We start from the raw sequence: 72089 nt of genomic DNA, 5'->3' as shown, positions 1-72089 counted from the left end.
GGTCAGGAGTGATGTGTCAAAGTTTCGAACAGTTTGGTCTAATACTCTTAAAAAAAAGTGTTGTCGACTGATTTGAAGGATGTTTCACTTCACCTTAAGAGGAGTTCTCTTGCCGACCCGAAAACCCGAGAAACTCCCGGATGAGATTTCGTGATCATAAAGCGAAACCATATTTTATCGGAGATTTCTTTTCCGAGGCTGCTCGACAAGGCCGTCGAGAAAGTCTTTGATATCCTCCGAGATTAAAGGTGAGGAGGTGAGCCGCGCAGGATCTTCCCGGGATCCGCGAAGATCGCGAAATGCGGCTCGGCATTAACACCTTCACGCCGGGGAAATTTTAAACCATTGGTTTTGCCATTCGATGTGTACCACCGGTGGTACATCCCGTCGCGAATGTGTTAATAGCGATTCGCTCGCGAGTTCGTGCCTTTCCGTCAGAACCTCGACGCCTATTTGCGGGCGCGAAGGAGAGAGACATCGCAATGGTAACTGCCATGTAATCCTGGCAATCTCGCGAAGGACGCGTCGTCTCGGGAGGCGTAATCCTGGCAATTTGGGCCGCGAGGAACCTCCAGGATTAGCCTCGAAGAAGGAGTATTGCCAAAGTTTGATGACACTCGAAGGACCTCACCTTCGCTGGTTCCTCGCGTGATAATTCGCGATTGCTTCCTTTCCTCACGACTTTCCCGATTAATTATAAAGCGATTCGGGTTTAGAATCAGGATAATGAAAAATGACGACGTGAAGTCTATATCTTTAATATTGCTGTAGGTTAATTTAACTAAAGCTCGAAGAAGCCTCGCGTGATAATTCGCGATTGCTTCCTTTCCTCACGACTTTCCCGATTAATTATAAAGCGATTCGGGTTTAGAATCAGGATAATGAAAAATGACGACGTGAAGTCTATATCTTTAATATTGCTGTAGGTTAATTTAACTAAAGCTCGAAGAAGGAGTATTGTCAAAGGTTGATGACACTCCAAGGACCTCACCGTCGCCGGTTCCTCGCGTGATAATTCGCGATTGCTTCCTTTCCTCACGATTTTCCCGATTAATTATAGAGCGATTTGGGTTTAGAATCAAGATAATAAAAAATTACGACGTGGCCTATATCTTTAATATTGTTATGGGTTAATTTAACTTAGGCTCGAAGGAAGAGTATTGTCAAAGTTTGACGACACTCGAAGGACCTCACCTTCGCCGGTTCCTCGCGTGATAATTCGCGATTGCCTCCTTTCCTCACGATTTTCGGGATTAATTGCGAAACGAATCGGGCTTAGAATCAGGATAATGAAAAATTACGACGTGAAGTCTGTACCTATAACATTGCTATAGGTTAATTTAACGAGATTGGGGAAAAATGTCTTAAATCGACTCATACTTGTTCCGTGGCAAATAATCGGAGAAGAGAGTACATAGTCCTGAAAAAGACTTGTATTTATCTCGGACAAGAACCAAAAAAAAAGCCATTTTCTTTCGAGAAATGAAACTATACGAACATCGCGTTCTTCCCTAGGGCCTCTATAATCTCGCGATGAAGTGTCAGATGATTCGGCGCGCCCACTTTGGCGAAAAGTCTTATCACTATTTTTACTTTTTGGAGTGTATACATGTCACTTTCATATCCCCACAAGATCCCTGATTACCTGCGGGAAGCTCCTCGGCACCGTCCGCACCCTCACAGGTCCACGGCCGGAGAACCACTGGCCCGATCTCGGAAGTTGGCGGCAAGTGACCAGCGGCGCTTCTCGGCCGACTCGGGGGTGGTTCCATTAATCAAGCCGTACAAAAGTTCGCTCTATCAGGTAGATACGTCCCGAAGAAACAAAGGAGAAGGAGTGCCCAGACGAATCGCGGGCCCGAAGAGAGAAAAGAGAGCCGCTCTGGATTTCTCGAGAAGAGAAGGCCCGCCGCTAACGACCCCGGAGTTCCATCTCTTTCGGTGCCGGAGGTACCTCAACGTGGGAATCGCGTCATCGCCGGTGTGGTACAAGAAATTGTTTAATGAAATTCCGGGAATCCGTCGCGGGTCATGTAAAAATGGCGACCGGCCGATGAGAGATCCCGGGGCCGAGGGGGAGGGCGGGGGGAGGCGCGTTGCGTCGCGTTAAACAATAAAATATATCCGCTCGTAAACCGGACGATCTCGGCCGAGGGGGTGCGGAGGGAAAGAGAGAAACCGAGGGACGCGTGGACGCGGAAAAAAAGGAAAGAGAGAGAGAGGGAGGCGAACGTAGGTGAGAAGGAGGGCCGGCCTGGTCCAGTGTCTCTCATTTCAATATTTTCACGATAAATCCGCGCCGCGCTCTTTTACGACTGGCGGAATAAATAATTTCCGAGGGTGAGGTTAAAGCCGGGGGGCTGCCGGCCACCTCCGTCCGCGTCGTGACGTCGCTTTTACGAGCGCCGTCCGAGTGTCAGATCGAAATAATAAAAGGGAGCAAACCGATGCATAAACCGACGCGGACTTATGGCTAGCGTCACGCCGCTCCTCCCGGCTTTATTAAGCCGTTAAAGACGCGGGAATATGCCGGGAAAGGGAAGGTCCGCTCGGACCTCGTCAAGAAATGGGGCCCCCCTACAAAATGAAAATTAATCCCCAATTATCTTTTCCTTCTTTCCGGAATTAATTCACGTGTCTACTAAAAGGACTCCACTCTATGTCGCGTGAGATTAATCCTTCAGGCTCGCTCAATTTTATTGAAGATATGAACCAGATTACAATTATCAATTCGAAATCGGCATTGAGGAGAACTTCCGGGCTTTGATTTGCGCAACGTTTTGGCAGAATCTTTAAACTAGGACCCTAGCAGTAATGAATTCTTCAAATTGGTGGATTTGGGCAAGGGAGGCTCGGTAAAGAAAAAACTGAGGACATTTATGACATCTACCACCCTACATTAAGGGGGCTGTTTTTTAAACGTTTTGTTATCCGTCCATCAGGTGCTTCAAATCTCGTGACCAATATTCCGTTACGTAAGCACTGATAAACGAACGGATAATGTATATATAGTAAGCGATATATAAATGTAGATAACGATATATAGTAAAGTGCGATTAATTATTTTATCCTGCATTTTGAAAATTTAAACAAATTCTTTTAAATCATTTTGGGCGACTTTTGTCGAGTTATCGGGCATCGCGATAAATTTGGATCCCGATGCGGTGATAAGATGGGCGGTAAGACAGGCCCAACTCTAAGGGACTCATTAAGGCGCAATTAAAGCAAAAAAAAATGAAATCCCGTGATCAACATCTCCTTAAGTAAACACTGACAAACGAACGGATAACGTATATATAGTAAACGATATACAAATATAGATAACGATATATAGTAAAGCGGGATTAATTATTTTATCCTGCATTTAAAAATTTAAACAAATTCTTTTAAATCTTTTTAGCCGACTTTTGTCAATTTATCGGATATGGCGATAAATTTGGATCCCGATGGAGCCCGTTCGCGACTTTGATAATGGGCCCGGTGATAAGATGGGCGGTAAGACAGGCCCAACTCTAAGGGACTCATTAAGGCGCAATTAAAGCCGAAAAAAATCAAATCCCGGGATCAACATCTCCTTACGTAAACACTGACAAATGAACGGATAACGTATAGTAGATATATAGTAAACGATATATAGTACAGTGCGATTAATAATTTTACCCTGCATTTTAAAAGAATTAAACAAATTTTTTTAAATCCTTTTAGCCGGCTTTTGTCGAGTTATCGGGCATCGCGATAAATTTGGATCCCGATGGAGTCCGTTCGCGGATTTGACAATGGGCTCGGTGATAAGATGGGCGGTAGTACGTACCGTATCGCCCCTCGCGACAGGCCCAACTCTAAGGGACTCATTAAGGCGCAATAAAACCCGAAAAATACTCCCCCGAGCCGGGAGTTAAACTGTTCGCGCGCGGCGACGTCAGTTTTACGAGCGGCGAGTCCGAGTGTCAAATCGAAATAATAAAAAGGGGTAAACCGACCGCAATGCATAAACCGAGGCGGACTTACGGCCCCGTGCCTTTATTAAGCCATTAAGGCCGCGAGGGATTCCGAGAAAAGGGCCCGGTCGTGATCGAGAACTCGAAACTCGAGCCCGGTTTATTAACTAATAATGGAAACCGGGAATCGCTTATTTCTGCGGTCCCAATAAAAACCAAATGACATCATCAAGGGGTGATAAGAAGGCTCCGCGAGTCGTTCTTGGTTAGTCTTGTTCGTTAATCCTCACTAAATAAAAGTGTCCGCCATATGTTGGGTGTGGAATCCCAGTCCTTCAAATTGAAATGATGAAATATCGGCAATTTTTTCATTGTAACGGAGGGTGACAATTTTTGGATACCATTTTCATTTTCTAAACCTTTCACTGTTTAGCGTTGACAGGGTAAGGCACTGTCGAACATAACCTCGAAAAATCATTTTCCTCGTGTGAACTCGAAAGGGATATGGAGCGACTAACACGTTCTGTCGTGGCCTCGCTCATGATATATGCAAGTAGAAATTTGTGAATACACATTTTACCCCCTTCAACCTCAACACATTCGCGACCACTGACGTGAATTCACGTCTTTTCAAATTCTATTCCTGGTTACCGCTGACGTGAATTCACGTCATTTTAAATTCTATTCCTGATTGCCGCAGACGTGAATCACGTCCAGTTTCAGTATTTCATTATTTTCGCCGGTATTCAGTATTTGAAACGGAAAAAATTTTCCGGTCGCGAATGTGTTAATAGTCGAATTTCTAATTTCACGTTGATCAGTCAGTGAGTGGTACTTGGCTTAAATATAAACAATAACGTAACATAGAAAGACAGGTAACGAGTATCTGCCTATAACAATGCCTTACTCTGTCATGACCGAAAATGGAAAAAAAAAAAACATGATGAAAAATCTGGGATTCTCTCTAATCACTCCACTTACCATAGAGTTGTTAATGGGAAAATTTAAACATTACGCGAGATCGTAGTCACCTCTGAAAGCGAAAGGATTAAGGTTGTGGCGAACACCGTTATGACGCATTGGTTGGTACCCCCCACTCCATTCCCCGCGTTAACGCGTTAACGACAGAGCCGCGTAACGACTCGGCGGACAAGACGGCGCGGAAAGGCCGCGGCCGCGATCGACCGCGAGTGCGACGGTCATAATTCGATAAGTAATTATCGCGACGGTGGCTCCAGTCGATCCCCTCTCCTTCTTCCGAGGCGGACCGGCCACGCGCGGCTTCTCTCTCCCTCTCCGTCTTGAGCGTGCGCGGCGCATAAGAGCTTCTCGCTCCCTCTCCGTCTGGGGCGGCGCGGCGTATAAGAGCTGCTCGTTCCCTCTCCGTCTGGTGCGCGCGCGGCGCGTAAGAGCTTCTCGCTCCCTCTCCGTCTGGGGCGGCGCGGCGTATAAGAGTTGCTCGTTCCCTCTCCGTCTGGTGCGCGCGCGGCGCGTAAGAGCTTCTCGCTCCCTCCCGCCAGGCGCGACGTCTCTTTCCGCCGTATACACCGCCGCCGTCGTTCTGTCGCGCGGCGTAACGAAATAATTAATGCCGTAATTAAATCGAGGCCATAACTCAAAGGAGTCGTCGTCTCCGCGGCCTGGCCGCGGGAGGAATAATTAGGGAATTATTTTCCGTTTGAAAGGGACCACCTTGAGATCCTCGCGATCCTATCGGGGGCTCCCTCGGGAGGACATCGGGACCTGGGACCCGATCAATTATCACCGGGAATCATCGAACCGCAATTATCCCCGTGCACCTGCCCTGCCCTCGTCGATATCGCGACCTTATCGATTGGACGCTTGTTCGCCGATTCCTCGCCCCTCGAGGAATCGTTAATTCGGACCTCACCGGTTGGACTTATCGACTCAGGATTTTATATCGATTCAAATGGCCTGGTAAATCCACTCGACGAGTCGCGGATATCCCAGATCCATTGGAAATATTTATATTAAGAATTTTCAAGGGGGCATGGTAACGTAAAAAAATCTTTTACGTATTCATATTTAATATCTTCGATATTTCGAGGCATGTCAGGGATGCTTATAAATTCCCAGGGGATATCGACACGTCTGGAGTACTTTAAGTCACGTAAAAGTTATGTCGAAATTTTATTTAAGGCAATGAAAATTATTGTTCAGGCGCGTCCTGCCTGGAAAGGTGTCACCTGAAATCCGGTTGTTGGGTCCGATCTTTTTCCCTTTTCCTTTTTAACGATTTTAGGCGAGAATGAGACGGAACGGAGCCACCGCCCAGTCCTAATTATCGCGAAAAATATCGTCCGAGAAATATCAAATGCCGGCAATTATCTCGACACACCTGCGAGGCGCGCTAATTGCTCCTCGTCGATCGCCTCCCGGGCTTATCACCGAAGCGCGTGTACATCGGCAAGGATACACGCGCCTAATTTACACCTTACCTCCGCCAATTTCGCGACTCGCCGGGGTATCAATAACCGGAGCTCGCGTGTCGATTATCTCCGCGTTTATAATAATTTTGTCATTTAACTCAGGCTCACCACTCGCTTAATGAACCGCGCTATCAGCCGATTGCCCGGCACTTATCGACAATTTCGTCCCTCCATAACCGTTAAACGCCCTTAAAAACCTCAATTTCGATTAACAATTTCTATTCGACATCCGCCAGGTAGCATCGCATGTCCAGAACCGGAGGAAATATTTCAAATTTAATTCCCAGCTGCGCGCGTTAAGGTGGAGTGAAACACGTCGAGGAACTTGATCGACGTCGATAAAGAAGATTTTTCTAAATGCCTACGCTGGCGACGTTGGTTTTTATATCGACAGCTGTGTCGAATTATATTGTGTATTGTACCAAATGGCATACTCCACCTGTCGTTTTCGTACAATAAATATCAAGAAATCGAAGTAAAACTCCGGAAATCCTCTGGATTCGTGCTTTCTGGGGCCCTAATTGACCGCAGAGGGACCCCCTGCGCCATCTGTGATTTCCAGGTCAATTAAATTTTCTCTCCGAGACCTCGTATTCCCATCGTTTTAGCATAGAAGCGCATGCAACACTTTTTTGCCTTTATCCCGTTCAAATGCGAGTTTATCGATTACCAGAGTGTTCTAAATTGTCGTAAAATTGTCCTGACCCTTTCGTTTCTCATATCAGAGCCTTCGATAATTGTATATAGATCGAAATATAAGAGCTCGACGCCATTTTGATTCTGGTGTAGGCTGAGTTAAAAAATTGTTTCAAAAAATCCAAATTTTGAATAAGTCAGGACAATTCTTAGATGATCAGGAGTGATGTGTCAAAGTTTCGGACAGTTTGGTCTGATACCCTTAAAAAAAAGTGTTGTATTCGAATCGACTGATTTGAAGGGGATTTCACTTCACCTTAAGGTGATATGAAAGGGTCATTCTATATATATTGGGTTGGTGCGTAAGTTCGTGCGTTTTTTTTAACTAGGAAAACTAGTTAGAAAAAAACGCACGAACTTATGCACCAACCCAATATAAACCATCGGAATATTTATAAAACTTACTTCCAAATTGGATGCACCGAATCATTGGAAACCAGCATGTGATTACGGAAGCTCTAATGACGACCGTGTTCATGAAATTNATAGACACTTTCATAGCACCTTAATTTTTCAGCCAGGCGGTGTAGAAAGCTCAACTAAATTTCCCTTTCATTTTTTAACGAGTCGCCATTTTGGAATTCATAATAAAATCTAAAATTCGGAATAAAGTTTCCGGTTTCAGAAGAAACGAGAGACAGTGATCGAAGAAAGGACGTCCTCTTCTTCGAGGCGCGTCCCCTCGTCCTTTTTCGCGCGGCCCGGTGCGGCCACATCGCGCGGAATAAACGCGCGGATCCGCCGCTTGACCGGGCCGAGTGGACGTTTTCGAAGGGCGATGTTCGATGTACTTTTAAATATGATTTCCCGGCCCAGTAAAAGCCCCGCCCGCCGGCTCTCGAGAGCACCCCTCGCGTATTCGCAACCCCCGACAGCGTCGCAGTTTCCACCCTTCCGGGGCCCTCCACCCTTTCCTCCCCTGCACTTTCCGTCAGTCGATGCATTAACCCGCGCTCGATTGTCCCTTCGACTTACCCCGTGGAAACCTCATTTCCCGGCGTTCTACCTCGCATCAAGAAATTTCGCAAATCCTCCCCCTGCCCCCTCAACTTTGCAATTACTCGTTCTTCTCGGCATTTAATCCAAGAAAAATTATCCAAATAGTGATAAGTATGTTCGTATAATGTACTGAATCTTTGCATATTAAAATCAACGGATTTGTCCTCGAATTTGATAATCCACGATGGAATGTTTATCCTTAACTCCATTTCTTAGGAAATTTATTTTTCAATATTTTTGTGACGTACCAAGAGCATATCTCGTCGAATCTGCCTCTGCCCCTCAACTTTGCAATTACTCGTTCTTCTCGGCATTTAATCCAAGAAAAATTATCCAAATAGTGATAAGTATGTTCGTAGAATGTACTGAATCTTTGCATATTAAAATCAACGGATTTGTCCTCGAATTTGATAATCCACGATGGAATGTTTATCTTTAACTCCGTTTCTTAGGAAATTTAATTTGAAATATTTTTGTGACGTACCGAGAGCAGATCTTGTCGATTTATGTTCAGCAAAAATAATATCCTGATTTCCTACACTTCAATAAACCTTCTGCGTGTGGAGTCTATTTTCTAAACGTTTTTCATTCTCATCGGAATTCGTTTTTTGAGAGTCTTTTTTTTAGCTTATAATTTGATGAAATATCGCATATTTTTAGTATCTTTTGATATTAAGAAGGAAATTATTTTCAAAATATTAGAAAAGCCTCCAGGAAAGAGATCTCCCTCGCTCTGTACTCTAAAGGTTAATATTCTTCATTTCATACAAATTCTACAATAGTTTCATTTACTTTTATACCGCGTGATATCATCGCAAGGTGGCTTGTCATGTTTATCAATTTTGAGTCGAACGAGGCAGAATGATTGATAGATAAGTGAAAACGTCTCCACCTACGCACCCGGCGTAAGTATGATTTCCAATGACAAATCCTAATTTATTGATCCTCTGGTACTCATTCCTCACGCCATTGCGCGGGTACATAAAGTATCATTTCCCACGCAACGACAAGTCTCGTTCAGCCGCAGTATATGTCAGTACATCGCCGACTCGCGACCTTCGGTACTAAATCCTATCCTATCTTGTACGCAGCCCGTCTAGGACGTGCATTGCGTGATGACAGTAAGCGGTTTGTCTCATCCGCCACGATGACAGCGCGCTGCAACGAACGGACAGCTTTACCCTTGCTCGACACAGTCAAACTCCACGGCACGTGTTTCGCGGTCAAAGAGAAGAAACAACTATTAAGGCGATACGAAACCCTCGGAGAAGTCAGTTCGAATAAGTAACCCTTTCCTTAAGTGTCCTTTTCCATTCTGGCCCGGAGTGAGTATGACCTAGGAAATGTCCTGACACTTTGAGATTTTTTTATTTTCAAACTAGACGTTTTTTGCGTAATTTAAATTGTTTTTCATTTCTAGCACAGGGGGAGTACCTAAGGAATGTCCTGACACTTTCAGATTCTTTTATTTTCAAACAAGACATTTTTGGCTTAATTTAAATTGTTTTTAATTTCTAGCACAGGGTGAGTACCTAAGGAATGTCCTGACACTTTCAGATTCTTTTATTTTCAAACTTGGCTTAATTTAAATTGTTTTTAATTTCTAGCACAGGATGAGTACCAAAGAAATGTCCCGACATTTTCAAACTTTTTATATCCAGACAAGAAAACTTTTGGCTTAATATAAATTGTTTCTAAAACGAAATTTTTGTCTTTCAGGCCATTGCTTGGGTACTCAGAAGTTAAGTGCGAGAATTTCAGTAAGTTCGGTGGAATGTCCTTAAAGAATAGTGTCTGATTAGAATGGTCCGAGGGTTTCGCATCACCTTAAATTCAACCATAAGTACTTACACGTTGTGCCGATGCTGACCGCGTGCTGCGAGCCGGGCCGCGCCGTGAGCGAGGGAGCGCGTCGAGCGCATGCGCCGCCGTGCGCGACCGTGCTGCGCGTGACACTTGGCCCGCGCGTAACGCGCGTCACACGCGCGCGGGCCGGGCTCGGGCACGGGTCGCGCTGTCGCGCGCTCCGCGTCCTCGGTTTGCGGTCGACCCGTGTCACACCGCGTGCCGCGACCGCGGCCATCGGAGAAAAAAGCACGACAAATGGAACTGCGCAAACAGTACTTCTTACCGTTCACCGCGACGGATCCCACGATTAGCCGCGCAAACGGGACCGATTTCGTCGGCATTTCTTTCAACTCCACTTCTGTCTAAATATAGGAACTCCAACAACCCAGTACAGGTACACCCCTCCCTCAATTTACGCGAGTCTCCTTTTTACGCGGTAAAGTATAACACAATTTGCGCGACTTTGAAACGTCATTATCTTTCTTCTAAGCTACTTGAAATTAATATGTATTTCTAAAACTGATATGTGCTAGCTTTTATTTCCACAATTTTTCCTTTTGTCCTGGCAGACCTTATGCGACGGGATTTTCATTCGCGTAAATTGAGGGGCGCCTGTAGGTCTTACAAAGAAATTCAATAATTACCACGAAGTTAATTTATTTCCAGAAATTATATAACTTCTACAGGACCCACCTGAAACCCTTAATGACCAGTGAATATATCTCTGTATCTAGTTACTCCGAGGGGGTAATCACTCAGGAGATCGTGGATCATAACGCTTGAAATAATGTGGAAAACAGCTGGAAATCCCAAGCAGAAATCGTTGAAAGTCTGTCACGATTTTAAAAACGTCGCTTGTTACCGAATCGTTTCGTTGTCTGTCATATGGAACCACAGGCAAGGGACTCTCAGAGAAGGACAATTGTTTTCATTGAATTCCAAGCGAATAGCCCCTCGAGTTACTCCTTGTAAAATACACAATTGCAGTGACGAGTGTTTGGTATTAAATTCCCTGACGATTGCATTCGTGCGCTTCACTAATTATTTCTAATTCCGTGGAATGGATAAATGATGGTAAGCCCTTTTGTCGGAATAATTCCAGTTTTGCTCTGTCGGGTCGCGATGCAGATGCAGCGCTGCAGCTCGCGTGCACGCGCTGCGGTCGAGGACGTCGCGACGTCGCGGAGCGCGGCCGCGGATTAACCGGAGCGGAAGGCGATTGTTTTAAGTATGATTAGCCCGGAGATTTTCGCGCCCTCGAGGCGACCAATCGAGAGGGATTACGGGGCCGATTCGTCATTCGCTCGGTCGGCAAGATATTTTGACTCGATATCTCGGCCGTTTCATCTCGGCCCTCCACCTCTGGGCCGGATTCCTTAACACCTCGTTGATTAATCTCACCGTCGATTCGACGCGACACGCGACGGGTCCTCTTCCCCTTGATCGCTCGACAAGAATTGTTCGCGTACATATAGCCGCATTCTGGGTACACCGTATAGGGGTAATTATTCCTGGAGATAATTGCACTTTCCGACCTTGGTCATCGGTGGGATCATCCGGACCAGGAGAAACCAGAACGAGCGGAGATCCGTTTCGCGTTTCCACGTATATGATCGTTCACCAGAAATCGACCACGTGGCTCTAACAATTTCATATCTCAGATATCGTTGCCCCATAAAAGTAACAATTTTTCCCTCCATACCCGACTGTCAATACGCAATTCCTATAGTACCCTCGAACTTCCCAAAGCACATTGTTTAATCGGATCAGCTGTTAGTACGTTCTTTACCAAAAGTCCATATGCATCGGATATCCGATTAAATCGGGAGATCTCTCCAGTAATCAGAGTGGCGTATCCGGAAATCATGAAAGTAGAAATTTTCAACCCTAGAAAAGCAATCCACGTGATACATAGTCCCGGAAGGGGAGATAGATGGAATGCAACGGGCAGATGTCGGAGACAAACAGCCCTTAATTTTCGATCGATCGCGCCGGAAATCGGCGAAACCGGCGATTGGCGCGACTCCGACAACAGGGGGGAGGGGGGCAATCGATCGATCCCCCCGCGGGACCGATAGGGAGGGGTCGACGCTTTATCTTAATGCCAAAATCAAATCAGCTCGCACGGAATTAGAGATGGCATTACGGGCCTATCAGCGCATATGCACCCTGCATCGCGGCCCCCCGCCCCTGCGCCCCCGCCCCGTAACAATGCGCGTAGAAGGGCGAGAACAATGCTCGATGGGGAAACACGAGAACACGCACATCGGATAATATTACCGAACCCTCTTTCCTACGGCCGCGTGCGGCCCGCGCTGCGGAATGCACGCGGGATGACAGACGTAAACACATCTCTCCGCTCCGCTCGGTCGTGCCGAGCGACTTGCTCTCGACCCCTCCTTCTTTTTCTCCCTTTTTTGTTCCTCCATCCTTTTCGAGTTTTTGCCCCTTTTCTTCCCTGATCGGGGCCGACCTCGGCGATAAAGGGGAAAGCCGAAACGCTCTTTCACTGGGAAGAATTCAATTATTCCCGGAGAGTGCTTTTCGACTTTTCGAGCCCAGGGCAACGAGTTTAGCGAATTTTATTCCGGGATCACGTCCTTTCGATATCAATATTTTATTTGTCCCCCAGGAGGGGTATTTCGACCTCGTACGAGATTTTAATTAAGAAACTCGCCAGAGTTTCGCACCAAATATATTTATAGAAACGCGAAACACTGACCTAGACATTATCTGCAATGTTTATAGCCTGGCGCCGTCAAACTGGACAGAAAATGTAATTTCCTAAATCTCTTGAAGGAGTACTGTCAACATCAACCAGGTCTTCATTATTAGACTGTTTTTTCGCGTTTTTTGAGCTATGGACGAAACCGATCGGTACATTTAATACGGAGATATGGAATTTTAAATATTTCACTTGCTTGAAGGGCGAGGAGCTTTCAGAAGGAAGAGGAAATAAGGAAGGTCTCTGTTGCGGAAAAGTTAGGGCGACGATTTTATTCTTGACAGGTAACCGGGAAAAAAAGTGGAGAAAATGGAGAAGGAAAAGGAGGGGGAGCAAGTCCTTCGCCCTAAAGGGGAGAGAAGGGAAAACGCGAGGACTTCTCGTGGGGCAAAATCCACCCACCCCGGGGGCACCTCTCGAAAGGACGAGAAGTCGCTTTTTTGCCGCGTCGCTTCCTTATAAACTAATTTCCCTCCCTCCCCCCCGGGCCACCCACCCTGTTCTTGCCCGCGCGAACAATTGAATTCTCTCTTTCCATTTACCTATCCGTTTGTATCAACATTTACATTTATATTTGAATAATGGGAAAATAAAGAGGCGAGCTCGCCGAGAGAGAGAGGCTGGGCCGTATCGTATCAGACTTTCAGGACTCGCTATTACATTTTTAAGCGTTCGTTTTTAAGCCCCCGGGGTTACGCTTACCCCAACCCCCGGGAAGGGCAGGAGAGAGGAAAACGGAGAAAAAAGGAACGGGGGCGAAACCGCCCCCTTAGCGATCCCCGCTTTCCGAGTTATTCCTCCTAATATTTCGGAGACTTCGATATTACCGGGCGCATTAACATTTAGATAAAGCCGAAAGTTAATGCCGCCCCCGATTCGCCCTCGAATTCTTCTTTTTATCCGGTCCCCTGTGTGCGATTCCGCTTTCGCCGTCGTGCGGAAACCCACCGAAGTGGAGCACCGACTCGTCTTATCCCGATAACAAAATCACCATACACATTGATGTGTATTAACGTAATAAACAACGAATGGGCAGGCAACCGCCGAGAGCGATGGCTGGGAAAGTTCCATTTTTCTCTACATTTAGCTTCCCTTAAATGTGAACAATTATCCGAGAGGATAACGCGCTAACAACGAAAATGTTTACGCTAGTTGGATGAACATTAACGCACAGAGAATATAAATGGTAATTAGCTGGAGAAATAAAATTGTAAATTGTGCCAATATTAAAACAGGAATATCAATGTAAATAGTCATTCATTGTAAAAGGAATCGAGACGAGTTATCAATATTAATGAGCGCAGATTTCGACGTAACGTTGCCAAGCCAGAAGCGCAGCAGCTGATTGGCTTTTCAGACAAGAAATTTAATTTAATAACGATAACTGAACCTTCTACGCGTGTTGTGCCAATACAAAGATGAATGTAGGCAGTAATTGACTTCTTCATCCTGTCCAAACTTACACGGACTGTCGTTAGGCACAGGAAGTTGGATTGAAAAAATCCCGGCGCCGAAATTGGAGGTCTTAGGCATGTTCTAGGTTGCTGAAAATGTCGAGCAATAATTTAAATAGCCGAAGAAAAAAAGCTTCGCAGTGATTCGTTACGAATGGTCAACGGAGTGGACATTGGTGGAGGTTCACAATACACTCTTGAATAATGTAAACCGTATTGGTAGGGTTTTCTTTGTGCGCCGCGATATGGGGAAGGTTTTTCGATGGTATCGGAAAACGGGGTGGGTCGAAATTCGTCGTTGAAATTTCGGATCGCATTCGTCTCCGGTTATGTCCAATCAGTCTCTCCGGACTTCTATCTATAGACGGGGCGCCGACGTAAACGCGAGCGCAGAAACACATCGGCACATCGAGAGTAAACCAGGGAGATAATAACGATTCTGGAAATAGTGCGAGGGTGAGATCATGTAGGATGAAAATACGCCTTTCGGGTCGGAACACTTCGGCCGTTCCGGCAAAGTGTATCTCTCCTGCCAGCCGATCGTTCGAGTGCCATCATCCTGAAATATCCAGATGGAGATATCTCTCCGGGAGATAGCTCTCCGTTTCCTACATCCCTGGACCCTTCGGCGAGGAGACAAAAGTGAACGGGCGCTTCCCTAATGCGACGAGACGTTTCCGTCCAAAGGACCCATTCACCCTGGGTCCTGGTTTCGGTGAAAAAGGGTCGGACTCAAATTTCTGAAACCTAACCCATAGATTTGTTATTTTGGAAGCTGATCGATATTGCTCCGATCTTGGTTCCTAGGTAGAAATTCCCTTAAGTGACTCGTGATGTAAGAGTTATCACGTCCTGGAAAGGAAACGCTTTTCCTTTCAATCGGACGAAAATAATGGAACTAACTTCAAAGGGTATCTGAATTATCTCGTATTTCAAGAACTGGAATAGATTATTTCGAGTTCCCTAGCGAGGTGAATATTTTTCTGGACCTATATTTCTCTCGCCTGAACCGGCGAGGTGGAATAAATAATAATGGAAATGTACGAGTTTCGTGTCGTAAATAATTGTTTCATCCATGTCGATTCACCGTCCGATTAGCCGGCTAGCGGAAGAATTAGAGGGGAGTCCCGGAGAATCCCTAGGGAGTAAGGGAGTAAACGATCGGAAGATCATCTAATGATACGTCGTCGATTGATTTCGGGGAGTACCGGAGAAGCGATCACGACGCCATGATTCCCTTTTCATTTTGCAACAATAAGTCGCTTTTATTTTCGAAAATAATTCCTTCGTCCACTTCGACGTGATCTTTCGTCGGCCGTTAGAGAGGATCACGGAGGATCTCCAGGGAGTAAGAAAGTAAACGATCCATGGACATGGCGATTGATCTCGCGAAATGCTGAAGAAATAAGGGGGGTGGCCCGGGGAAGGGGTTGAACCGGACGCCTGGACCATCGTGGGACGTCTTTTATGGTCGAGGCGTGTCACCAGGTCTCGCCGAGGTATTATGGGTAAACGTTAACCCGTGATTTACAGGCCTTATATGCGCGGATTTAAAAATTGAACGTCATAACCCCGTCTCGACGGCGAAACAAAGTTTAGCGCTATTTATTGCTGACGTCGGCTTAAAAAACTGACGAACGCCCCGGCGCTGGCGGCCCCGCGCCAACCTTCACCCGTCATCACTTCACGCCCAAACTACCGCAGATATCAAAAAACGTTTCCAACAAAACTTGCTCCACACATCATCCCCAATATCTTTTATAATCACCTAAATTTAAAAATACGTAGTTTAAACCCTGAAAATGACGCTCCTTTCAAGACCACACAATACACCAGGTCACCAGATGATCAACACATTACCGTCCCCGTTATCTGAACGGGGATATCTCCACAGCGGCACGTGATATGAAAAAATGTTTCCTACAAAAGTTATGCAGTTTACAATATTAAAGAAGTTTTGTCTGACCCATTTTTCTTAATATCGCGTCGTTTGGACAGAAAGCGATGCCAGGTCAATACCGCACCCTTGAAGGGTCCTGATGGTGGGACCATGGGTCTGGCGACCTCTCGAACATCCTCCAGACCTGCGACCCTGCCCATTGCGTATTACAATCCACGGAATCCGTAGGTTTCGGACAAGGTTAGCTGATGAAGGGTCGGCTTTACGAGGTGGCATATTTCTGGTTCTGTTCCGCTCGACGCCGGTTTCTGTCAGTGCCCACCCACGGCGAGCAGTCAAAATAGCATCCGAAATCATAACGGGCGATTGTCCGTGCTTGAGCCGCGTTATGAAGCAGTAAACCTCTCCTTGTCTGCCCGTCTCTGTCCCGCAGAGTGTTCAGAGACACGAGGCTGTCCCTGTCTGGTGCGCCCCTGTATCTAGGTCCTGCTTCCTCTCGTCTTATGGAATAATTTAGATGATTGAACAAGAGGGGGACCGCGCGGTTTACGATCGTCCACCATTGTCTCGGGCTCGGTTATTATTTCGCGTCGTGTCATCCCCGATGCTTAAACGGGGCGGAGATTTTTTATTAATTGAAGAGCTGGCCTCGGACACGGCTGATCACCATAAAGACGCGGTATTATTATACTCGAAGCACACCCTCATTTCTCGTTTTAATTAATGCATTAATTGTACCTATCGTGACGGCGATCGGTGCCATGAAACGGATTTACATTTCCGGAATTAAGATTTAAACCGAGCCAATTTACGCGTACAAGGAAACGTACGTACATGATGGGACCAAGGAATTCCTCTAACCGCCAAGTGCATCATTTTACACGGAGTCTTCCCCTGGAATGCATCCAAAATATTTTGCAAAAGCAACCGCGTGGCAAAACAACGCGAACGCGGGATAATCTGCCATACATCCTTAGCAGAGGAAATATCGATCAAAAATCCCCATCAGGATATTTACCCAGAATCCCGAAAATCCTCCAGTATCCTTCCATCCGTGCCAATCAACGGACCTCGTTTCTCAGATTCATAAAACGTTGAAGATTCCACATAAACGATACTTATCACCTCTTATCCTCCCCTAGATAGCGTTCTCGTCAGCTGGACACCTCTAGCCTCCTGAACCCGGTACCTACCTGCAATCAGAAAACGAAAATGGTCATTGACAGTCATCGAAATGAAATTAGTACTCGATAACGTTCAGCTTAATTGAATTGGGTTTAATTTAGGGAAACCTCTCGGAATGAGATTTCTCGGGGGTGATAAGTCCTTAAATCTCCTCGGAGGCGATAAATCAGAAAAGCATTAGCAAGGACCCGCGAGCACCTCCGCGCAAGGACCTCCAAAGAGGTCCTGGCGAGGGGGGAAGGCGAGATCCGTCGTCCTCGCGCAATCTTAGGATTTATACCGGCAATATCGGGTCGGGATTAGCGCGATCGGACGTACTTAAGTCCTGGGCCGGGCCGATACTGCGGCTATTAGTGTCAAAATAAAAATGTGGCCTCAATATATGGCGGCCGGCGTAAGCCCTCTCTTATTGCTCGCTCGTGACGGCCGGCGAGGTGGAGGGAACGAGGGGGAAAAAGTGGAGGCAAGGGCGCCAAAGGGCCGCAGGGGTTGCGCGGGATCTCCGAGTTCTTCCGCGATGGACCATCCCTCTCGCATGAGGGGTGGAAAAGAGAGGAAACCGCGGAACGTCCGCGAGCCTCGGCAATTAATGGACCCGAGGCCTCGGCCAGGGGTGGAGGGTGTCGGGAATCGCAACCCCTAAATAAAGTGACCGACCAGGGGCGGTCACCCCCGACACCCTTGACCACCCGGCTGGCGATAAACCCGCCGCCTCTTTCCCGCCCATAAAACTTAGAAACAATTGTCCTTTATTGTTTTCTTCTTATTTAATTCCACGGAGGGGCGCCACCTAGGTCGGTGCTAAATAATTTACGACCGACCTGCCGCACCCCTCCGGGTGGTTGTAGGGACTCCACGTGGGGAGGCACCTGCTAAGACGGGAGGATTTGTCATCGGGCATTGTCGTCAGGTATTGCCATCCGGGAAACGGACGACCCCTGCTGCTGAAACTGGACCAAAAATCGGGAAATCTCTTAGACGGAAATCAAATATGGACGGGCGGCGAGATTTAACTTTCAACCATTCTCGGGGTTAAGGTCATGCGGAAGTGGCGTCAGAGAGGTCTCGTTTATGAAACTTTTCTCCCAACTGGGGGCAGCGTATCGTTTCATACTTGACAATGTAAATATGGAGGATATAAGGAAGGTCCTGATACCCTTAACATTTCAATTTTTTGTTTAATTTGATTATAAACATTTTCAAAATTTGTTGTAAAAAAATGAAATTTCATGAGTGTCCGGACCTTTCTTATAATCTCCACGTTCACGTTGTAACGTTTGAAATGATTCGGTACACCGAGTTTGGAGAAATGTTTCATGAACGATTGATCTTTCGAATGCCACTTTCACATCCCCTTAAAGGTGCTTAAAGGCTCGTAATGACAATTTCAGTGAATAAAAAGAAAAAACGGAACGACCTAATAAAAAAAATTATTAGGTCGTTCCGTAAGTCCGCGGATAAAACATCTCGAGAGTTTTGATTCTAATGCAAAATATTAAGGATTTATAATAATAATTTCAGGGGATAATTTAAAAAGTTCATTGTCCTATCAGCTGATTCGAAACAAATTCTTAAATGTCAAATCCGCTCTTTTTTTTTCAAAAGTGAGGTCACTTTTCCTGTTCAGAAAAATCTAAATTAAGCTGTATAACACTTTTCTTCGAAGAACATACATTACAAAAGATGTTAACTAACACATAATAAATAACACTTTTGTTAGAAAAATATATATTAAGGTAGATTACACTTTTCTTCCAAACTGTCAAAGTTAAAGAGCTGAAGTTGGGGTCGGTGTCCGATGATTAGCAGTCTGAAGATGACAGGGGTTCGTTTCTTTCTTTGTTTGTGAGTTTATATGTGCAAATTGTCGCAAACGGATTGAATCCGAGTCCTCTGGAGCTAGAGAGCAGCGAGTACGAGCTCTATTTTTATATCCGTTCCAACAGGAAGTCGACGTCGCTGGTTGGGGGACCCCGTGCGTACCGGACCCCCAATGAAAATAATTATTAGCGTTAAGTGGACGTAGTTAGTAGAGCCCGTGACAGACAGAGAGTCGTTACGTCGAATCAGCTCTCGCACTCCGTTCGTAATTCAGCTCTGACAGAGGATGCGGATCCATTGACTAGGCAACTAGATTTCATTGCGTAATAGTAGATCCCGCACACCCTCGCGTTTCATCCTAATTAAGGATCAAATTCGCTGATTAAACCCTCTCCAAGAAACGTCACCTTTTCTTTTCGATTTATTACTATTTAATTCATTGGTCATTACACCATTCGAAAGATTATGAAGAATAATATCGATTGACTAGGCAACTAGATTTCATTGCGTAATAGTAGATCCCGCACACCTTCGCGCTTCATCCTAGTTAAGGATCAAATTCGCTGATTAAACCCTCTCCAAGAAACGTCACCTTTTCTTTTCGATTTTTTACTATTTAATTCATTGGTCATTAAACCATTCGAAAGATTATGAAGAAAAATGTCGATTGACTAGGTAACTAGATTTTATTGCGTAATAGTAGATCCCGCACACCCTCGCGTTTCATCCTAGTTAAGGATGAAATTCGCTGATTAGACCCTCTCCAAGAAACGTCACCTTTTCTTTTCGATTTATTACTATTTAATTCATTGGTCATTACACCATTCGAAAGATTATGAAGAAAAATGTAGATTCACTAGGTAACTAAATTTCATTGCGTAATAGTAGATTCCGCGCATCCTCGCACATGAGGTAGGACGTTTAAAACTCTTCTTCCCAATCCCAGGTCCTTCTTCCAGAATCCCAGGTGACAGGGTCAGTGATATGGTGCTCCATATCACCTCGCGTTTTATCCAGCCCGTACCTCATCCTATCACAGTCGATGACCATCAGGATCGATTGACAGAAGGCAGGACGTTTAAAGCTCTTCTTCCCACTCCCAGGTCCTTCTTCCAGAATTCCAAATGACAGGGTCAGTGATATGGTGCTCCATATCACCTCGCGTCTTATCCAGCCCGTAATTCATCCTATCACGGTCGATGACCATCAAGATCGATTGACAGGAGGCAGGACGTTTAAAGCTCTTCTTCCCAATCCCAGGTCCTTCTTCCAGAATCCCAGGTGACAGTGATATGGTGCTCCATATCACCTCTCGTCTTATCCAGCCTGTACCTCATCTTATCACGGTCGATGACCATCAGGATCGATTGACAGGAGGCAGTACGTTTAAAGCTCTTCTTCCCAATCCCAGGTCCTTCTTCCAGAATCCCAGGTGACAGGATCTGTGATATGGTGCTCCATATCACGGTCGATGACCATCAGGATCGATTGACAGGAGGCAGGACGTTTGAAGCTCATCTTCCCAATCTCAGGTCCTTCCAGAATCCCAGGTGACAGGATCAGTGATATGGTGCTTCATATCACCTCTCGTCTTATCCAGCCCGTAATTCATCCTATCACGGTCGATGACCATCAGGATCGATTGACAGGAGGCAGGACGTTTAAAGCTCTTCTACCCAGGGCGTCGGCCGACGGAGGGTTCGCTCGTTAAACGGCCGTCGGGGTAAACTCGTATCGTTAAACGGCCCGCGGAGATCCGTAGTCGTCGCAGCGAATTTCGCGGGGCTAATAAATAAATTCCGTAGGGTGGACATTGTGTAGGACATATAAATGAACGGTTTATGTGCGGAGACCGAGAGGATCCTCCTTCCTCGCCTGGTTTTCCTCCCGCACCCCTCGCAACCCTCGGAGTTATGAATCGTAAAAGCTAGATCAGCAATCGCGCCAACTCTCCACGGGGTTAAGGCCTAACGGCGTTAACTCGTTGCTATCCCGTTGACACTACGCGTTATTATCCTGCTCTCGGCTCCGAACGACTCGGAGAGGTCCTGCGAATTGCCTATTGTAATAATAAAATGTAGTAAAAGAGTGTAACTGCGTGAGTAATAACTGTAACGAGGTGCCGAGGGATCAGCAATTGGCCCGTTAAACGGCATGGACGCGATTTAAAGCTCAATTTTTGGAAACGGAGACACGATTACGTGTGATGGTACGGTGATAAGGTGGCAAAGAGGAAAAAACGGGGTTATCTCGCTTGATGTGGGGACTTTTAATTTGCCGTGAGATCATGAGGGTAATTGTTGATGTAGTAACGGAGGAGTGGTAATTTCTCCGTTAAACGGCATGGATGAGATTCTAACCTAAAAATTTTGGAAATGTGGACCTGGTTACGTGTGGTGGTAAGGTATAAAAAAAAAAAAAGAATAACGATTTAATGATCTTCAATTTGTCGCGAAGAAATTGTACTTGTGACGAGACCGGGGGGTTAACTTTAATTGACAGGTAGTAAAAGCTTGAGCATACGTAGAGATAACCGTCAGTCTTAACAACGGAGTACTTAAACGCAACTGGCTAATTGCAGTTAGATTAATTCCACCCTATCCTGATTCTCATCCCGCCATTCATTAAATTCCCATTTGTGACACTCGAAAGTACGTACCAGAATTAACGCCCATTCGCGCTCTGTACAAACGCACACTTCTGCCGACATATTAAATAACTCATACATCCCTGTACGTGTTCCGAAGATCGGAAATTAATGTACAAAAAATGAGTACCGACGTATCATAAAATACTGTATCCATAAAACGTATTAAAAAGGTAACTGGAAATATTCGAAGGCTCTTCCGATCCTCCTGAGACTCGCAGCGCGCGGTGCATCTCAGGGTGCATACGAGGCTCGTTAATTCTCGTTAACGACTAATTGTCTGGCATCTCATCTCATAATGGCGGAAAGGGAACCGGCGAGAAACTTGGGATCCGTTCGGATGGGTTCCCGAGTTTTTCTCGCGGCCTTTTTTCCCCTCCCGGTCCCCTCCAGGGGGAGGGCCAGGCGATAAGGCGAATCGCATCCGGAAGTGCAGCGCAGAGTTGACACCTCCACCTTGAGAACGCTGCACCCGTGGCTCTCTATTTGAACGGAAACCGCGACGGGATATCTCGCGTTCCCAGCATTATGAGATCGCTTTGTAGTCTGGCCTCGGTATGCACTGGCGAGTATGCGTTTCGTATGTGCATTTACGCACCTCACGCATGTGCGAGTGCACCTGCGAGTACGCGCCGCCACCTTCCCCTCGAGTCACTTATCGCCCATAGGACGAGCTATGCAAATTCGAGGATTCGTCGAGTGGAATGGCGTGTGGAATGATTAAGAGAAAATTTAAAAAAAATGTTCAAGGTGTGAAAGTGCCAACTGAGACCTCTGTCATTTATGACACTTTTACGTGAATGGGTGTACCGAATTGTTTGAAATTTCACCATGATAATGAAGGCACCGTGACATTTAATTTCTTATTAAATTTGTTCGTGAACATTAGGGCCTTTATATTAACGTTAAGATTAAATTTCAAACGATTCGGTACACCCGGTTCGGGGAAATGTTTCATAAATTAAATAGCTTAGACGGTGATTTCACGTCACCTTAATTTTAAATGTAGGGGAACTGTCTAAAAAATCGGAATGAATTTAACTATTTTCCTTGACTGTGGATTACAGTAATTTTTATACGTACCCTAGTAGCATAGAATAATTTCTAAATATTTCTTTGCAATCTTTGCTAAATATCTCAAGCGACAGATTTTTTATGATTTCTTGTAGATTTCATTCTCGAAGATATCTGAAATATTCCTTGAAAATCTCAATGACATATTTGGTTTCAATAATTTATGAACACGTATAGAAATTATATTTTTTAACCTATGAACATAATAAAAATACAGTTTTTACTTCACGACTATTATCCGACACTTTATTTGGTATCAAGAAGCACGAGAAATTTTTCTAATATTTTCGTTTCAGTATTTCATTAAGGGAGCAAAACATGTGATTTTGATTTTAAATCTTTTTAAATCGTTTATAATACATTCGAAAGATAATAATTAAAAAACACTTGTATTAAAATGAAACGAAATGTTTTGTACATCTGGTAGAAAAATATAATGAAAACACATGAAGCTAATATTATATAAATATTATAGAGATAATATTCTAAAGTAGACGTTTTGCAAATATTTCAAATGTCTGGTAAATATTTATAAAATGTACGATATTCGTTAAATATACAGAAAATATAGGACAAATATTTTGTGCTACTAGGGTGAGCTCAATAGTTGGTTGAAGGAAATATATGAGGAGCGTTTTTACGGCCTATTATGGCTAACCAGGTTTGTGATCGGCTTCTTGGTGTTTGATTTCGGTTCTTCGTTTGAGGCCCTTCATTTCGGTACAACAGGCGCCCTTTTGTCCCGAAAAGGCAAACCGAGACCGGCACTCGAAAGAAATTCGAGGGAAACCTATCTCGGTGGGACTCGGAGCCGATTTTCAAGGAGGCATCGCTCGTCGCACCGGGAGGTCTGGTTCTCCTCTTGTGAAGAGCGGCCCAGAAACTCGGGGACCTTCCACCCCATTCGTAAGGGTAGTCGGGCGCCACTCGGTCGAACAAACCCCAAGACTGTCGCATTCTCCCAGAAGACGAAGCAGACCTCTTTGCGATAACTAGCCCTCCAGAGCTCCTTTCTATACTTTCGGCCTCTCGAGAAAGGCTCCTCGTATCCTCCAAGTGGCGCCGACTCTTACATTCCCAGGAGAACTTGGAAGTCCTCCATGTGAAAAAAAAAATATAAATAAATAAATAAGAAAATAACTAGGCTATATGATATTACAAGGCAATGACCTCTCTGAAGAAGGATGCGCGCTGTTCGCTAAAGAAGATGCAATAACTAAAAATTAGAGTCGTGCTGATCTGATAAACACATACATAACCTGCGCAAGAACGTTCCACTTTCGAACAATAGAAAAATAAGAATAAAATTATAAATGAGTATAAAAAATGGCCATTTTCCCTGAAGGATTCTCTGTCCGCAAAATGCAGCTCAATAAGGACTTTTCGCGTTTGTTTTAGGTACTCCGGACCCTTGACGACCTCCTCAATCCCCTCAAATACAAATGTACCAACTTGCGCAAGAACGTTCCACTTTCGAACGATAGAAAAATAAGAATAAAATTGTTAATAATTATTAAAAATGGCCATTTTCCCTAAAGGATTCTCTGTCCGCAAAATGCAGCTCAATAAGGACTTTTCGCGTTCTGTTTAGGTATTCCGGACCCTTGACGACCTCCTCAATCCCCTCAAATACAAATGTACCAACTTGCGCAAGAACGTTCCACTTTCAAACAACAAAAAAATAAAAATAAAATTATAAATGATTATTAAACATGGCCATTTTCCCTAAAGGATTCTCTGTCCGCAAAATGCAGCTCAATAAGGACTTTTTGCGTTCTGTTTAGGTATTCCGAACCCTTGACGAACGAGGCGAAGCGCAATTACGCGCGTCGGAAGATCCCCTCGAGTCTCGGGTACCCCTAAGGCCCTTAGATAGCAGCGCAGTGCAGCGCGTTGCAGCGCGCGTCGGCGAGTTGCGTGCACGCACGTCGTGTCGACTTGTGCGGAGTGGCCGGCAGGGTCGAGGGGAAAACGGTGCGTTGCACTTAACCGGTGCGTGTAACGCGCGTGCACCGCGCACGCACGCGGGGCAAATATTTCAAGTTTGTTTGACAACTATCGGCGTCACGGTCGGCAAAGCCGCCTTGACATGAGAACCGAAGATGGGAGTCCTCCTGTATCGCGTCTACTCGGTGCATATATGGCAAACGAACGACAATGCACCGACAATGCCCGACAATGCACCGCGTTGTTTCCGCGTTGCGGCGCCCCCTCATCCCGGACCTCCTGAACTTCCGCTGGAGGAGACGAGATACCTCAGGATGACGTCTGGTAAAAAATGTTGGAAATGAATAAGGAGAATATGAAGAGGGCACTTTTGCGGCAGGGTTTGGTATAAGAAATAGAAAACTACCCTGAGGAAAAATATAAATAAATGCCATGGTGCCAAGGAAATTTTACTCCGAATAGTACCAAAGAAATATTTTGTTGATACAGAGAATAATTATTCGATTGGAATAGAGTCAAATAAATTGTCATAATTCCGAAGGCATGTTGCATCCAATTTATCCGAGTTGGTTCCAGTTAAATCATTATACTTTGAATGAAGAAAATGTTCCTTTGTTTCAGTAACATCTTTTTGTCGGGGGATACACATTGAAATGTTAACAATGTTACGGCCACTGGTTCGCTTCAGAATAAAATTCGATTGAGAATTGTTGGCGTCACGAGGACGTACCAGAAGTACCAGAGCACTTTAAGATGACGTCTGGTAGAAAATATTGCGAATGAACCAAGAGAGTGGAAATTTTGGAATCAATCTGCATCTACTCTAGCGATCTGCAGAATATGACATAATTTAAAAATTTGCAAAACTCTCTTTTACCAACAATTATCGACCCTCGGTGGAGAACGTTGGAAATGCCGAAGAGGAATTGGGAGACGCGGAGCTTGCGGATACCAGGTTATAAAAAAAATATAGATCTTGCGTACCCATAGAGTTTCATATAATGATCTAGAGTTGACGTTCGCTGATTTCATTTAATGAAGGGAGACATCGAAGGTGGAGGGCATTTCGGGTTCTTGTAGAAATTGGGGCAGGATGTGTAAAAGGAGCTGCGGGAAGAAATAAGCAAAAGGTGTACGAGAGTTGCAGCTTGCCGTTGGCGTTTAACGAAAATAAAAGGGAGAAAGAAATTTTGCAGAAAGAACGTCCCTCCCCGCGCCCACGGGGTCTCATGAGCGATGCAGCAAGGCGACCATAAATGACGTCCACGTCTTCCGCCTCTTTTGCGACGCATACGATAATCGGCGATTGTCCGCCATGAGGTACGATTAAATGTTAATGCGGAAACGCAGCGGTACCCACCGCATTTTCGCGAGTCTACTTCCACATTAGTACCTCCTAAAGAGACAAAGCTAGATGAAATTAAACTCAGAACAAGGCATTTCGTCCCATGAACGATGAGCGATACATATACCACGTTAAGGGGATGTGATAGTGTCATCAAAGAGTTCTCGTTCATGAAACTTTTCTGCAAACTGGGTGTACTAAATGGATTCAGACTGTACAACATGAACATGAAGGGTATAAGGAAAGTCCCGAAACTCATGAAATTTCAATTTTTTGCGAAAATTTGTTCAAAGATATTTCAAGATTCTCTATATAAAAAAAAAAGAATGAAATTTCACGGGTGTCAGGATCTTCTTTATAGCCTTCACATTAACGTAGTGAAGTTTGACACGATTTGATGCACCCAGTTTGGAGGAAAGTCTCATGAACGATTGAACCCTCGGATGTCACTTTGACATCCCCTTAAACGCAGAATTAATTATTGTTGCACCTTCCATTCAGGCTGCATAATCATTTTCATGTTATATTTCCGACGCCGCGTTTAACGAGTTACTCTTAATAAAGAAATAAATTAGACAAAATTGTTTAAATTTTCTTCTCGCATGAGTGTTATGTAGTAGAAGAACAGTCGTACTGCATTTAATGGGTATTTCTTTGGGCGACTTTTTAATATAAAAGTGACCGTCCGGGGGTGGTTCCCCCAGCCCCAGAGGGTGCGTCGATGAAATTACCGGATCGCCGACGAGCGGCAATCGGACTTGGGGGCGCATAAATTCGCCAGAGAGAGAAAGAAAGTCCACATTCGTATTCCTCCCGAGAGTATTCCCGAGCGAAGAGGGAGATGAAGGCAGCTATATACGGCGAAAAAAGAGGGGGGCACGTAGGGGAGAGGAAGGTCCTGGGAAACGGGAGAACATCTCGACGGGATCCTCTCATCTTCGAAGAGGGCAGCGCCGACACAGAGGAGGAGGTCTTAATCAAGGTCCGAGTGTTTATGATTTTTGTTATTGGTGTCGTATCTCCCGGTCGGTTCTCAAGCCCCCTTTCCTCCCCCCATCGGGGCTAAGTGCCCGGATAAAGTCGTTTAGGGGGATGAAATTGACTCGACTTGGCATTACACTCGCGATAAAACGAACCCCTTCTCGTTCCTAGGCGCCAAATGACGTTGCACGTACGACCCGTAGGTGAAGACACCCCTTACACCCCCGAAAGGGCAGATCCCGCGGAGAAGGAAATGGGATTATCAACCTCGACCCCTCTCCCAGGAAAAGGATACTGGGAAGAGAACCTGATTCGCAGAAAATTATTCGCCTCTCTTAAGCGTCGTTCGTGCCGGGATTTGCATTAGTGGGCACCTTTATCTTAGGAGATAAGCGCACTGAGAAAAAAAAAACTTATTGAATGATATCAAAAAAACAATTCCTTGAGTCAAAGAATAATTACACGGCTCGAACGCACTCGAATAAATTGGACGCAACGTTTCTTCGGAATCATGATAATTTATTTGAATATTATTGATATTAATAAAATATTCCACCGTCGTTTCGTGCAATTATATTAGAATTTTAAAGACATGCCCAAAATATTGTCATTTAATTTGTATGACAAAATTGATATTTCTTTGGGGTTATCGCGTGTTCTTTCTAGCCGAAAATTTGCTATTGGTCCGAATGAGCGTTATTTAAATAACTGTTTTGGATTTTTCTTCCCAGTGTGTGGGTACACATATTCAAAATGAGTGGAGGTCGATACAAGCCTAAGCCTGGGGAGCACACACGAGGGATGTCAAGAGGGACGAAGAGAACGAGAGGGACACGATCGAGGCTCTCGTCCGACAATCGTGCGGATGGCTCGGCAAATATCCTCCCCTTCTCGAAAAGGGATGCGATCCGCAATCAGTCAGCCTTGGACAGCCATTACATATGTTGTCCATTTCGTGGTCAAACACCGCGGAAACCACGAGTGCGGCTCTCCGCTATCCTAGGAATCCCTCGGACATATTAACTTGCTCGAGAGTCCGCATCCTTCCCGGACTGCCAGCCGGGAGGATGCTGGACGTGTTCCCTGGACCCGCGGATAACCGAGGTGCCAGCGGGACGTCCGCAGCGATTTTCGTTGATAGAGACGATCCGCAGCGGACGGAGGGATCCCGCAGGATCTACGGGAGATGTTCCGGGGTCAAATCCCGCGATTGAGTCGCACGTGCCCTCCCCGTCAGGAGGGGATTTCCATTTTTCAAAATCATCAGCTATCAGCAAATCTTCAAGTTGATGCGATCATATACTCTTTGAGTAGCGAGGGACTTTTGGAAAATAACCGATACCATTTTTCTTTACATTTTCTCATTCAGTGGTGACCTTAAATTGGTAAAATATTTTTGGAAAGAGCTTCGATCGTTCTGAATTCCTCTTTTAAAGTTGATTTTGAGACAGGATTTATTTCGAAAATGGACATAACCCGCCGGATTTCCATTTTTGGAGATGATCTTAAGTTGATGCGATAATATTTCCTTTAAGTAGCGAGGGACTTTTGGAAAATACTCGATACCATTTTTCTTTACATTTTCTCATTCAGTGGTGACCTTAAATTGGTAGAATATTTTTGGGACCAGCTTCGATCGTTACGAATTACTTTTTTGAGGTTGATTTTGAGACAGGATTTATTTCGAAAATGGACATAACCTGCCGGATTTCATTTTTGGAAAATAACCGATACCATTTTTTTAGATTTTCTCATTCAGTAGTAACCTTAAATTGGTAGAATATTTTTGGGACCAGCTTCGATCGTTACGAATTACTTTTTTGAGGTTGCTTTTGAGACAGGATTTATTTCGAAAATGGACATAACCTGCCGGATTTCATTTTTGGAAAATAACCGATACCATTTATCTTTACATTTTCTCATTCAGTGGTGACCTTAAATTGGTAGAATATTTTTGAGAACAACTTCGATCGTTACGAATTCCTTTTTCGAGTTTGATTTTGAATCAGCAGAACTTCTCTTGAGAATCAAAATAACCTGCCAGGATTTTTTTCTTAAGCGACCATAAATTGATAAGACCACTTAACGAAAATTTCTTTTTAAGAAATTTTGTCAATCTCGATAGACCTTCTTTTAGGAAATCCTATCAACTTAAGTTCAAACTCTCCCGTCTTAAGAATGACCTTAATTTTGCAGAGTTCTTTTTCGAGGACGGCCTTCATTTGTCTAAATCTTGTTAAGAATTAAATTCCATTTCTAAAAATATCCTTAAATTGACAAGATCCTTTTGAAGATGATCTTGAAGTGACGGAGAGTAATCTCTTAATACTTATGAACGCCTCAGTTATGGTGGACATCCACTGAAATATTAATCTAGGAGTCGAGGATTTTTTGTCGGTCTCTATACAACGTCGATAAGCGTTATCGATCGGCTTTCTCGTTGGATAGGAAATATAGAGAAGGGGCGGCCACGCATCCCTGGAAATACTAGGAGGGTGGAGGCGTGCACTTGCCCGATGACAAGTAGCGTGCCCCGTGCAGTTGCATGTCAATTTCATTACGGGGTCGACGAGTTCTTCAAAGCCACTCAAGGGGTGGCCGCTTTGATGGCAAAGTAACGAAACAACTATTAGACGCCATTTTGAAAAGACAAGAAACATCGGAAATATCACCTAATCTTACTTCTCAATATAATAAGAAAAATATAGATATAAAATTAGAAATTAAATTTCAATCAATTAGCCAATATTTACCGTGATTTATATTGAACCTCGTTACGTAGTGTGCACCCAATACACCCCCTGGGCACCCCATAAACCACCTCGCAAGATCGAAGGGTCTCGAGACGGACCACTTTAATCAGTACACAGTCATTACAATCTCCAGACGTCTTACGTAATTCACGTGTCCGGTAATCGGTGTCGCGTGATACCCTGGACTTCTAGATCTGGGGTAGTTACCCCCTTTCTTTCCATTTCTTCTTTTCCTCCCCTCCTGTTCCAAAGAGAGTCTCGTGACTGTCCGGAAAATCCGATTAATCGGAATTAATCGACGGCGAGGACAGAAACGTTCAGGTGAAGTCAAGCAAATGATAAAGTAATGCGAAAATCACTAATCTACGAAGAAGAAAATGCCGAGAAATTGAGAACCTGGTGGACAAGTCACGCAATTAATTACAGGGTGCGACGAAATTTCCCGCAATTTTCCAAAACGATTTAAAAAATGTATCGGGACCAGCGGAAGCAATTTTCAGCATTTCTATAATTCTGTCTAATCAATATTGTTATTGCTAGACCATGAATTGTTGTCCGGTTCCTTATGTCCATCAGTTAATTTATCAACCGGTTATGTTCTGATAAAATATTTCTAAAATCACGAGAATTTTAGCCGCACCCTGTATATTAATTATTATTACCGAAATACCTCCTCGCTGATTTACTCAACTTTACAGTCGCGATTAATTTTTGACACCCAGGCATAATGATAAAAAAAAATGAGATGACACCACTTTAAATAATCCCAAATCATGTTTAGACATTATTACGTGTCACAAAACATCGGTCTACCTTTGATATCGAATACTTTTAAATGATTTTTAATAATCCTCCCCTTCCACAAGGTTTGACAAGGATTCTGTGGCATTTTTGAGAGAAAGATTGGAGCACATTTCAGACAAGATAGAAAGAGACGAGAAGAGGCCAGAATAGTAAGAGTGAGAGAGAGGAAACGAGGCAAGAATAGTAAGAGTGAGAGAGACGAGACGAGGTCAGAACAGTGAGAGTGAGAGAGACGAATAGAGGCCAGCACGGTAAGAGGGAGAGAGACGAGACGAGAGATCTCCCTCAGAGGTTCCCTTGGAGGACTCGAAGGTGAGTTCGGAGGTGGGTTCGAAGGTAGCCCCGGAGGTGGTCGAGGTGGCGTGTCGGAGGTTGAGGGTTTCCACGGCACGACACGGGGGCAGCAACGAGAGAGCAAGGGGAGGTCACGCGTTGCCACGCCGTCTGACTGACAACCTGACTTATGCAAATATAGGCTCGCTTTGCCGGGTAATCCGATCGTACGTTCGTATAGCCTCTATTTCTCGGGATGGGATTTAAATTACTTGTAAGCCGAGCCGTTTTACGGTAATAATAATAACAATGACTTTATCGCCGGCAAACGGCGGGACCGAGACGGAACCTTGGCCGAGACGAGAAGCGTCTTCGTCCTGGCAGAGACGCCATCTTTGAATAGGGAAAAAAAAAAGAAAGAAACATTTGAAAGGGAGAATATCACTTTCAGAAGTTTCAAGAACGAAAGTTTAAGGCAGATAATGCGTCTTCGAAAGTTTCGAAAAAAAAACTGATAACTGGTATCACGTCCTAAATGAAACCGGTGGTGTATAGCGAGGGATGAGAGATTACAGAAGGATATCACGAAATCATCTTGCTTTGGATGTTAACACTAATTTGTTTAAATTTCATTTCTTTTCATTTCTGATCCACTGCCGTAGAGTGACAACCGCGAATGGCACCGTCGTTATCCTTATCACTGCTGCGATCGTCATGGTGCGCTTCTTATCAGCCGCGTTATCGTCATCGTCGACGATCGACTTCACAAGTAGTGATACCGTCGACGATATATCATTATCGGCTGTTTTCCGCCATCCATTTTGTCGTCGACTATCGACCTTTTGATCGTCTTCGTCGTCATTCCTCGCAATTTCTTTATCGGTGTTCACGTTGTCTCTAGTAATTTGTTCATTCTTCGTTGTTACTACCGCTACTATTATTCTATCGGTTGGAATTATCAGCGAGTCAGTTTTCCCGCTCGCTTCGGTTTCTTCCGCTCATCCTACGCGACAATTAAGCCCCCAGGGTAAAGCGGGTCCATTAGAGTCCGCTCTCCTTTACGATTACTCCTTGCATTATACATGCCGTGGCCGGAAGGCGAGTGTGCCGGTAATTGCGAAAATACGCGGGGCGACAATAAAATCGGCAATTAAGGGCCTCTAAAAATTTACCGCGCTGCTGCGCGCGCCTCTTCACCTGCCGACGCGCTCGCCGCCGCCATCTTGTTTCCTGCCGCGACCTCCGTCGACCGAGTCAAGGAACTCCGCCATATTTTCCTCTCCGATCACAAAAATCCCCGAAATTCCGCCCCACTAATTAGCAGAAAATGTTTCCCCACTTTTGACAATCCTGAATCTCGTTTCTAGAAACTTTAAATGACCGGGACAAGTACAAATGCGAATGAAATGTCAGTTGGACATCATGAGGATACACAAAGAGTACACATTAGATATCAAAAGTGGACTCAAAAGAAGTCCATTGCAATGGATAATCATAATAAGTTCTAGGATCTTCTTCTACCACTTCGATGCATCGAAACGACTACACTGTTAAAAAAATATATATATATAATAGTCTTGTAATACCTTTGTTGGATGTTTTATTCAGATGTGGTATATTAATTTCATAACAGATTTGCAACGAATTTATAAACTGTGCCACAAATTTATTACATAAGTGTATTAATTTTCCCACGAAATTTCACAGAGTTTCAACATGATGTCATCAAATGATAAGTTCATATGGAAATTTCTAACAAATGTACCCTAATTACTGTAAGGACGTTAAGGGGATGTTAAAGTGACATACGAAAGGTCAATCGTTCATGAAACTTTTCTACGAACTGGGTGTCTCAAATCGTTTCATACTTTAAAACGTGAATATGGAGACCCTAAGGTAGGTCCTGAAACTCGGGAAATTTCATTTTTTATAAACTATTTTTAAAATGCCTATAAACAAATTTGAAAAGAATTGAAATTTCATGAGTTTCAGGACCTTCCTTATAGTCTCCCTATTCGCGTCGTAAAGTTTCAAACTATTCGATAAATCCAGTTGGAAGAAAAGTTTTATAAACGAAACATCTTTCGCTTTTGCATCACCTTAAATGTATAATTCTACTACCATCTTGTGTCCTAAAAGTGCATGAGTTACATGAATACTTCTAACAGGGTACTAATAGCCCGTGACTAATTTATGCAGGATTAATCGATGGCGTCCATTTGGGTGCATCGGCAATCACAAGATAGTTGATAGCCGATAGTTTAGTTTTTCCCTCGTTTTCGCGAAAAAGGGGTCAACACCTCCTTCCGCATCCGAGTGGAGGCATTGACGAGCCATCGACGGACGTCCGTCCTTCTCGAATCGTAATTACATACTGCAGGAGTCGAAGTCCTCGTAACGACCGGTTCTTGGCGGGGACCGGCTCGATGAATCTCAAGTTAACCGACGCCCGGGCGGTAATTAATTGAGAGGGTCGGCACAGAGGCTGCCCGCGTTACCGGCCACCTCCAGAGGATAATCATAGACCGCGAGTTCCATCCCCTTGGCACCGGACTCCTCGCGCGCCGGACCATCGCGCGTCCACCCTGACTCACCCTCGTCCGCTTGCGAGGGTGTTTCATTGTAATTACTTTACTCAAGTGCAGTAATTAAAGCTCTCGAGTTGGCCGCCGCCGCGTGTCCGGTGGTCCGCGGAGAGGACGACCACCCCTGGTGGACGCGACATCCCTTAATCGAGGTCTCCTCGACAAGTGCTCGCTTCCGCGACCCTCGGTCGCGTTCCGAAATTAAACGGGGTAAAATCGGCCAATTTTCGGCATTTTTTGGTTCCTTTTTCGGGTTTCTCTCGATCGAGAATGGGAAGATCGTTCATTGAAGTTGTATGTAAGGGAATAAGAGGATAGATACACGTATGCAACGTACAGCCGAAATCTACGTACATACTGCGTATTGCAACAGAGATTTGGAAGTGTTCCGAAATTAAACGAGGTAAAATCGGCTAATTTTCGAAATTTTTAAGCTTCTTTTTCGAGTTTTTCTTGCTCGAGATTGGAAGAATCGGTCGTTGATGTTGTATGTAAGGGTAAAGAGGATAGATACGCGTATGCAGCACACAGGTAAAGTCTATGTATATACTGCGTATTGCGGCAGAGATTTGGTCGTGTTCTTAAATTCGAGCTCGAGTTCTTAAATTCAGCGAAATGAAATTAGTTGAATTATCGCGTTTAAAAGTTCATTTTAGGGTTTTTTGCGTCTCAAAACGTGTGTTTCGTTGATTGATGTAAGGGAACAAGAAGATAGGGATACTTCCACGATTTGCTGCTTGCAGCGTATGAGATTAAGTAAAGTTTTGAAATACAGTATAATGACGTCAGTTGAATCATCAGGTGCAATCAAATGGTTTCTAGCTGTCCTTTTCATCCGCTTATCATTCGCTTTTGGTCTTATCATCCTTTAGGATGTATATATCCTAGACAGAGCATTCGAGATAGGCTCGATAAGGACCCTTTCAAGATTAACCTTCTGCATACGGCAAAAAAGCTTCATACGTGTTCCAGAAAGAGGTAAAGTAAAATTGGCACAAATTTTTCCGGGTTTTCTCTATTTTAGAACCTGAACGGATACCATACATCGAGGCTGGACAAGGGCTGAATGTACGAAGGGGTAAAAAACTAGAGCAGGGGGTAAAAGCTGGAAAAACGAAAAGGGAGCAGCCAGGGCGGACAACGGTTGTATCGATTGGTCGCGACATGAACGAGGAAAATGATTGGCCGATAGTTGTGAGACTTCCGAATTTCGCCAGAAAATTTCGAGCGCGCCTCGATATTTCCCCTTAAGCGGAAAAAGCCTGGGTGGCTCTTTTTCCCTCCCGGGCGGGAATCGCGGGGAGGTCGGGCCGCAGTGTCTCCTGGCTGAATTTTCCCCGGGGTGGCTTGACAGCTTATTTTACCGCCCCCGGGCGACAGGGCGCATTGAATCCGAACGATTCCATTGAATGGAAAACGCCGCCGTTGCGGCCGTCAGTTCGCCGCCCATTCCCACCCCCTGGCGGCCTCTCGCGCCCGGGATTACGCCCTGTAATTCCCTTGTTTCGCCGATGAAAATTCAAATCGTAACCCTGCCCCCCATCGCCCCCTCCCAGTTTCCTCGACAACCTGGACGATTTTCGCCCACTGGCAACAAAGTCGCTACGAACATCCCTTATCACCCTCCCCTACGATAACAAGTTATCACTAAAAACGCCTCATCCTCCACTCGCCTAAAGATTCTCAAATTTTTTATAATATAAGATTTACAAATTTAACCCACTCAGAACTGTCTAAAATAAAATAACCCTTTCACCCCCTTTCAATTAAAATGACAACCCCTCTTGGCAAGGTTTATATCACCAAAGCATAATCGCCTTATCAACGCTAAAAGGAACTGATCAAGATGGACTCCGCGTCCCTGGTCAAGATTTCCCAGATTTAAACCACTTCCGCCCCCTTACCCCCGGTCTCTCTGCTTATCACTTACCTTATCGCGCGTAGATTTTCCGAAAAATCCCGACTTCGCCCACGAGGCGTCCCGACGACGACTATCGATCGTACCTGGGCGACCCTCCTGCCCCATCGGACTCTCCTCTGTCCTCCTCCTCCTCCTCCCCCCACAAAGCGAAAGTAACAGCAGGTGCGATTATGCGAAAGCGTGCACATGCAACGCGCTAAAATGTCATTCCCACCGCGGCGTGCAAACGCCGCCGACTCGGCTTAACGACTCGACACGCACGTTCGCGAATATACAATCTCCTCCCCCTCCCCAAAGTATGTACAAATACTTAGTATTTATACATCTGCGCTGCGTGGTCTTCTCCAATTTGCCCGAGACTCGTATATCTTGACCGTCAGCACGCACGGTGCGTGGAGTGCGTATGGGGAGTCGCTGCATGGTGGAGGGTCCTCCTGGACTCTTATCAGCAGCCCTGGAGGCCCCAGGGAAGGGTCCGAGGAGGAGGAACCTCGGATGGGACTCATCGTGCATTGTCAATTGGTTTTTGAAACAATTCAATGGTAATCATCGATGAATTTCCAATCACGCAATTGGACATTGTCAATTGCTTTTTAAAAGAATTAAATGGTAATCATCGATGAATTTCCAATCACGCAATTGGACATTGTCAATTGCTTTTTAAAAGAATTAAATGGTAATCATCGATGAATTTCCAATCACGCAATTGGCCATTGTCAATTGCTTTTTGAAACAATTAAATGGTAATCATCGATCAATTGCCAATCACGCAATTGGCCATTGTCAATCGCTTTTTGAAACAATTAAATGGTGATCATCGATCAGGCATTGATTAGGAGTGATGAGGGCATTTTCGGAGATCAGGTCGCAGGATAAAAGTACCTAGAGCATGTACCGCATCGTTTGCTGAACTATGGCCGTGGGAAGACCTCGACAATTTTGAACTTATTATTTTTCGGAAAATATGGAACTTTTAATATCACGGTGGGAATTAAAAATTCACCCTTTCCTTTCTATATTCTCCGTATTTATCGAGGAACTTATTTAGCTCGTATAATAGTTTATAAAAGTTTTGGGGGTAGTATGACAACGATTTCTTGTATCAATTCCTTCATTACAAAATATAGCGTTATTGATTATATCAGCGGTACGGCATAGCAGAATTCCAAGTTTCCGTTCAAGCTTTGGACGTGTAAAGCTCACTTTCCGTATATACGCATTGTGTTTTAGATACTTAGATTAATTTCACGAGAAATTCTGCTTTTTCTTCATCCACGGGTACATTTTGAGCGGTCGGCTAAATTTGGTTTTGAACTATTGGTTAGTTTTATAGTCTGGGTGTATCAACGCCGTTTCTCGCTCTAGGGGACTAAGTAAGGGGGGACGCATAATCTATGGAGATAACGAAAGCAGCGTCGTGCATTATTCTGGCGAGCGTCGCGTGGCGCGTGTCAATTGGCAGGTTCCATTTGGCCGCGGCTCCTGGCATCTGGGACCCGGTAAAACGCCCGATAAGCCGATGTCCTGGCAGGACCTCCGCCATGTCGCATCGAGATAGCTGAGCAGCTGCGCGGAGCCACCGGGACGCGTTTAGGACGCGTTTAGAACGCGTTTGGGATGCGTCTGGGACGTGTCACCGACGAATTTTGCGCGAGACTCTCGTTGTCGATAGTCTCTCTACTCGTCTAGTATATGATGCCGCTTATACATGTACTGTGTCATGCCAAAAGTTTTGTCGTTTTTATAGGTCGCCTCAACACGATGTGGAGCCGCCAGGACATGTTTAGGACGCGTCTGGGACGTGTTCCCGAAGAATTCTGTGCGAGACTCTCGAAGTCGATAGTCTCTCTACTCGTCTAGTATATGATGCCGCTCATACATGTACTGTGTTACTCCGAAAGTTATGTCGTTTTTATAGGATGCCTCAAGACGATGCGGAGCCGCTAGGACATGTTCAGGACGCGTCTGGGACGTGTTCCCGAAGAATTCTGTGCGAGACTCTCGAAGTCGATAGTCTCTCTACTCGTCTAGTATATGATGCCGCTCATACATGTACTGTGTTACTCCGAAAGTTATGTCGTTTTTATAGGATGCCTCAAGACGATGCGGAGCCGCTAGGACATGTTTGGGATGCGTCTGGGACGTGTCCCTGAAGAATTCTGTGCGAGACTCTCGTTGTCGATATTCTCTCTACTCGTCTAGTATATGATGCCGCTTATACATGTACTGTGTCATGCCAAAAGTTTTGTCGTTTTTATAGGTCGCCTCAACACGATGCGGAGCCGCCAGGACATGTTTAGGATGCGTCTGGGATGTGTTCGCCAAGAATTCTGCGTGAGACTCTCGTTGTCGATAGTCTCTCTACTCGTCTAATGCATGATGCCGCTCATACATGTACTGTGTTATTCCGAAAGTTCTGTCGTTTTTATAGGATGCCTCAAGACGATGCGGAGCCGCCAGGACATGTTTGGTACGCATCTGAGACATGTCACCGACTAATTCTGTGCGAGACTCTCGTTATAAATAATCTCTCTACTCGTCTAACATATGATGCCGCTCATACGTGTACTGTGTCATTCCAAAAGGTCTGTCGTTTCTATAGGTTGCCTCAACACGATTCCGTCGCTTTTACACGTTTCAAGCAACTAGATAGAGTTCCACGCCAAACACATACATAAGGATGCGCGAACGGCACCGATTATTTAACGACAAACTTCGGCACGTCAAATTAATAAATATTTATTTATCCGTTAAAAGGATGTACCACGAGTCCGTTATGAGGAAGTATCGTGTTTAGTTATAGGTTATCAGAAAGCGACAGAATTTGAAGGAAAAAAATGTTCATTGTGCACGTTAATTTGGATTTGCTTTTCGGTGTAGCTCCGTTTGCGGAGCATATTGGGGAGAAACGACAGGTTGTCCGCAACCGCGCCGTTCACTTTTTCGAGGATGAGGGAAATGCATCTTGGAGGCGTAGTCGGCTCCTTTGATCTCGGACATCCCGGCCGCCAAAGAGACACGGGTGAATTATTAATTAGGGAAGTTCAGGAACCGTGGCGAATCTCTTCCGGACATTTCGCGAGTATCGAGGTGTCGCAGGTCCGCGATAGGCAGATAAAAACGAGATATTAGGATTGCGGGCATTGGCAAACATAATAAGCGAAAGAGTCGTCCCACCGATGAAGCAGAAGAAGTTCAATGTGAACGATCCAGGTGGCCGCGAGTGTCCGATAACGACAGAGCGAGCCGTTATCAGGCGCCCGGTCGGGAAATCAATGGATTCGTTCGGAGGTGGATCGAGAGACGTATTACGAGAGAAATAGAAATGAGTCGAGGGCGAAATCGAGGACCAGGACTCCAGGCAGTCTCCCCCGGTGCGGAGATTCCGCCCGGGCGGAATTGCGCGGGGGCGGCCGTCTTCGCGGAATGTTTCGAGTTAATTTTTCTCCCGGAGAGAGAGAGCTTCTCCTCTTATTTTTCCTCGGGCTCTCGCGACTTAATTAATCGCATAACACGGGACCTAATGAAATCAGAGCGCCCTCCACCTTCGCCCCGTTTATCCGGCCGCTCTCTCCCCCTCTGGCATCCCCCCGCCCCATTTCACGGCCGCCCTGGCGGCGTAAAACGGAAATATTCCCCCGGAATACTTTTCCTCCACTTCCACCGGGCGGACTTTAAGGGGTTGGCGGGAAAAGATTGCCGGGTAAATCAATATTTGTTTCGACGAATCCCCGAGGGGTGGGCGCCCGGAACGCTCCCGGGAAAAATGATCGATTCGTCCCCGAGGTTTAAGAATTTTAACGAAGTCTTAACCCGGCCGGATTTCCTTCGGCCATGCGTGAAACAAACCAACCCTCTCCCACACCTCACCGCCCCCGTCCATTATTAATCGCGGCTCTCGAGGGGCACCGAGCATCGGGACCCGTTGATTAATCGGCGCCACCGACGCAGTTCTAATTAATTCTGCCCGTCTTCCGAAGGAATTACTCGAGTTTGTCCTCGCCCCGCTTCAAAGCGGTTACTTTCCGTGCCGCTTCGCGTTTCTCCGCCCGCGGCCTTGGGCCCTTTCCGCCCCTTTGCCTTTTTCGTCCAATTTTCGCCCTTTCCGCCCACGTGCCCACCAATCGTTACTCTCGCTTCGATCTCTATGAAACGTGGTATCTAATTGTTTCATTGTTTCCAATTTCTCGTGGCATTGAAGTCCTACCCACTTTTTATCCTTTCCTCCCAGGGTCAGTTACGCATTCGTTCCCATTCGTTTCCAATCATCGGTCACTTTCCTCGCATCCATTCCTGTCAATTCGTTGCTTCCAATTTTCCGTATCATTGAAATTCTCCATACGTTCCTTCGGTTCCATGTCTGAAGCGCTGATAAGAACCGCACTTCAGTTATCCTGGACGCGCATCCAAATGTTTCCTTGTCGCGTCCATGACCTTCCTTATCATGGTTAAGCTCCACCATCTCTCTGAGCGACACTTGAAACCACACCCAAAATAATGTCAATGTGTCCAATCTTCCATGGCATTAAAATTATCTATAAATTCCTTCGCTTCGAAATGTGAAGCCAGGATAAGGAAACACATCCAAGTCTTCCCTTATCATGGTTAAGCTCCACCATCTCTCTGAGCGGCACTTGAAACGACACCCGCAATAATGTCAATGTGTCCAATCTTCCATGGCATTAAAATTCTCTATAAATTCCTCCGCGTCGAAATGTGAAGCGAGGATAAGGAAACGCATCCAAGTCCTCCCTTATCATGGTGAAGCTCCACCATCTCTCTGAGCGGCACTTGAAACCACACCCGAAATAATGTCAAAGTGTCTAATCTTCCATGGCATTAAAATTCTCTATAAATTCCTCCGCTTCCAAACGTGAAGCGAGGATAAGGAAACGCATCCAAGTCTTCCCTTATCATGTTCTAGTCCTCCCCTATCACTTCCAAGCCCTCCCTTATCATGGCTAAGTTCCACCGTTCCTCCGAGTGGCGCTTCGAACGACTCGCCGCTTCTTTCGATTCCTTTTTCGAGCTCGGAGAGACAACGCCTCGTCTAAATCGCTTAATCACGGAATTCATTAGGGTGTAAGGCGAGTTGGAGCGATTCAAAGGGTTAGCCACTCGCCGGGCCGAAGGAGGCGCAAGGGGCGAGCTCCAAGAGGGGCGACACGCTCTCGGCACCTGACCGATTCTCACGGCGCGTTTAACGCCGGCATTAATATCGCTGCGAGCGGGCTTGCGAGCTTGCGAGCCCTTTCGACACCTCTTCTTCCTTGAAATAATAAGCGCGCCTCGCTTATTACGCGACCGGCTCGTAGGAATACATGTATAATTCAAGGCCACCCCTGAGGGCAGAAATCGAAACCGCCCCTCCCCTAGGGTCACACTTTTTACTTCCCTTGATAATTTTTTTCCCTTCAATAAATTTAAGGATATCCTGGGATTTAACGAAGTGTCCTGGACTCGATCCTTTGCCTGACTTAATATCGTTTCTATTGAGGGTGAACGGCGAGTCCACATTTAAATTGATTTAATCCGAGCTTCGGTGAAATCCAATTACACCCCTTCGAAAACGCGGAAACCTTGAAATCTTCTTCCCTTGTTGATTGTCTAGGTCAAGGGGACTTCCATTCATGTATTTAATCACTGATTGCTGATCTCGATTTATGAAATCCATGCATTCGCTCAGCTTATAAACGGAGTTCCCGTATTTTTTTGTTTAACATTCACACTTTCCTCAATCTGTACATCATTTACTTGCCAGCGGCTTCGAGAGACCCATTGTAATAAAAAATGGCGACAATTGCGCCGTCGCAATTTTGATTGTATAATTAATATTCAGGTAATTAGAAATATATCCAAGAAGTAGGGTAGGAAAATATACGAATGGACAAAGAAAATTGGTTCATTTTATCCATTTGGATCCGAAGAAGGCACGAAGATTAACAATATATTGTGGGATGGAAGTCATTATTTTGTTAACCCTTTACATTCCCTTTTGTCCTGAGAGCGGCGTTGTTCCAGAAGTGACGGTCGAGAAACGGCGTTTTTTTCCAATTGTTGTCCAGTGCACCTCGAGATTTGCACATATAACGACATGGACGCAAATTATTTGTTGATTAATCTTCATCAGGGATGTTTAAGGGGATGTGAAAGTGACATCCGAGGGGTCAATCGTTCATGAGACTTTTCTCTGAACTGTGTACCAAATCATTTGAACCTTCACTAAGTCGATACAGAATCCATAAGGAAGATCCCGACACTCATGAGATTTCATATTTTGTAAAAAGGAAAAAAAGTATACCCGTGAACAAATTTAAAAAGAAAAAAAAATGAAAATTCACGGGTGTCAGGACCTTCCTTAAAATCCCCACATCCACGGTATAAAGTTTGACAGGGAATTCGGTACACCCAGTTTGGGGAAAAGTTTCATAAACGAGACCTCTTTGGCATCACCTTAAGGGCTGCATAATTAACACTCGCGGTTTTCCAAATCAGGCACCAATTACCCCTTTCTTTCCAGGATTGCGGGGAATTGATTCGCCGACGTAACCCCTTGACGATAACGACAACGAGGGTTGTCTCGGGGAAGTTGCCGATACGGGGTTGGGTAGACGTCTAAGACAATGAGATACGGCCTTGGGAGGAGCGTAATCCTCGACCTCCGTACCGTATCGACATTAATTCCCGTTGGCCCCGGCTTTTAACCGGAACAGACGCACCCTGTAATAGGCAAGTTGGAATCCAATCTGCAAGTTCGCAAATTCAATCGCAGCCGTTCTTGCAAGAACGAGCTTGGCCCGACCTCGACCCGACTCGCGAGAAAGCTCGCATAGAGACGTCCACCCGCGGACGTCGGAGCATCCATCCTGGCGTCCATCCTGGAAATGTCAGTGTCCAGGAGGCTCGACTGACCTTAGGCTACCTTAAAGCGGGGACCTTAGAGCATCCTATAATGCGAAATGTTAATCGTCGACGCAACCTTTTCCGCCTAGAGACATTGTGGGAACCTCTTGGGCTCTCCCGATGGACTGGTGCAGGAAAAAAAAAATTCATTCTTAAGGTGATATGAAAGTGCGACATATACGTACGAAAAAGTCGAAACATTTATAAAACTTTTCCCCAAAGTGGGTGCACCGAATTATCGGAAATTTTAACACGTGGTTATGGAGACTCTAAGGGAAAACCCGTGAAGTTTCATTTCTCGAGAAAAAATACCTTTTTTGGCTCTTGTCCGAAATAAATGCAAAATTTTTGCTGGAAATATGAAATCTCACGAGTAGCGCGTTCTTTCTTAGAGCCTCCATAATCACTAAGATGGACTTATTATTAAGATATGAAGGTAATTATATGATTTTATACTTTGATGGATATTTGTTATTCATCGGTTAGAGTGATCTGAAACATCGAAAAGATTAATCTTGTTGAATGCCGTCATCAGCAAAGAATAATCGTCGGAATTCAGTCCTACTCGTGTTCGAAGTAGAACACGGTTCCCCAAGTGTCCCGAGTTTATTATTAGCAATTAAGAAAAAAGTGATAAACAATAATCTGGAGCGTCGAGAAATATCGACAGGGAGACAGCTACTCATTTCTTTCGCGAGGATGGAGAGATCGGAGAGGGAGGAGACGCGAGATGTAGATGGAAAGGGTCGCCGAGTCCTCCTTTCCTCCTCTTCCTCCTCTTTTCCTTTCCCGGCGGGCCGCCGCGGCGACTCCGTAATGCGTTTTATTTATTCACAAAGACAAATACTCATTTGCCCGAGGTGGCCGCGAGTACATGTCCGAGATGGAGTAGGCGCGTCCACCCTCCCGGGCGGCCCCGAAGCCCATTCCCTGGCTCGCCCCGCGCCTTTCCGGCTCCTGGACTCCAAAGTGTAATGCCACAATCCCTTTGATGGGGTTTCTGTAAATGGAGGGGTAGCTAGCCAAGTCGCAGTCGGTCTTTGAAATGGCCGGGACGTTTGAAACGCGGGCATTTTTAATTTCCGAGGATTACGCGGCCTCTTTGGGGGCTGCCGAGGTGGCGAGCCAAGGGGTGCACCTCGCCCCTCCGGTGCATAAAGAACTCCTCCTCTTCCAAGTGGACTTTGAGAGCGATCCGCGATCTTCCATCTCGCAGACTTATCAGCCTGGAGATGTCTATCAAGAGATAAAAATGAGAATCCAAGGAAATTAACATGGACGTTCTTCCTGGTCCATCCTGGAGGGATGTATCTTATACTCACGACACAAACCCTTGAACACCAAACGAAATTATGCGCACCGCCATAGACACGGATTGCACCAAGCTAGAGATGATGAGATGAGATCCGCGATCTTCCATCTCGCAGACTTATTAGCCTGGAGATGTCTATCAAGAGATAAAAATGAGAATCCAAGGAAATCTCCATGGACCTTCTTCTTGGTCCCTCCTGGAGGGATGTATCTTATACTCACGACACAAACCCTTGAACACCTAACGAAATTATGCGCACCACCATAGACACGGTTGGCACCAAGCTAGAGATGTTATCAGTGAACTGGAACTCAAGATCATCAGCGGAAATCCTTTGGTTTCTAATCAAGGACAAACATATGGATCTGTTCAGACATTTCTTGAAACTCCTCGACATGGATCCTAGGACCAGAATCCAAACCATGAACACCAACTTCCTCTTGGACGAAGGATTAGAAAATTTCCAGAATGTCTTCTGGACATTCCAGAATCAGGTGTCGTCGAAGCGATTTCTAGGCCTGATCAGAGGATATCGACCAGCTGAGAACCGCTGTCGTCCCAGCGGCGCAGCCTTTCATCAGGACTTCGTTAGGCCGCACTAAATGTATTATGACTTCTGATTGAGTAGAGCCGCAACATGGCGGAGGTCTGGCGGTTGGTGGAGCTTTGAGGAACTCCACCTTCGCGTTATTTCGATACCCCTCCATCTTCTTGGCGCTGTCACTAACTGTCAGGGGCCATCGGAGTTTTCGAGCCATCCTGACCACCCACCACCCACCACCCACCTGCCACCCACTCCGGACCAGCGCGCCTCGCGACGCACGCAAAGATATGTAATTGCGTTACCCATCGAATTCAGTTACGGTATGGCGAGTCTGATGCATAAAATGACGAGGAAATTCAGTTATAGTTCGCTTCACAGGGAGCCATCGTTAATATCGCGCGGACACGCGTACCTATGAGCTGCGTTGCGTCGCACGCACGACACACTGCGCGGGGGGTGCATCGTTGCTGCATACGGCCAGAATACGTGCAGCAATGCACATATTGGGCTCTGACGCACATTTCGAGGAGGAATTAATCGACCCCGATCGAATTTCCATCGGCACTCGAAACGGAGCGCGTTCACCGATACATGCTGGGGAAAGAGTTTAGTTAGGTTAGGTGCAGAAGTGCAGTGGACATTCGGATGTCCTGAACAGATAGCGTCCATCGGATAGCACATTTTCAGAAGAAATTACTCAACTTCGATTGAAAACCTAGGTTAGGTTAGGTTAGGTTAGGCTAGGTTACATTAGATTAGGTTAGGTTAGGTTTCAAAGTGCAGTTAATCTTCGTTTCAAGCAATCGGGAGATACACAATGAAACCAGTGGACTCCGTTGCAGATCGATCAAAAGACATTTTTATAAAATAAAACCTATCGTTGCAATTGAACAACACATCAATATAATATCCTAGTCAGAACAAAACTCGTTAGGATCTAGTTCACAAGCCCAAACTGAAGTCTCCTTTACCAGTCACAATCGAAACAAGACTTCGCGGAACGATTGTAGTTCCTTTGTCAGCACTAATTCCGTTATTATTGACATTAATTAGTTTTGACCCGGCATTTACATGATCACACGTTTCTCTTTTCTAGGCAAGAAACATCGTTCCAAACGCTGCGGAACGTTCATATAATCATTTCCTTTACAAGGGGCGATTCGAGAACTCGTGTACTACATAATCCCCGGATTCCCGAGGGCACCGAGAGCAAGAGAGAGGAACAGGGGAGCGTTTCTCTCTTCCCATCTCTCATAGTCGCTCTCGTACGTTATTCAAATTAGATTCCTTATGCCGGGGAACAGGGCGCGTCGTAAGACTTGATGCAAAGCCCGAATAATTCTCGATGAAACGCTGGTATGTCGTCGGTACGTACGGCGTCGCGGGGGGTGCAAAGAGGGTGTTTATATAAGCGGAAACGCGAAACAAGAGGCGGATACCTTCGGGATTCCATTCGTTTCTCGCATATCGCGTGTTCAAGGGGGAACGGCACCCCGGATGGAGAACACGAACCCAGTCGGAGGGTCCCCGCAAAAAATGCTCGTTTCGTGATCTTCGGCAAGATCGGATGGCCACTTCTTCACCGGGACCCGTCAATTAGCGTATCGCCAAATCCCGGACGGTTTGCGCCGTTAATCGGTCCACATCGATCTGCCGTATCGGCTAAATTATGGAAAATTGCACCTTGGATTGTAGAAATGATACAATGTCGTGACGAGCAGGAAGCGCCAGGTCGGGACGTCCTGGCGAGTGAGTCGTCTAAATTGCCCGGCATTTTTGTAATGTAGAACCTGGTATTTGGAGAGGCGCAAAACGTAGATACTAATGAGAAGAGTTTGCTCCAGCCTAGGAGGAAAAACTAAGGACGATTCTACTTATCGAGTGGGCCTTCAACATGTCCTTGGATGGTTCCACTCTAATCAAGTAAATGAGCCGAACCGTCGTCAACCTCAAGGGAATGCTACTTAAATCTTTTGTCTCTGAAGTGCAACTTCTTATGTCGCGATTGTTATAGGGTTCGCGTATTTAAAAATCGGAGGGTATCAGAATGTGAAACGCTTATTTATTTCTATCTCTTTTATACAGTTGATGACTATTTATGTTCATATTTTGTGTTAGCATCGTTCGTCTTTGAAATGTACGGATTCGGCGTAGGTACACTGTTAAAAAAATTGTGCGAATTTTATAACATAGTTTCAAATACAATATATAACATGTGTTATAAATTTAGTACACACGTATGTAATAAAATTCTGAAGGGTATTAGTAATTTTATGATACATGTACTGCAATTTCAAAACATTCGTACATAGTAAAATTGTAAAAAACAAAGTAATAATTTTATAATACGCGTATTATAATTTTATAATAATATTAGCAGACACCCTTACAGAATTATAAAATAGTATCATAAAATAAAAAACTCATAGCAGAAAATTATAAATGACGTGTACTAAGTAACTTCCGAATATAAAATTTATAATATTCCCGCACAATTTCGCAAAATCATGACATAATGTTACAAGATTGTAAATTTATTTAGAAGTTTGCAACAAATGTATACCGATTCATGTATTCCAAACAGTATAAAAGTGTAGGAATTTAATGAATTCTTTTAACAGCGTACAATTTTCATACCTTTACAATAATCATTAATTATGAGAATGTATTTCCTATTTAGTAAGTAAATATCGTCTTTCCTGAATTATTTCCTTCTCTTCGTGTTCCGAGAGGACGGCTTCTTGGCAAGAGGAAGCAAATGGAAGTCGGCAACCGCGAACGTACTCGAGAATTGCCTGCTGAGTCGCATCCACCCCTTTCCACCCTCCGAGCCGCCCCCGTAAACGCAATAATTCGCCGAGCAAAAGGGGTCGTGCCGAGTATGGCATGCGCGTAAATGTAGTTATAAATAAATCTAGAAGCTCTTAATACTTGCCAGGGTGGGAAGTTAAGGAGAGCCCGAGGGAGCGGGGAGGGAAGACGTTCCGTACAAGGGTAGAAGCAAGACCCCGGAACGAAAAGGGATTTCGCAGCGGGGGTGGTTTTCGGGGGTTGGATCTTCGGGCGCGTGCCGAATGAACTTCCCCCTTTCCTCCATCCGCCAGAGAACGTCCTTGCAATTTTATTCCCATACCGTCATCAGTGCAATAAACGATCGCCATAAAAATAAAGAGAAAAAAAACTCTGAAATTATGAAGATTAACCCAACGATCAATCATTTAATAAAGTATCACCGCTGAGAGAAACTCCCTAGAAAAATTTAATAATCCCTTTGTCCTTGACATATTGATGACGTAAGGGACTGGACGATCATTCGACGTAATTCTTGCGGCAATTACTATTTCACTTTTTTCTTATTTAACAATGGTAAAGTTGGCTACGCAATAATTAACGGAGCAGTCATTGGCTGCCTCGGGGAGATCGTCATCGCCGGGAGCAAATCCCTCGGTCGGGGGAATCCATTTTAATGATCCCTTTCTTTCGACATTCCGAGCATGAAAATGGCGTTCTATCTCCGTTTCCGCCGGCCCGTTTCCTAGGCACGGCGTATCCTCGTTATACCCCGATTGTTCTCGCACTGGCGAAGGAAGAACGATCTCCATACGGATAAGGCGTGCTCTCGGGCTGCGCCAAGGTGCATTCACACGGTGCACCGGTAGCGGCGTTAATTCGCACGGCCGCGAAATGGCGATTATCCTACGGAGAGATCGCGATGCGCTGGCGCCAGGAGGGAATCGCACCTTGGATAGGGAATGCTGAGGTTTGGGATAAAAAATCGAGCACTCGGTTTTTGCTGCTTTTCTGACGTATCCATCCGTCTGATGTTTGTCTATTGGCTCGAAAAGGGAATCGCACCTTGGATAGGGAATGCTGAGGTTTGGGATAAAAAATCGAGAACTCGGTTTTTGCTGTTTTTCTGACATATCCATCAATCTGATGTTGGTCTATTGACTCGAAAAGGGAATCGCACCTTGGATAGGGAATGCTGAGGTTTGGGATAAAAAATCGAGAACTCGGTTTTTGCTGTTTTTCTGACATATCCATCAATCTGATGTTTGTCTATTGAGTCGAGAAAGGAATCACACCTTGGATAGGGAATGCTGAGGTTTGGGATAAAAAATCGAGCACTCGGTTTTTGCTGCTTTTCTGACGTATCCATCCGTCTGATGTTGGTCTATTGGCTCAAAGAGGAAATTGCACCTTGGATAGGGAATGCTGAGGTTTGGGATAAAAAATCGAGAACTCGGTTTTTGCTGTTTTTCTGACGTATCCATCAATCTGATGTTTGTCTGCTGCCTCGAGAAGGGAATCGCACTTTGGATAGAGATTGTTGAACTTTGGGATACAAAAATTGAGCACTCGGTTTTTTACTGCTTTTCTGACGTATCCATCAATCTGATGTTTGTCTATTGAGTCGAGAAAGGGATCACACCTTGGATAGGGAATGCTGAGGTTTGGGATAAAAAATCGAGCACTCGGTTTTTGCTGCTTTTCTGACGCATCTATCAATCTGATGTTTGTTTATTGAGTCGAGAAGGGAATCACACCTTGGATAGGGAATGCCGAGCTTTGGGATACAAAAATTGAGCACTCGGTTTTTACTGCTTTCCTAACGTATCAATCCGTCTGATGTTCGTCTATTGACTAGAGAAGAGAATCGCACCTTGGATAGGGAATGCCGAGCTTTGGGATAAAAAAATCGGGCACCCGGTTTTTACTGCTTTTCTGACGTATTCATCTGTCTGATGTTTGTCTATTGGCTCAAAGAGGGAATCGCACTTTGGAAAGGGAAAGTCGAGCTTCAGAATAAATAACCGTTTTGGTGCTAGTTACTTTTCATATATGAGTAAATTTCATAAACGCGTATATGATCCAGTATGCCAACTGCCTGGATGTGTTGGCATCGAGAAGGTTGACAATGGGTGAACGATAAGAAGCAATGTGGCAATTACTCTGAAGAGAATTCCCGATCGCAACGAAGTCCCATCTTCGGCACGGAATGCCAAGCTCCGGGATAAAAAATCGGGTCAGTCAGTTTTTCTCCCGGCAATTCGACGCCGTCATTTGTTCGATTTCTTGATTCGTCCATTGGGGCAGGCAATTCCAAGGGGGTGGAAGCAAACCAAGGGGTGCCGCGCTTCAGGACCCCGGCAGAGCACTCCGGTGAAATGAGTCGGGAAATTGTTCCGGAGGAATTTATCAATTTTCTTTGAGGGATTCTAATTGTACTAATTTGTTTGTCCCGAGCCGCGGGGTCGGCGGGGAGGGGCAGGAATTCTATCGTTTAATCTCCGGGGTGCCTCCTTACGCCAGCCTCCGGATTTCTTGGCCCACCTACCCCTTCGATTGGGGGAGAGATTTGGGAATCGGAACCGGAACTCCTTCGGAGCCTTGGACCCCGCAAACAACGGATTGTTCGCTCCGGTGTAAGAAAGGGGTTGCATCCCTTCCGAAGTGGGGCTCACTTTGAAGGGCCGACTCGTTAACTCTCGACGAAAGTTTCGGTACATTGATTATCCGAACTAGAGAAGTACACGTACACTGGTACTCCTACGCTTGAACGCAATAATTAATTGCCCCACATTAATGCAAAATGTTAATCTATTTGAAGCCCAGAATTAAAATGAATGTACATGTGAATGTCTGTGAATTCCTTTTAAGAGATATTTTAAAGTATCAGATGTATAATTTTGTACATTCTACATGATAAACAGTGCTAAATTTGTAATGTTTCAGCCTTTCTGTATAAGTAGACATAAATACCTGTTCCCTATCAGCTGCAAGATGCATCCCCCGCAATCTTGTATCAAAATCTTTAAGTATGCAACTTTTTTTTCTATCAACTTCAAGACATACCTTCGGAGATGTGGTGAAAAAAAATGCCTAGGTACGCAATTTTCCCCTCCTTTTTTTTTCTATCAGCTGCAAGACGTGCCTCTCGAGATCTGGTACAAAATTCCTAGGTATGCAATTTTCCTCTTTCTTTTTTTTTCTATCAGCTGCAAGACATGCATCCCAAGATCTGGCACGAAAATCTCCAAGTACGCAATTTTTTTTCCTATTAACTGGATTTTTCCTATCAGCTACAAGACGCACCTCCTCGAATCTAGTATCAAAATCTCCAGGTATGCAACTTTTTTTTCTATCAACTTCAAGACACATCTTCGGAGATGTGATGAAAAAAAATGCCTAGGTACACAATTTTCCTCTATATATTTTTTTTTTTTTTCTATCAGCTGCAAGACGTACCACTCGAGATCTGGTGAAAAAAAATGCCTAGGTACGCAATTTTCCTCTCCTTTTTTTTTTTTCTATGAGCTGCAAGACGTGCCACTCGAGATGTGGTACAAAAATTCCTAGGTATGCAATTTTTAAAATCAGGGGGACCGGTTTACAGACGATCGGGTGTACGTGCCCTGAGTGCGATCGGGGAGTCAATCGGCTCCTTAGGGAAGTGCGGGACAAAAGCTTGGAGCGCATGCCCCGAGAAAATCGACGCGTAACGCACGCACGCCTTTTTCATCGGACCTCACTGCGTTTCTGTGTCAGTTCGACCGCCCACACCTCGGACTCTCGTGTGGTAGCCGGGAATTTATCAGGACTTGATATCTCCCGGCTTATCGGCCGCGGATATCTGCTTTACAAACGCGCATGTGCGCGTGCGCGCCTCTCGGTAGTCCCGACGCGCATGCGCGCTCGAGCGTCGGCCCCGCGCGTGCAAGAGTGCGTGCACCGTAAACGGGAAAGAATCCGGAAAAATCGCGCAAACAATAAAGGCATCAAACCGGCCATTACAAAATTATGTACGGGTACATGTACCAGTATATACGTGGACGTATATTTTTTACATACAAGGAGAGCGAGTATATATTACAGACGAGTTTATATCAGAGGGGGACTCGTAACCGCACCAGCGTTTTTCCACAGCTACGAAAAGCAAGATTCTAAAAGAATTATACTCGCGACATGTAACAGATTGTTTAAAAAGTTATTCCGGTTTTCACCGTTTAAGATTTTATGCTTTGTTTACCGATAAATATAACCAAACTCCTTTATTCCCATGTTATATACCACTTTACAGCGCAAACATCGCTCGACACTTTGATAACAAAAGTTGTATTTAAAATATTAATTCTTCTTTTATTTAGACCGTTTCATTATGAACGGAAAATAAACAAATGCAGGCGATTTTCTGGTACGAAATGAGCTGTTGGTCCTGGAACCATTAACGAACACACGGTAGAATAATTGTTTAAAAGTTCCATGGCAGAGAAGAGGAGAGCATTGAAATGTAATATTAAAATGTGTTATCGTTATCGAAATGTACAACGAAGTCTATGCTTTAAACCGAGCTTTAAACGGTATAAAATATGGACACAAAGGAAAAGGAACCTTATGATAAAACAAAGCGTCAAATCTTAAATAGCTTAAGCTACATCTTTCCGGAAAATCCGATAACTGAAAACGTTAGGGTGACATCTAGAATGTGTATATAAATTCCATACATTTTATATGAATTGAAAGATAATTAACTTTCTTTCCAAAAGTTAATCAATAGTGTTGGGACGTGATGGTCACGTTGCTCGTGCTGCGCGACTCTTCAGATTTGGAGGTTATCCTTTATCTGGACATTCAGGAGAGATGAGGGTCTCCCGAAGGATGAATCCCGCGAGTTGGAATCACTTCGGGGGATTTTTCTTCGAATCCGGGATCGGCTCACGTCCCGATACGCCGATCTCTTCTGGGTCTCGTATAGATCGGAACCTGAAGACTCGATATCAAAGCTCAGGGCAAAGAATGCGCCGAGATGCTGATGCGATTGTGTTACCGCTAGTGGTACCGACCGAGTCCCATTGTCTTGTCACGTCCTACCCACTCGGTTCTTTTATCTCGATCCCCAGACTCGTATCGTATCATCCTGTCCTATCCTATCGTATCGAGTGAGCATCCATCGAAAGTAGCACGCTCGATGATGGGGGACAGGGAGAGGAGCGACCGAGAGTTCAGGAATACGGGAAGAGACCCTTTAGGAAAGTCCGCCGGTGGAAAAGGGAGAGAGCGTGGGATGATGAAGAGATGCTCCAAGAGGGAGCCAGACAGAGAGAAAGAGGGGGCGGAAGGAGGAACAACCATGAGGAGGAAGGCTCTACATGTGCTGAATCGCTCTGAACAATAACAAGATTAAACAATGCCCAGATAGACAAAGAGATGCAAAATTTCCAACAAATTTGCCTAATAAAGATCATGAAATGAGTCATGAGAGCGTTGCTTATGAGTCCTCGTTTGGAATTCATACTTCAGTACCCAACAACGAACACAAAGATGATGAAGGTGGATTTAAGGAGTTGATCAGTTCCGATGACTCCGTCAGGGGTTGGATGGGTAATTATTGATGGTTCTCCCTGTCGCCTTGGAACGAGTAAAACTCTCCCCGTGAGACCCCAAATCTAGGAATTACAGCGCAATTTCGTAATACCACCTTTCTGGCTGAATTCCACAAAGCAATAACCATCAGCCGCAACTGGTGACACCGATGGAACGCGAATCGCCAGGTGCGAATCGATTCTCGATTTCCTGTCAGCCTGGGCCGACAAAGCGGGGCTGGGCCTTTATACCTCAAAGGAATTGTCATTGAGTTCGATTGATCTAATTGCGTCTGGCGACTTTCCTACCCTTAGGGTACCAGCTGACTCGGGGTGTCTGCTAAGTTAAGCAATCGACAAAGTTGCTCTAACGGATAACTTTTCAGGCTTTCTTGGACTATCAGCAAAGTTGAGCCGCCAGCAAGACTTAATACCAGCTAAGTTAGACTGTCCAGCTTGGAATCCTAGTTAAGTTCAGCTATAACAATGTTGGATTAGCAGCTGACAAACTACCAGCAATGTCAAGCTGCTAGAAAATCCGAGTTAAGAATAAGCTTCCAGGACGATGGGGTGCAAGATATGCGTCTTACAGATTTTTAGCCCAGCATCTTCCGAGGACAAGTACCTGCACCACAGACCAATAAGACATGTCGACCAGATCGGGATGAGGCGATAACGTTTCGGGCAAGGTGGAACCTCTTAATTGGACGATGTCGCTTGTCAGAGTTGATGTATGTCCACCCCAAGCCCTCCTGTTCTCGCATTTATGAGTTCCGTCGAGATTTTCGCAAAGTTTCAGCGGGCGCATTATCAAGTCGACCCCCAACCTCGCGAGGTGCGTTAATTGGCCCCTCGTGGAGGGTCCGAGGGGTTGGAAGCCACCCCTAAAATGAAAATCGGAAAAATCCCCGTCCGATAAGGAAAACACAGAGGGTGGGTCGAGAGACGGGAATGCATGTGCGCGTTGGATGATGTTCGCGCGTTTTTAATCGACCACCCTCCACCCCCTCGACCTGGCCCGGCATTCCTCCGGTTAATTACACGAATTTCGAGTGCATTCCGAGCCTCGTGGAATTTTTACGATTGCCGAGCCCTCCTTTGGACCTACGCGTTTATACCACTGAAATATTCCAAGGGTCCACAGGGGGTGGAGAGTGGCCGAGTTTTATTAATCGCTTTTCTGGATCCAAGCCCTCCCCCAGGTAGCGAATATGTCGAATCGACACTTTCCTATCATTGACTTTCCGATCTTTCGATCTCCATTTATCGAACGTCGCTTTTCCAAGCCGCCACCCTTTAAAGGGAGGTCGGGAAGCGTATAAGGGGTGGATTCCTAGATTAAAAACGAATATATATATTAATGTAAGATGGGTTATAACTACTTTATTAATAGAAATGGCTATCCCTTTAACTCGTATTTTAAAGGAAATTGGTATAATTGATCGAATCAACCCTGGACTCTCCTCTCCCTGAAGCCACCCCGAGATTCCAGGGTTGCAGCCACGAAGTGGTAATAAATCGGTCGGTACAGAAGACTGACGGAAAAATCCCAAAGCATAAATAATTCACGTCCCGTTCGTAGGGAAATACCGGCTGCCACCCCCGGTGCACCCCCGAAGGGCGGAATGAGGAGAAGGGGTGGAAAATGGCGGAAGACGACGGCGGCTGACAGCGAGGCGGAGGACGTAATCTTTTCGTAAAAGGGTTAAAAGAAGAGGGGGCAGGGGTGAAACGGCCTAAAAGGGGTGGAGAAAAAGAGGCCACCTGAACCACCCGTCGCGTCCCGACACCCTCTAAATGCTTAATTCCATTTTTCCCTAATTGGACGGTTTTATTAAGGGATGCATATTTTAGATGGCGTTTTTATTATGTCTATTGGGAGCGAAGCACCCCTACGGAACGGGGGCGGCTCTCGGCCTCGTTCCGTCGGACTTGGCCGGGGGTGGAGAAGAAAAAAAAATTAGATTTCAACCCTTCGGAAAATATTGGCACGGAGAGAGAGAGATACAGACCCGCAGCAACCCTTTCCTCGGGGCGACCTCCCCCCGGTATTGTTCCGAGGATTAAAGTACGAAAGTGCTATTTCTCCCGGTCGGAGAAAGGAGGAAACCCTTTTTTCCGCGGTTTAACCCCTTCGATACTCGCACCCTCAAATTGGGGAGGCTTTTTACTTCTCTCGGAAGCATGGCCAGATTCCGTTGTTACGTACCCACGAACGGTGTTGAAATCGCATTATTGTATAATCGCAAATTACATTATACATGCAATTGATAATAGCTGTAATTTCCATAACGATCGTGACTAACAAAAATTGTTCCAATTGACTCTGCACTTTCTACAAGGTATTACGATTACTTAAGGCGTCATGAAAGTGTCATATACATATACCAAAACGTCAAAATATTTATATAATTTGCTGCTCATGTTCAAAGTAATGCTCATGAAATTTCATTAATAAAAATATATATGTGCCTTTGGTTCCAGTCTGGGATAAATAAAAAAATTGTGCCTGAGATTCGGTGCTCCCAGTTTGCAGAAAAGTTTCATAAATATTGCGACGTTTGGATATTTTCATGACACTTAACACCTTTCATAACACCTTAATTTATTGCGCGGAATTTTATTGACACATTTTAGAAAATCGTGGTTTAAGGTTAGGTTAGGGTTGTTGTCCTCTGGCCGCTCCATTTTTTTCCTGCGATTTTTGCTCCGCACCCTCGTGTCATGACTACATACACCAGGACGGAAGAGAACTCTGCAGACGCCGGGGAGAGAGACGGGGAAGGAGAGAAAGAGGGCGCCAGAGAGTATAAAGCGTAAATTTTAATAAGCCCTATTTCGCCAACCCTTTGAGCCGGCCGAAATGAACGAATTAAAAGTTTGTCTCGTTTCCGCGGCTCGTCCGCGCTTTTAGTGGTCTCGCGGTTGACATTTCAACTCGCGCCACGATCTTCCGGAATTGCCGAACTTTTGTCGTTCCGAGACCAACCCCCAGGTGGCCCTTCGCCCTCTCTTCTTTTTCCAAAAAAAAAAATGAAAAAAGGAGTAAACAACCTACGGGCTAGCAAAATCACCAAGCAGAGGAAAAAGAAAATCAAGAACGTCCCTCTTCTGTCTTAATTTAGTTCTCCCTCCTCCCCTCTAGGAACGTTTTCTAATTTTTATTTAAAAAAGAAATGAAAACACAAGTCGAAAAACACTGGTAGAACATTTAAATTGCAACATCGGTCATTAAGAAATTAATGATACACATATTTAATTGCTACAGCTGTGATTGAAACACGATTAGCGCTTTAGCTTTTGTTAACAATGATTAGGATTTTGATCACTTATTATTCTGGCGTGGTAAACCTTTTTTGACAAAATTTGGAATATTTATCTACCTTACTTCTAGGAGTTGCAATTTTAGTAACAATTCCTGATCATTTCCCCGTTTCCAGTTTTTTCAAGCCCCCAAGCCCTAAGTGCATAATTCCTGATTTATATTTTCGATGAGATGAAAAAATGATGATACATAAATAATTTGACAGTGGAATCATCAGCCGATATTGCTGTTTTCGAGGCAGCAATTCTCGTAGATTTTCCTGCTTCAATTCTTTTCTCTTGTCAATCCTCCAGTGAAATCGCCAGCTGGTAATCGACTTCCAAGAAAATAATTCTTCAGTTTCGCAATCAAATCATCAATTGATAAATCAATTTCCAAGGAAGCAATTCTCGCCGACTTGCCGGTCTTAATTCTTTCTTTCGACCCCTCCGTATACACTTAGCCGTTTCTCTCAGGGCAGAAACGCTTTATAATTTTCCCAGTGCCCAGGGGGAAATGGCAGCTCTTCGAAATCTAATGTCGCCGACAGGCACCCCCATTCTTGAGGGGGCGCCACCCCGCGGGGGCGCCGTACGAGTAACCGAGTAAGATTTCAATTAAAACAACCCCCCGGCACGGCGGGGATTAGCAGGACGAATCCGGCCTCTAAGAAGCCCGGTTATGACACGGCATAAATATCAATGTAAATTGCGGACCCACCCGCGTGTCGGGGGTGGAAGCCCCCCGCGAAGACGCGAGGAGCCCCCGCTTTATGAATGCAATTACCGCGCGATATTCCGCATTTATGAGATTTAAAGCGACCGGGCGTACTTCGACGTCCCGGCGTATAAAAAGTGGAATTTTCAAACGGGGGCAACGCCGATTTCGGGAAAATTCATAATTTTGCAGTAACGACGAGAACAACGGTAGGTCCTCCCCCTGACAAAGGGTTGCCTCGAAAACGCGGCGCGATTACGGGAAATATTTAATAACTCCCGCCCCCTCGTGCGAGTCTTCGGGGTGTCGAGGGGAGGATCGCTCCGCGAGACGGCGAACGTGCCGGGGGTAAAATCATACTCCGAAATCATAATTAACGGAATTATCCGGGGGTAACTCGATACGTTCTAGTACCTTGGGAAGCGTACACGCGCGGGGGTGTACCGTTTCGAGAGGGCTTACGTCTAAGGAGGAAGGGTTGCGAGCCACCCCTTCGCGAGTCGTGCACGCACGCCCCAAACCGAGCAAAGCGTGGGATCCCCTCGAGCTCGCCGATTGCCCTTTGCTCTCCATTCCGAGGCTTTTTAATCGGAACTCCGACTGGGAGCTGATTGCCCGTGCACGAGTAATTCCGAAATGTCGAAAACTCGTCCGGCCACCCCCGTGAAATTTTCACCCCGTCAGGGACCTCCTTGGGTGGGCTCGATTGGCGCGTCATCTCCAGGACGGGTGATAAGGGGCTGCGAAATGGACTCCGTATCGGGAATGAAACTTCACGTCGATGGCGTTTCTTTCGATCGTCGTGTTTCATTTCATCTTTGAGGTGGTGTTCCATCTCGGCGTTTCATTTGATCATCAAAGTGGTGTTTCATTTTATTATCAAGGCAATGCTGTAGTTCGTCATCAAGGTAGTGTTCCATTTCATCATCGAAAGATGGTATTATATCATGAAAATAATGTTTCATTTAATTTTCAAGGTGATGTTCCATCTCGTCGTTTCATTTCATCATCAAAGCGGTGTTTCATTTTATTATCAAGGCAATGCTGTAGTTCGTCATCAAGGTAGTGTTCCATTTCATCATCGAAAGATGTTATTATATCATGAAAATAATGTTTTATTTAATCTTCAAGGTGATGTTCCATCTCGGCGTTTCATTTGATCATCAAACCGGTGTTTCATTTTATTATCAAGGCGATGCTGCATTTCGTCATCGAGATAGTGATTCATTTCATTATCGAATGGTGGTATTATATCATGAAAGTAATGTTTCATATAATCTTTAAGGTGGTGTTCCATATCATCGTTTCGTTTGATCATCAAAGAGGTGTTTCATTTTATTATCACAAGGTGGTGTTTCATCGTGAAAATAATATTTCGTTTCATTGTAACCATTGCACCGTCAAGATAATGTTTAATTTCACAACGTTCTGTATCATCTTTAAGGTGTTTCTTATCATCACCAAGGTAACGTTTCATATCATCACCAAAGTAACGTTTCATTTCAAGGTACAGTTTGCTTAATCTCGACCCTTCCAGTTAGACCAATTAGATCCTGACCAACGAGGTACTGCACGTCCCATTATCGAAATAACGTCATCAAACAATGGCTGATAGCAATATCTTGCCCCGCAAGACATGCTCCACAGTTAAAGTCGAGAGTTAACAGTTGATCACGACTAACGACGATGAGTCTTTGCCTCACACGTCCAGAAGAGATGCTGTTCGAACCCGGTAGCGCCCTTCAGGACTCCTCATCGGGAGCTAATCCGGACCCAGACGTGTAAAGATCTTAGATGTACCTCCGACTGGGGGTAAAAACTGTGAAATCTAGAAAATCCCAAAGACGTCTCACTTTCAGAGATTCATCTTCCCGGTGGTTTCTTCCAGAGTGGTCCAAGGTGTCTCCAGGGGTGAAGATACCGACAAGGATACTGCACGTCCCATTATCGAAATAACGTCATCAAACAATGGCTGATAGCAATATCTTGCCCCGCAAGACATGCTCCATAGTTAAAGTCGAGAGTTAACAGTTGATAACGACTAACGACGTTGAGTCTTTGCCTCACACGTACAGAAGAGATGCTGTTCGGAGCCGGTAGCGCCCTTCAGGACTCCTCATCGGGAGCTAATCCGGACCCAGACGTGGAAAGATCTTAGATGTACCTCCGACTGGGGGTAAAAACCGTGAAATCCAGAAAATCCCAAAGACGTCTCACTTTCAGAGATTCATCTTCACGGTGGTTGCTTCCAGAGTGGTCCAAGGTGTCTTCAGGGGTGAAGATCCCGACAAAGGGCGCGTCCACGTTGTCGTAGACCCTTCCATCCAAGAAATCAGGAGCGTGCACCGTCAGGGACGAGTCGAAGACCTCTTCCTCGGGGACGTGGAGTCCTTTAGGAGGGACCTCGCGAGAAGTCGAGGGAGAAAGATAGGCTCTTCAAGGTGGAGGCGAGCGGGGGAAGGAGAGGACCCGTCGAAGGGAGAGCCAAGAGGGCGTTAACCGAACTTTAATGGAGATCATAGATAGAACCTCCTGGCGGACGTTGAAAGACCTCTTTGACGGATTACGCCGAAATCGTATCTACCTGTCCCGCGGCTACCTGGGTGTTGGCTCGGCGCCTCCATCACGGACCTCCGCCCATGGTGGAGGCTCAGGCGATCAGAAGGTGTCGCCCCTGACGCCGGGAGCCTTTGGAATTATCCAAGGGGCTGGTCCTTTTTGGGAGCACCTCTCTGCCTTGTGTCTGTACTGGTACATAATGTACATCGGCCCAATTTTCCCTAGCTATCTCGGGAACGCCATCTTGGGCGTTTTGGTCTCGATCTTCCTGGGCCGATTGAGCGCACGTTTTTTCGCCCGCCCTTACGTCGCTCGAAAAATAAAATTTTGTATATCTTCTTCTTTGAGGAGTTCGGCAGATTGTAGAATGCAATCATAACATTTAATGTAGCACAATTATTATTTCCATTTTTCTAGGTTAGGTATTTTTATTTCAGGGCTATTTCAGCCCCGTGGTATCGGATTTTGGGAGGGGCGCAGGTCGGGAAAAAATGATGCCGGATTACGGGGTGCACTTCTCGGCTTTTTTCACGGTGCGTTATCCCCCCCGACTTTCCCCTCGCTTTGCCTCAGACGGGCGGCCGTGCGAATTTTCCGCTCACCCCATGGCGGGCTGGGTTCCCTTGCGAATCTCCGGGGCTTTTTTTCCACCCCCTCGGTCCCGAGGACCCGGCGACAGAGGGAGCCCGAGAAAGGGAGAAAGAGAGAAAGAAAGCTCAACAAGTCGAATAAAAAGCTCATAAATAAAGAGGAGGAATTCTCTCCCCCTCGGCCGGGATCGGAGACCCCACGGGCGGAATTACCCCCGTTTCTGCAAATGTCCCCGCGGACACCTGTTGCTCTCCTCCGCGGGCGGATGTCACCGATCGCCCTGTCAACCCCGCCCGGGGTCCCGCCCGCTGGTGGGCGGAAATCCGGGTGGGTTTCGCCGATCTGCCCACGTTTACGCGTTTTCAACCCGTGTTCAGGGACTTTTTCACCCCCTGGGATTGCCGCATAACATCATCCCTCAATCGCAAACGTTAGACACACGTTTATCATTCACACATTTCTTTTTCTTCTGCTATACTCTTATCAGCAAGAAACATCCCGAACGTAAAGTGCTTGGCGACTTTTTCACCCCCTGCGATTGCCGCATAACATCATCCCTCAATCGCAAACGTTAGACACACGTTTATCATTCACACATTTCTTTTTCTTCTGCTATACTCTTATCAGCAAGAAACATACCAAGCGTAAAGTGCTTGGCGACTTTTTCACCCCCTGGGATTGTCGCATAACATCATCCCTCAATTGCAAACATTATACACACGTTTATCATTCAGACATTTCTTTTTCTCCTTCTATACTCTTATCATCAAGAAACATCCCAAAAGTAAAGTTCCTCAATCGCGCCACGGAATATGAAATCCAAACTTCGCAATCTCGATCGAAAAGTCTAAAGTTGATTTTGACGGGAATATTTCTCGACACTTTCAGAAAATAGGGTTAATTAATCCATGGTTAAAATAATTATTGTGCTCTCAAAACGAAAATCATGCCACGGCATGTAAGATTCAAATTCCGTAATTTCGCTCAGTGAGAAAATTTCGGGGACCTTTTCTGAAAAACTTAAATTACCCGATCAATTGTGAAAATAAGAGGGTAAAGGGGTGGAAAGTATACGTCATCCCGATTTCTGAATTACGAGCTCCGTAAGCTTCCAGCGACTGTCGCGATTATCTTATCAAGGGACGAATTTCATTTTCGAAATTTCAAGTCTTAGGGGATGAAAGACAAGAGGTGTCAGGAGTAGGGGGTGAAGTAAACGGCGTACAAGCGGCCAGTCGTAGAAATAAGGGTTGGTCGGGAGGGAAGCACCTGTTGCTCTCGTTCGCGGGTCGCGGCGTCGAGGGGGGTCGCGAGTGTCATCGGTCGCGGGTCATCCCCCGACCGAGGATGCCACCCCGAAGGGGTGAGCGAGAATCCGTGAGTAATGTTTCTGCGTTTGGCGGCGTTTCCGCGCGTCGGGGTGTCGCTCCTAAAACGGCCGATTTTTACGGGTGGACGCACCCCCTCGCCCACCCCCGGCGAATCCGGGACGATCTTCAACCCCTTCATCGGAAACCGAGTGGAATCCTATGATTCCTCTCGATTCTCCACCCCAGGGGGCCGTTCGATTTGTTTCGATATTTTCCACCCCGAGCGTAAAATGCCACCCCTGCGTAGGGAATAAAAATCATGAGACGATTACCCACGTTTCTGGGGATGTAGTATTTTCGATATTTCCCACCCTCAGCGAAAAAACTCACCCCTGAGAATAAGTCATGAGACGATTTGCTACGTCTCCGGAGTTTCGATATTCTTTTATGTTTCCCACCCCGAGCGTAAAATGTCACCCCAGAGTTGGGGAATAAAAATCATGATACGATTATCTACGTTTCTAGGACTTTAGTATTATTGATATTTCCCACCCTAAGCGTAAAAAGTCACCCCCGTTCTAGGAAATAAACATCTTGAGAGGATTATCAATGTTTCCAGGGCTTCGATAACCTTTTATATATTTCCCACCCCCTGTTTTCGATACTAAATATTAAGAAATAAGTATTTGCTTCTAGAGCCTCGGTATTAAGTAACTCAGTAAAAATAACAAAAGCAGCATTCCCATAAAATATTCAGAAAATAATTAATCGTTTCTTAATGTACATTTTCTAAGCTAAGTATGAAGAGGAGACAATACCCCGTAATCAAAGTTGAAAAGTATGTGAAATATCGCAGGTTGTGCACAAAATGGGCTTTTAATATTCAAAATGCATTCGAAGTACATCTTTATATTCGCGTTTTCTCGATTTAAGTTAAGAGCGGATCCTCCCTCAGAAAGTGGAGAACATTTTCCGCCCTGGTTGACGAAACGCGTTCGCATTTCCGCTTGCGGGCCGAAAGTCCGAGCCGTGATTTCGGGGCGAGCCGCAAAATACTAATTCGCGATAAACGGAATGCCAGGAATTTGGCGCAGTGGGATATCACACCCCCGAGTTCGCCCACTAATTTCGGGGTGGCGGGAATAAATTAGCGGAAACGCCGTCCGTCGCAATTCCCCGAGGTCCGGCCCCCTTTTCCGTCCTCGGAGGGAAAATTGGACCAATTGTCCCAATTAAAACAATATCACGGTGATAACGCAATGTTATCGCGAGGCTGCGGACATTTCGATCAAGCGAGATATCCCCGAGGACCCCTGCAGGTCGTACAAATCGAATCGAATGGACCGTGGTGGACCTTAAGGTTCATCTTCCTTGACCATGGGACACCCCTGGAGGAGCCAACCCTCTCTGGAAGGACATTTTTCACGTTCGATCTCCGCCAGGGTAATAAATCGAACTGAGGTCCTACTCGATCGTCTTCGAATTACACGCCGCATAAAAAAATCCCCCGACACTGACCCTAGACAACTCGTCGACGAGTCTTGCCGGAAAAAATGGAGCAATCTTCCATGAATCCTTATCAACAAAAGTATAGAAACTATATTTCCTCGGAATGTAATATATAGGAAATTGAATCGATATCAAGTTCAAGGTAAAATCAAAAGTGATGGATAATTTGATGAAGTAATGAATATACTTGCCCTCCTCACAAATAAATATAGAAACCGTTCTTTTGGAAGGTCCTCTACAGAAAATTAAATTTGCCTTGTACCCAAGATAAAAAGAAGATGAATGGATATTTTGGAGGAAATTGGGGATGACTGGAAATCAGGAAAAATACAAAGATGAATATAAGGAGTAATTGATTGTAAATAAAGCGTTTCACATTCTGACACGGGCCTCATTGAAACGTATTACGCATACTATTTTGCCATAAGAAGTTTCACTTAAAAAAAAAAGTTGGATTAACTGCAAATTCTTAAATATGAAGATAATTGTTCGCTTTATTGGAACTACGAGATAAATTGGATAGAAATACAGAAATAAATAAGAGGGAGTATTGGGGTGGGATGATGGGACGTTTCCTTGTTTCCCCAAGGACCTCTTCAGGAAGAGCCACCCTTGGAACGAATATACCCTGGTGTAGTATATGAAACGAGAGGAGAAAAATCATCCCCCGATGCAGCGAGGCGGAGGAAAGCGGAAAGGCGAGAAAAATCGAGACCCCCGGCTCGATTACAACTTTTTATTGCATTTCCATTTCATTTCTCGCGCCTCCACCCGCGAGATCGGAGCGCTTCTTTCTCCCGGAAAGTTCAGGGGTTGAGATTGGAACAAATGCGTTTTTAAATGCAATTACCATACCTCGGGCTCTCGAGAACCCTGTACGCTGGTACAATGAGACTTTTAAGCACCGTCTTGAAGGAAAGAAGAAAGACATATCTTAGCTGACTGCCTCCGCGAAATCGAACAATTTCGCCCTTATTCCTCTTGACTGCCTTCATAAAATCGAACAATTTGTCCTTATCCTGCTCGCTATCCTGAAGAAATGAAAAAGAGCTCGTCCTGGCAGTGTTCCTCCTTAAAGTCGTATCATTTAGCTCTTATCCTGCTATTACTTCGAACAAAAGAAGAAACTCTTATCCTGGTCGACCTTAAATTAATATCATTTCGTTCTCACCCTGCTTTCATAAAGCATAAGAAAAAGAAATTCCCAATTTTCATAAATCCCCCGAAGAAAACATAAAAACAACCCTGCAGAGCGAAGGAATATTTTCAAACAATTATGAAACCACAACCCGTTAAAATAATAAATCAAATAAAGGGAAGAAGAGCTATTTTCATCAGCCTTCCAAAACCCTATTCTTTACCAAGCCAAGAGAAATCTGGTGGGACGTAAAAATACCACATACCAACCTTCTCGAACTAACTTCATTAATAAATTCATAATTTAAAATAAATTTCTCGGTAAAAAAAGGGTGAAATTGATAAGGTGGTGCATTAAGCTTCTCTGGGAAAATCCAATGAGACTTAAAAAATAAGGATACACAATGTTACGGGGCGATGTAAGGGGTTAAAAAAAAGGGATTGCTTCCCAATGACCGCTTCTTGCATCTTTATCCCGGGTCACGATCGCTCATAAAAAGGACAGGAAGGAATGCATAGGAACAAACGCATCTGCTCTGAAGATGCGATGCATGCACCCGTTATATCTTCCCTGCAACAAATTGCAGGAGGCACTATCTCATCGTCATTTCCGGTAACGCGTTGCATAGCACTCGTTGCACACCACGGGAGTTCCCTTGGCTGGAATCTACACGCGTATGCGTCCACTCGCATGCGTGAACACACGTGTATGCACACACGTGCACCCTTCTTCCTATATGCACGTGCATTATACCGCGTAAGTAGGTTTACCCGAGATTATCAGAATAAGTAGGAGCGTACCATTGCGCGTTTCTTTCCCCCATTTCGACGGCGTCCTCGAGGAGCATCCAATTTCATTTTCCCCGCGACAAGTGGAAAAGAAAATAATTAAACACTTCGTCCCGGCAATTTGCACGGGCAATTTGATCCGTCGAGTGATTGCGCGATTTGCGCTATTTGCGAATCGCTTGCTTAAGAGGATTTGCTAGACGAGGAGTCATTTAAACTGCGTTTGCGGTTTTTCATAAAAAGGACAAAAGGTAAATGGTAGGGGATGATGAACGCGATACCTCAGATGTGTGCGATGATCGAGATCAATAAATTTTCATTAAAAAATGTACGCTGCGCGAAGATGTTTGAAATATGGAAAATGGAAATTTAAATAAGGTACAATATATATATTTATAAAACATATAAATAAAATATTGTCCAATTGCTACAGCACGTCGTATATGAATTTCAGAAATCGAAAATTTAAATAAGATCTTTCAATCTTTCAAGTCGCAAACTTAAATATCGACACAAAATTCCGTAATTTTCTTTAACTAATTGTAAGTATCTCTGAAAAGGGGTTTGCAAAGTCTCGCTCATTTTTCAAAACCTCTTCTTATGATTAATAAATCCTATATCTCCGAAGCTCAACCAAGGCATGAAACCCCCACTGATAAAAATGCCCTCGTAAATTCACATACCCAATCGTTCGTTATTTTGACACCACAGTAAATTTCCGTAAAATTACATTGTTTCTGTAACATCCCATTCGGCATCTAAGTTAAGTTAATCAAAACTATAACATAATATTACATTAGCTTCAACTGAAAATGCCTTATTGCTGTAAATATCCAATGTTACGTGTATTTACACAATGTACAAATTGTAATTCTTCGATAACACGTTTTTCTTGGTGAAACATCAGTAACGAGGTGTGCAAAGATATATGTAAATTTCCATCGATTCTTATCATTGCAGGTAGGAAGATGAATATTTACTCCAAAACGCAACGAAATCGTAATAAAAAAAAAAAGAAAATGGAACAACCTCCGCTTTCTAAGCAACTAGACCACTAGATTTTCTCATAGCAACTGGGGGCCACCGAGATCAGCGAAAGAACGAAACAATGAAACAAACGAAACAAACAGTGGGCCCCTCGTTGTCCTCCCTCTTCGTCGCTCCCTATCCCGACCGATCACTCCGTCTCTCTCTATCCCTCCTTTAGCCAGCATCAAATCCTCGCCCCGCACGGGACGCAACTCTCCGGCGTTACAAATAATTCGGGGATGCGTAAAATCCGCCGACCCATTTAGCGGGATAATCGGGGCGTAAGGAATCCTCGGGGGTGAAGGAGAGAGGAACGAAGAGAGAATGCGAGGCATTCGTGGAGCCGGAATCGGCTACCGGTGCGACAGTTACGCACGGTTCACGCACGGCGAGCTTTTTCGGCAGGGCCGCCCGCGGAGACCTTCGGGGGCGCGAAATTGCCCACCTTTTCTCCCCGATCTGTAAAGCGACACCCGCTGATAGAAGAGACCCCTGATGGGCGCCCCGAAGAGTCCCAGCCCCGGAAAAAGGGGCATTAGGGCGACCCTCGGACCTCGAGAGAGCACCTCTTAACGCCGATTCCGCCAGGATTCCCCTGTGATCCCGAGCCGACAGCGCGTTTCTTTGCAACTGCGTTTTTGGAACCGCCTATCGATAAGGGACTCGAAGGGTGCAACACTGCAATGTTGCACCCCCTCAAGGGGGTGAACTACCCTTCAGGTGATATTTTTTTGTAATATCCATTAAACAAGCACTCCTACTTAAGTTCCACTTACGCGATGTGATTGCTCGCAAAAAATTAAGAAATACGTGGTTTTTGCTTTTTGCCAACAAACATTTACACATCGGTTGTAAACAATGAATGTAGGTGGTATTAGGGTATATCCCGACTACCTTTATTGGGTTATATCGTGACCAATTCATCGTACATAAGTCGTGTCAACGTGGTAATCCTTCAAAATGTCATTAATTTTCATAACATGCAATTATGTATAAATAAATTAAAAAATAGTTCCAGAGGCTAAAATTGTTTCGCAACGGATTCGACGATGCAGTCATCACCCGTTTCCAGCTAGTAACACAATCTCCCTGGTGAAACGATAAAATTGGATTTAGTTAAAAAAAAATGTTTAAATTGGATGTAGTTCAAAAGTTAGAATTTATTTATAAAAGACAGAGAATCGGACAGATTAAACTGTTAACAAATTTTAAATCGGCGTTATCTAAAATCCTGAAGATCCAATTGTTCGGCCCGTTTGAAAATATTCGGTAATTGGGACCCTCTGCAACGATAAAACGTTGAAATATATGATACCGTACAGGAGGAGTTCGATCGAAAAATGACGAAAATCCAGAACTCCGAATTATGCGGGACATCTTTTATAATTTTTTTATTTTTCTTCAAATCTCGCGATGAATATTTTTCGCTAGAAACGCAGAAATAAACTAACAAAAGGGCAAGAAATATGCCGTAATGGCAGAAGATGATGATGGTGACGAGGCCAGAATAGAAACCTCTCTCCGATTTTGAAGCTGACCATGAGACAGCTCGAAGAAAAGATCTGGTGGGATTTCATGGGAAATTATTGTATCCGGTAGGTCTTATCCGAATGATGAGTTTGATTTCAATTTTCATAGATCATCTTAAAGATTCCCGGAAGATAAGGCCGACCTGGTTGCTACTCGTTTCGCTTCGACTCCTCCACGTCTCGTCACGCACGTCAATGCTCGGCAGATCGTGTGTAACGTGCTCTTCATACGAATGCGCCTTGGTCTAATCTTTCAATTATAATTGTAATCTTCTTCCCGAGACTATAATAAATGATGCCTTCATTTCTCTTCAGGAATATTTTGACATAAAATGGTATAACTGAATTAACATATGATTAATTGATATGACCGAACTTCCGGTAACAGCATTTGATTCCATCTCATGATCATCCCTCGTACATTATACATATTTATATATTTATATATTTATATATTTATATAATCACCCCTCATATATATATATACATATATGCATATAATCAACTCTCATATATATTACATATAATTAAAGATCGACTGTAAAACTCTCGTGCTAATCGCGTCTCCAAAAAATATGTATCTTGGGAACAAGTACTTCGCCAATTGTATAATAAAGCTTCCGGCGGTCTCAATCAATCCCTTGGGACTTTCTCCCCCATCGGATCCCCGATTTGGCAGGTTCGATTTCAATTTCGATGCCGATCCCGGTGCGGGAGATCGATCGCAAAGATCCCGGCGTGATAACGTCAAGCCGACAGGCGGGTCGGACTCGGCGCGTCCGCTCGCGCTCTCGTCGCGCGTGTACACGCCGAGGTTCGCACGCGTGTAACCGCACGCTCGCCTATTTATACATAATGCATTAGGCGCAATATCGCCGACATGCGATTCCGGCCGGGCACGGTCTTTTACCAATGACAAAACAGGTTCCCCGCGTACGCCAAAGCCGCGCTCGCGCGAATCCAAGGGAAGCGAGTGGCCACGGTAGCTAATTACCCCACAACAATTCTCTCCTCGGAGAAAAAACACAAAGGAACAACGGGTGAAAAAGAAAATGCAGATCGGCTCCGACGCATGCGGGGTAAAAAAAAAAGAAAAGAAAAGAAGTGAGATTGAAAACCAAACGGAACCACATCGTTGTACAGAAAAAAACAAATATACCACTGAACCAAAGAAATATTTTGTTAATTCCAAGGATAATGATTTCACTAAAATAAGCTGGAATAAATTGACTGCGAGGTTTATTCGGAATTGTGACAATTTATATCGGTCAAATGATTTCCCTTGGAATTAATGAAATGTTTCTTACTGGTACTGCTCAAAGAGGTGGCTCGGTGGCGGCTAATTGCCCCACAACAATTCTCTCCTCGGAGAAAAAACACAAAGGAACAACAGGTGAAAAAGAAAATGCAGATCGGCTCCGATGCATGCGGGGTAAAAAAAAGAAAAGAAAAGAAGAGCGGTCGCGAGTGAGATTTAAAACCAAACGGAACCACGTCGTTGTACAGAAAAAACAAATATACCATTGAACCAAAGAAATATTTTGTTAATTCCAAGAATAATTATTTCACTAAAATAAGCTGGAATAAATTGGCTGCGAGGTTTATTCGGAATTCTGACAATTTATATCGGTCAAATGATTTCCCTTGGAATTAATGAAGTGTTTCTTACTGGTACTGCTAAAAGAGGTTCAATGAATTTTTTTTTCTTCTCAGTATGATAACCGTCTTTTATTATTTACCCTACCGAGCATGTACTTTAGCACAGTGACAGTGTAAGGCAGCAATAACCGATTTAACTATTTATTCCTGGGTTTATTTAATATATTCTTCAATTTAGATACTACTTTAACGTAATTTAGAAATTCTCGTTGTCACGTAATTCGCAGTCATAAATATGGTAAGTGGTACTGCAAATAGTTATATTAATCGAGGTATTGCGTCTTAAAACTCGTTAATAGAAAATAAGAAGCAAAAGTAGATATGGGAAGAAATAGAGACATTGCCGTATGAGATTTTCTACTTCACGGTGTCCATATCTCGTGCCTGACTTTTAGTGTTAAAAGACGTCTTTTAGTCATTCGAAGGCTACAAATGAAACATGTTTTACGTTAAAAGCGAGGTCTGCATGCGGACCGTAATTTTATAAAGAGCGGGGCTTCAATTGCATAAACCCTTTGCACATTTCTCGGTAGAGAGAGGAAACACAGTTAAACACAGAGGATGATGGGCAGAGATAAAGGGAAAACGCGAAGACGGAACGTACCCCCAGGGCGCATCGGATGCGTTTTCCCGTGCCGCTGCATGAAAATGCATCGTGTGAGGTTAGAATGTAAGTTGTAACGCAGGAAAGCTAATTAAATTCTAGAAGTTAAACGCCGGAGGGGATTCTCCACCGACGAAGCTGTTGTCAGAGCGCACGCAACGAGCGCTGCACTTTCTGCATCGGATGCAGCATTGCCCAGATTGGATTGGGTCGGGTCAGGTCCGTTTGCACTTACGCAATGACGCACAAGTGCATAAATCGATTGTGTATAAGCAGCAATTGAGATGTTTCAAAAGCAGTTTCTACCGTGGGTGAAGATGCATCGTCGGTATACCGATGCACTTTAAAGGTAATCCAGGCAACATCGGCCAATTAAAACGCTTAAGATGCATCACACCCCGGGAAAAAATCTCTGATGCACCGAAGATGCATCATGGGCATGCTATATCACAGATCCATCGTAGATGAATTGTGGATATTCTGATGCACAATCAAGATAATCGGTGCAGCATCGCTCAAATAAAACGACCCAATATGTCCTCTAAGTCGCGGATGCATCGCAAATGTATCACTAGAGATAATCAAGGTACTCGGTGCATCATCAACCAATTAAGACATCTCGAAACGCGTTACATACCGCGGATGCGGTGTGATCGTCCTACGGATGCACCTGAAATGCATCATAGATGCATCGCGGATAAGATAAATCTAATGACGGATGCCGCACGCAGCATCCAGGATGACAGGACGAGCCCAGGTTTACGAACACGAAATATGCGTCTGGAGACAGAGAAAAGGGGAAACTAGGAAATATGAAAAAAAAAAAAAAGAGAGAACGAAAGTGGGAGAAGGTTTTATTAACAAGGGAGGGAGGTGACTCTTACGGCCTAACGATAACGACGACGCGGATGACGATAATGACGGAGGGCGGATAATTAACCGGCATGCTCGCTGACGGTTTCACCTGGTTCGCATAATTCGCGCGCCGGTACCATTCGAAAGGAAGGTGATTATTTCGGACATTGCGAAATGGGCCGTTGGAAAGGAGAACGCGTTTTGCAAGCGATTCCGCGAGTCTCGCGGAAATTCTCACGCTCGCTCGTGTTAATATCACGCGTGCCTCGTTTTTCGAGTTCGGGAAATTCTCTCCAAGGGACCACGAGGTCACCGAAATAATCGGTTCTCATCGTTGCCTTGAAACGTGGACAGGAAATCTAACAACGCATTGTAGTTAAATTTGCACAGATTTTATGATCCGACGTTCTGATATGACAGCGGTTTATCGCGCGATAAAGGATGAAGATAAACTGCAAACGCCCCAAAGTCGCGTCAAAGCTGCATCTTGGTCCCTTTTCTGCTGGCTAGAGATCATAATGCCAATTGTCGTATGTCAATAATTAATTCCGCGAGTCCTATCGCGCGTTCATGCCGAACCTTCAGGCGGTATTCCGTAATTTGCGTTGCGTAATTAAAGGAAAATCTGGATGCCCTAGAAATATCACAAATTATTAATATCTTCCTTCATATGAAAGGAAAATCTCCGAACGCGTTCTTAAGACACGGGGTATAAACGAATCTCAACCGATCGAGGGAATGAAAGAGTACTTGTGTACACAGAGACATTCAATTACCGCACGAACAGCTTCCCCTCTAAAAGAAAGCCCTCCCCCAGTTTGCCGACAAATTCCCATCCCTCGAAAGCGTGCAAGTAGCCAGCTCCCATGAGGGACCGCAGCTGCATCTGCACGCGACTCCTTAGTCGCGGCGGGACAGAGGAAGACGATCAAAACATCCAAAATGAAAAGCCACTCCTTCGAGGAGGCCCCCGCCACCCCCGGGGCCCCTCGGCGAAGTGCCCGGTCATTATGCGCGCGGGAACAAAAATGATTTGTCGAAGTGGCGGACAGAAAAGGGAGTCCATTCACGGCGCGTCCCTTCGGAGCGGTAATTAAGAGCGTCCGAAACGATCGGGCCCCAAGATGGCGGAGGCGCGGAAAGGGCGGGATGGAGGGGGCGAAAAGGGGCCCGGGCCCCGCTAGGGCACTCGTCCAAAGAGGAAGAATCGCGCTTCCAGGGCACCTGCATCTGAGGGTGCACTCAGGGCGATGCACCCTCGTCCGGGCTCATCGGCACCTCGAGTGAGCCTCTGTGCGCGCAAACGCATCGAAAGCACCAACAATGCCTTGCGATCGTTACCCTAACTCGCGATTGTATCGTATGAAACCTTAAACGATGCGTCGCCTGGATTTCCTTTCATCCCTAGCACCGTGGAAAGGGAGAAGAGGCGTCTGCATCCCTTGTTTTCTCCTCGAGCTCGTTATCGAGAGGGTCTTCGAAGGGGTTCTACTCGGAGAAACGCGTGCTTATGTCTGGAACTCGAAGTGATCTCAACGTCCATAGGAAGAAATGCGTCCTCGCGCACCTCGGGCATCGGCTGGGACTTAGCGTGGCGCAATTTATCCACTTCCTACATGTATGCACTTCCCAAACCCAGAAATTGTCGCGATGTTTCCACACGATCGTAACTCAATCTCTGACAGCCCTATAACATCTCATAGGAATGGAGTGTTCCATTCTAGAGATCATACCCGATGGCTGATCATCAAGCCACCAGAAATTGTCGCGATGTTTCCACGCGATCATGACCCAATCCCTGATAGCCCTATAACAACATCTCATAGGAATGGAGTGTTCCGTTCTAGAGATCACACCCGATGGCTGATCATCAAGCCACCCAACTTCGGAATCAGACCCCAGAATCTGAATCGGTTCCCTGTGTCCGTACATCCGGACGCGGAACGGGACATCTCATAGGAATGGAGTGTTCCGTTCTAGAGATCATACCCGATGGCTGATCATCAAGCCACCAGAAGTTGTCGCGATG

Source organism: Orussus abietinus, unplaced genomic scaffold (assembly GCF_000612105.2).
Source record: "Orussus abietinus isolate OABI.00-Male unplaced genomic scaffold, Oabi_2.0 scaffold45, whole genome shotgun sequence".
Classification (NCBI taxonomy): Eukaryota; Metazoa; Arthropoda; class Insecta; order Hymenoptera; family Orussidae; genus Orussus; species Orussus abietinus.
Note: the sequence above shows the minus strand (reverse complement) of the source record.